The sequence below is a fragment of the Bactrocera dorsalis genome, chromosome 1, assembly GCF_023373825.1.
Source record: "Bactrocera dorsalis isolate Fly_Bdor chromosome 1, ASM2337382v1, whole genome shotgun sequence".
Lineage (NCBI taxonomy): Eukaryota > Metazoa > Arthropoda > Insecta > Diptera > Tephritidae > Bactrocera > Bactrocera dorsalis.
The window spans coordinates 17374675-17444451 of NC_064303.1; the positions used below are offsets into that span (position 1 = coordinate 17374675).

The 69777-nt window shown below is 37.7% G+C and overlaps 9 protein-coding genes across 12 annotated transcripts; 5 read left to right on the forward strand and 4 right to left on the reverse strand.

The window, feature by feature from the left end:
• Positions 1 to 9469: 9469 nt before the first annotated feature.
• Positions 9470 to 10708, forward strand: LOC105222036 (uncharacterized). Its single transcript, XM_011199211.4, has 5 exons — positions 9470 to 9602; positions 9666 to 9809; positions 9865 to 10015; positions 10067 to 10304; positions 10373 to 10708. Exons 1-5 carry the CDS (start codon positions 9542 to 9544, stop codon positions 10622 to 10624), a joined length of 846 nt encoding a protein of 281 aa, XP_011197513.2. The 5' UTR covers positions 9470 to 9541; the 3' UTR covers positions 10625 to 10708.
• A 281-nt stretch (positions 10709 to 10989) lies between these two features.
• On the forward strand, positions 10990 to 13570 carry LOC105222037 (tubulin gamma-1 chain). 2 transcript variants are annotated; one of them, XM_011199213.4, is made up of 7 exons: positions 10990 to 11444; positions 11510 to 11782; positions 11852 to 11964; positions 12030 to 12119; positions 12187 to 12777; positions 12847 to 12981; positions 13054 to 13570. In XM_011199213.4, the coding sequence occupies exons 2-7, from the start codon at positions 11734 to 11736 to the stop codon at positions 13444 to 13446; spliced, it is 1371 nt and encodes a 456-aa protein (XP_011197515.1). In that variant the 5' UTR covers positions 10990 to 11444; positions 11510 to 11733; the 3' UTR covers positions 13447 to 13570. The 2 variants fall into 2 exon arrangements, with proteins under 2 accessions (XP_011197515.1, XP_011197514.2); XM_011199212.4 differs by having other exon boundaries at positions 12187 to 12981.
• A 117-nt stretch (positions 13571 to 13687) lies between these two features.
• LOC105222038 (actin-related protein 2/3 complex subunit 4) lies at positions 13688 to 14526 on the forward strand. Its single transcript, XM_011199214.4, has 2 exons — positions 13688 to 14379; positions 14449 to 14526. The coding sequence occupies exon 1, from the start codon at positions 13858 to 13860 to the stop codon at positions 14362 to 14364; it is 507 nt and encodes a 168-aa protein (XP_011197516.1). The 5' UTR covers positions 13688 to 13857; the 3' UTR covers positions 14365 to 14379; positions 14449 to 14526.
• A 104-nt stretch (positions 14527 to 14630) lies between these two features.
• Positions 14631 to 16707, reverse strand: LOC105222039 (telomerase Cajal body protein 1 homolog). Its single transcript, XM_011199215.4, has 6 exons — positions 16511 to 16707; positions 16019 to 16432; positions 15781 to 15955; positions 15535 to 15723; positions 15041 to 15470; positions 14631 to 14984 (listed from the first exon to the last, which is right to left on the reverse strand). The coding sequence occupies exons 1-6, from the start codon at positions 16542 to 16544 to the stop codon at positions 14751 to 14753; spliced, it is 1476 nt and encodes a 491-aa protein (XP_011197517.2). The 5' UTR covers positions 16545 to 16707; the 3' UTR covers positions 14631 to 14750.
• Positions 16708 to 17297: 590 nt separating this feature from the next.
• LOC105222041 (uncharacterized) lies at positions 17298 to 21396 on the forward strand. Of its 3 annotated transcripts, XM_011199217.4 has the most exons (6): positions 17303 to 17422; positions 17492 to 17588; positions 17655 to 17740; positions 20089 to 20828; positions 20895 to 21048; positions 21113 to 21396. In XM_011199217.4, exons 4-6 carry the CDS (start codon positions 20199 to 20201, stop codon positions 21238 to 21240), a joined length of 912 nt encoding a protein of 303 aa, XP_011197519.2. In that variant the 5' UTR covers positions 17303 to 17422; positions 17492 to 17588; positions 17655 to 17740; positions 20089 to 20198; the 3' UTR covers positions 21241 to 21396. The 3 variants fall into 3 exon arrangements, with proteins under 3 accessions (XP_029404486.2, XP_011197519.2, XP_049308009.1); XM_029548626.2 differs by lacking the exon at positions 17655 to 17740 and having other exon boundaries at positions 17298 to 17422; positions 21113 to 21395; XM_049452052.1 differs by lacking the exon at positions 17655 to 17740 and having other exon boundaries at positions 17407 to 17588; positions 21113 to 21395.
• Positions 21397 to 22254: 858 nt separating this feature from the next.
• Positions 22255 to 27271, reverse strand: LOC105222042 (dynein axonemal heavy chain 1). Its single transcript, XM_011199219.4, has 2 exons — positions 24552 to 27271; positions 22255 to 23073 (listed from the first exon to the last, which is right to left on the reverse strand). Exons 1-2 carry the CDS (start codon positions 27096 to 27098, stop codon positions 22381 to 22383), a joined length of 3240 nt encoding a protein of 1079 aa, XP_011197521.2. The 5' UTR covers positions 27099 to 27271; the 3' UTR covers positions 22255 to 22380.
• Positions 27272 to 29803: 2532 nt separating this feature from the next.
• LOC125777342 (tectonic) lies at positions 29804 to 32656 on the reverse strand. Its single transcript, XM_049451993.1, has 3 exons — positions 31964 to 32656; positions 31281 to 31440; positions 29804 to 31208 (listed from the first exon to the last, which is right to left on the reverse strand). The coding sequence occupies exons 1-3, from the start codon at positions 32654 to 32656 to the stop codon at positions 29893 to 29895; spliced, it is 2169 nt and encodes a 722-aa protein (XP_049307950.1). The 3' UTR covers positions 29804 to 29892.
• A 7-nt stretch (positions 32657 to 32663) lies between these two features.
• Positions 32664 to 33662, reverse strand: LOC105222043 (B9 domain-containing protein 2). Its single transcript, XM_011199221.4, has 3 exons — positions 33351 to 33662; positions 32930 to 33281; positions 32664 to 32788 (listed from the first exon to the last, which is right to left on the reverse strand). The coding sequence occupies exons 1-3, from the start codon at positions 33436 to 33438 to the stop codon at positions 32695 to 32697; spliced, it is 534 nt and encodes a 177-aa protein (XP_011197523.2). The 5' UTR covers positions 33439 to 33662; the 3' UTR covers positions 32664 to 32694.
• Positions 33663 to 36096: 2434 nt separating this feature from the next.
• Positions 36097 to 39411, forward strand: LOC105222044 (testis-specific serine/threonine-protein kinase 3). Its single transcript, XM_049452047.1, has 5 exons — positions 36097 to 36316; positions 36383 to 36956; positions 38560 to 38709; positions 38772 to 38932; positions 39009 to 39411. The coding sequence occupies exons 2-5, from the start codon at positions 36460 to 36462 to the stop codon at positions 39263 to 39265; spliced, it is 1065 nt and encodes a 354-aa protein (XP_049308004.1). The 5' UTR covers positions 36097 to 36316; positions 36383 to 36459; the 3' UTR covers positions 39266 to 39411.
• Positions 39412 to 69777: the final 30366 nt, after the last annotated feature.

A 69777-nucleotide genomic window follows, 5' to 3' on the forward strand; every position in this document is an offset into this window, starting at 1 on the left:
TGTTTTGAGTGCACAAAATTGCAGTTGTCAGTCAATGTGTGAGAGCTAGCACTATCGTGATGAAAAGTGATCCGTTTTAAGCGGTTGATTTTCCTAATTTCTTGAAAGACAACTGGCAAAAGAATGATTTATACCACTTGGAATTTAATGCTCTTTATTGTTCTAGTGCTATAGTGGCAATATATCGAGTTGTTCTGAGAAAACAGGTAGCCTTTTGCGTGGAAATGTTCGTTACGGGAACAACTTTTGATGTAATCGGCTCATTGGGTTGAAACACCCAAACAGTCGACTGCTGCTCACTTTCAGGCTCATACGTTTAAATCAACGATTCATCAGCTGTCACGTTTTCAATGACGTATTTCGAAGGGTCGTTATCGTATTTTGTTAACATTTTTCCCGACAAATCGAAACGAGCCTTTTCTTGAGCGATTGACAAACGTTGTAGGATTCAACGTGAACAATTTGGTTTACAGTCAAATGTTCATGCAATACTGAATTTATGCAAGTCACATCTGCGCCCAGTTTCCGCACAGCATCAATAGTTTCCGGAGCATGAACTGATTTTGGACGACTTTCCCGAAATTCGACTTGGAGTGATTTACAACTTCAATCGATTTCACGATACCCTTGATAAGTACTTCATCGTCAAAATTTTAATTAAGTTCATCTATGCACTCTTGATGAATAAATCCCAGTCGAAAGTTGTAAAAAATAAAAGCACGAAAATGTACCGATTTAATTCTATTTTTTGGTCGAGAAGAATATTTTAAAATACTGTAAACAACGGAAATAGCGCTCATATGTCAAAACGCTCTGAGTATGCATACCATAAAAAATGTTAAACTTTACAATAAAATTCTATGTTTCCAGATTGCAACACTACCAAATCCCGAAATTATATGATAAAAGACAACCTACGTATTTCAGGTTTAACAATTAGTTTTTGAACTAGTTTTTCGATCACATTCCTTAGATTCTTACTTATTCATAAAATTACGTCATGCCAGCATGATATGGAAGAATAAAAATAATAAAATAATTTTTTTTCTGCAAAATTAAATATTAATGCCATCTATCAGCACTAATTCTAGCACTTTTCGCTATCGCCAGCTTTAAAATAACTTTGGCGGCAAAAAAGTAGAACATTGTGAACACATTACGGAACTTTAATACTTTAATTGAGTTCATTTCGAGTATTTCAACAATTGTCACACCCCGTCATTTAATACCAAATGAAACCAAATTGGTGACACTCAGCCCCCAAACGGACGCACCATCATATGTACGAGCATGTGTGGCATAATTACCGACGCAGGCAACGTAACGCGACACGGCCGAGCGACCAAATAATCACCAACACACGCCTGGAGATAAGCCAGCTGTGAATGGACTAGGCTGATGAAGAGATAGAACAGCGGGCGGACAGCGAAAAATGAAGCTTTTCTATACATTTGTAGCTGTGTATGTATATGTAAAAAGTGAGCGCAGCTTAGTGGTGTTCTAATAACTCAACTACTGAGTGGAGCCGCAAAGCATCTTGTGGCGAATCAGTGAATCAACACGAGCGCTAATGCCAAACAGGAGTTTCGCATATGTCTAATGCTAATGTCTGCCTTTTTATGTACATATTTGGCAGCTAGTACATACCTACAATCAGCGGCTAACGCTGAGACGCCGCTGTCATGCTGCTTGTTCCTTCGATTGTTGTTGTCATTGCTTTAGATGTGCTGTGCTGTGTTTGCTAAGGTGCTTTACCTGTGTACTTTTCGATGCTTGCTTTTTCTGCTCTTCGGTTTTCCTCCTATTATTTTGTTCTTATTTTTTTTTTTTTTGTTTCTGTTGCTGCTTAATAGCTTCTTATATAATAACAATATCAAATTACGCCATCTGAAGACATAAGTATGTATGTACATACATCCATGTGAATAACTACATGGAGCCAGCAGTGATTGCAACAATAACAACGTTGGTAAGACTGCTGTTTGTGTTTGGTGTTATCTGGTGAAGTCAAAATGCTGATGACCTTCACGCTTTTGCCAAAGAACATTTATTACGGCGACGGAGTTGGTGTGTTCTGAAAGAATAAAAAAGTAAAAAAAAATAACAAAAATTTAAAGTAAAAGTTTATGAAGTATAGTATGTATATCTAGTACATATGTATGTATGTACCGGTAACAGGGCTATGAGAGCTTTATACAATTATCATATAACATATCAAATAATTATATACTTTTGGAGTAACTAATGATAAAAATTATGCTTTACAAAAAAGCCTATTAAGTAGTAGGCATTTGAGGACAAGTGTATTCGCAAAAAATTATTTTGGAAAATTTAAAAAAAAAAATAACAAAAAAGTTAACTTCGGTCGAACCGAATAACGAATATATGATATAATGACTGGATCTGCGGCGGGGGCCGATTCAAAAACGGCGGTGAAGAACTGATAAGGAACATGCATCAGCTTCTTTGTAGAACATAGTCAGATGAAAACATCTCCGACGATTTTAATTTAACTCTGCTCTGCTCAATACACAAAAAGAGTGATAGATAAATAGATAGTGAATATTGAGGTATTGCACTGCGACCCACGATCTATTGAGCCCTTTTCTATATCCCATATGGTTACAAAGGTCCAGCACTCTGAATAATTTCAGGAGCTTGCTGGGCGCGACTGTGGGGGCATGAACTCTGGCCACTTAGATGGAACTTAGAGCCTTTAGCCAGCTTCTGCAAATTACTGAAGCACACAACGAGACAAGTCTTTTCAGCTTTAATAACTGAACGCTTACCGAAGACTGCACTGCATCCAATGCCCAAATAGCCGCTCCATAAGTGACAATAGCCCTTAGGATCATGGTATACAGCCACCTGATGTTACCTGGCTTTCAGCCGCCGGATCTAACGGCTAGGCGTCTACATATCAAGAGTGTTATCCACGTACCTATTCCACCGAAAGGTTGAGTCTAATTTGAAACCTGGGAGTTTAGACACCTCCAACTCCCCGAAGACATCCTCACTTTGTAAAAGGTATGACGCTTGTTTTTGACGGGTTGATATTCAATCCTAACGTATTGCCCCATCCCTGTAATAGTTTAATAGATTCTTTGTAGCTAATTATGATACTTTATGTAATCTCTTGAACTGCGAAACTCCTAAATACCTAAGCCGAGTTGTAGATAAAGCCGGACAGAAGGAGAGGAGGTGCTCCAGCGTGTCTCCCATGCCTATAACCCTACAGTTCCTAAGATATGACCTGTCACTAGACTAACAACTGTCCATCAGTCTTTTTAGAGAGAAGGGGGTAAGGAAGCATGCGTGCTTTAGGTAGATAGTTTTTTTCTCTGTAACTTAAGGCTTAAAATCCAGAAAAACACGGAAATTGTAAAGAAAACGCAAAATATTTAATTATTCATCAATATTTATTTTGTCGCCCCCAACATAATCCCTACCAGATGTAATACACTTATATCAACGATTTTTCCAGTCCCCGAAACACGTCTCATAAGCACTTTTGGGATGTCATTCAGCTCCTCTCTTCACTAATTTTATTTTATCTCTTCGATCGACAGAAAACAGGTTCCACGGAGCGGTAATTTCAGTTTGGTGAACCAGAAAAAATGGACGGAGCCAATTTTGGTGAATACGTTGGTTGATCGATGATTTTCACTGCATTTTGCTTAAATTCGACCGCAATCGTACTCTTATTGAAAAAAATTCAGCAGTATTGAGACGAGTCGAACAAGTATGAGTTTCAACTCAAAGCAAACAACAAAATCATTCGAACGAACTCGCGAGAGATGTGGAGCTCTCTTGCCGTCTCTCTAACACTTGCCTAATGATTTTTTCAAGCACCATTTTCACTTTTATAATATTTTCATCTGTTGAAGAGTTCGAGGTACGTCCGGAACAAAGCATGTCTTCAACGATCTCTCGACCATCTTTGAAGACTTTGTACCACTCGCAGGCTTATGTTTTTGATAAAACTGAATCACAGCAAGCCTTTTCCAAAATTCGCAATGTTTCCGCAATTTGTTTAGAAATACAAAATTTGAGACAAATTCTCTGTTCGACATTTTTATTCGATATCCAGTTCAGTGAAGGCGTTTAGTATAAGGTCTAAACTATGACTTCCTAGCCCCTCTTTTCCAAATAGTTTTTAACAGATTGACAACATGAAGCCGAGCGTTATCATGATGGAAAATTATTGTCTCGTGCTTAGTAGCAAATTCTGGGCACTTTTCGGCGATCGCTCGCTTCAATTTGATAAGTTCTTCTCGGTAGCGTTTCCCATTAATGGTTTGACCAGGCTTTAGAAACTCATAATGCAGCACAACCTTTTGATCCCGCCATATACACTTCTTTTCTCAGCGTCCTGGATATTCGATAAAGCCTTTCCTCCTTTGACTTGACGTCAAACTATTATCTATTACATTTTTGGGGCAACTCTGGAAAATGTTAAACTTACTTAGTAACTTTACTTGGCAACTCTGACTGGTTTTAACTGCTCAGTTAGTCACTTGTCATTGAGTAGACGTCTGTTGGTCTTTGTTCTTCATTAAAAGCGCGTTAATTTGAAATTGTTCTTGCAATAAGAACTAGTTAGCCCTGGCTTTGTCTCAACTTTGCAGAAATTCTTTATTGTAAGAACTAATTTCAAGTAATTTTTTATTGTGTGCGCTTTTCAATGTTAACTTTTGTCGTGGCTCAAGTTAGTTGCTTATTGCGCATGGTAATTAAATTCAAGTAATTAAAAATAAGGAATGACAAGCACATAATAATGAATGGAGGAGGAGAAGAAGCAGCAGAAGACACCAAGTAACACCATAAGATGTCAATAATCATATAATGTTGCAAATTTTTTTTATTTCTCGCAGAAATAAATAAAAATTTAATAAATTTAAGAAGACACAAGTTAGAAAAAAATCCAAATAAAAGTGCAAAGGAGGAACAACCGATAAGCTTGAAGGCAACATTCTAAGCACACACAAGAACAGGTGATTGGCACAGTGTTGCTCATGCAATTTTTTTTTTGATAGCACAGTACAATTTCAATTGCTTTTATTTTTATTCTATTTTGTTTTTATTTATATTTTACTTATTTTTTTTTTGTACTTAGGTTTACATTTTGTTGTACTTGTACTCAAAGAATACAATCTAATACCGTTTTTTTGTTTTTAAAAATATCCGTTCTCAGCCATAGCCGGCATATTTTTTCGTTGTTTCGCGCTTGCGATTAAAATCTGTCTGTTACGCATTTGCGCATGCGCACACAACCGCCTTTACTTCAACAAAAAACCATCGCTTGTTGTTATTGTGCTGATGAGACAAGTGCGTAGTGGTGATGCGGCTGATCTGCTGTCGTTTGTGTTGTGATTGCTTCACGTGTTGTTGTAATTGTTGGGTGATTACTTTGTTACCGAGCAAAAGAAGGAAGTAAGTAAGTACAACAAGAAATTTTAATGTTAATTTTTTTTTTTGGTGTGAAGTTTTTGTATGTAAGTCTGAACAAGATGCCATTGATCTTTTATAATTTTAGGAAATTATAACTTGAAATTAAAAGGCATACAATTTGTCAGACAACCAATTAGTTGGATGAGTCAGTATTCATTAAAAATAGAATTATTGAAAAAGAAATCAATGATGTAAGTTAAGGTTGTTGAAATAGGCGGGGGTTACTGGTGAAATATTCTTCCCGATTAAAAAATCGTATTCTTCTTTATAGACGTAGACACCGCTATAGCCAATTTTAAACAGTGCGTCAGTCGTTCTTCCTTTTCGCTGTTTGGCGGCAATCGGAGTTTCTAAGTGTAGCCAGATCCTTCTCCACCTTGTCTTTCCAACGGAGTGGAGGTCTTCCTCTGCATTCTGCTTCCCCGGCGGGTACTGCGTCGAATTCGCTGGAGTGTTTTTATCCATTCGGGCGACATGACCTAGCCAGAGTAGCCGCAGTCCAGATGGAATGATGAATGACTTGGAAAATAAGGTCTTTGTGAGACCAGAGAAATTCCCCGTTGAACTACCCTCAAGGGTGTCGACTAGTATACTATTATGACGCAGTCAGGGACGAGCTGACAATAGTTCGACCCTGTTGTAGTAGGGAGGTATTTAACTAGATAGGAAATGTGTTCGTTTCTCCTCAATAACATAGCATCCAGCTAGGGAGTCTTACTTTGGTTCTTCTTCTTCTTTACTGGCGTAGACACCGCTTACGCGATTATAGCCGAGTCAACAACAGCGCGCCAATCGTTTCTTCTCTTCGCTACGTGTCGCCAATTGGATATTCCAAGCGGAGTGGAGGTCTTCCTCTTCCTCTGCTTCCCGCGGCGGGTACTGCGTCGAATACTTTCAGAGCTGGAGTGTTTTCATTCATCCGGACAACATGACCTAGCCAGCGTAGCCGCTGTCTTTTAATTCGCTGAACTATGTCGATGTCGTCGTATATCTCGTACAGCTCATCGTTCCATCGAATGCGATATTCGCCGTGCCCAACGCGCAAAGGACCATAAATCTTTCGCAGAACTTTTCTCTCGAAAACTCGCAACGTCGACTCATCGGTTGTTGACATCGTCCAAGCCTCTGCACCATATAGCAGGACGGGAATTATGAGCGACTTATAGAGTTCGGTTTTTGTTCGTCGAGAGAGGACTTTACTTTTCAATTGCCTACTCAGTCCGAAGTAGCACCTGTTGGCAAGGGTAGAAAAAAGGCTGGATCAAGGTATCATCCGTCGCGTGCCGTGGATTAATCTGGCCGGGGCCAGACTTCCTACATAATTTTCATTGCTCCTCAATATCACAGCATTCAGATAGAGAGTCTTATTTTGGTTAGAGTACAAAAAGAACTAGATCAAAGTGTCATGCGAACCGTGCCAAGGATCAACCTGAATAGGGACCCTTAATTAGCCCAATCTGGCACGATTCTTACAGATACCTCCGTATTAATATAGCCTTCCTTGCGTAACGGGGGCTATGCGCAAGTGGACATACTTTCCTCTACCCCAGTGGGTCCAAAATATAAGCCAAATCAGCAACAAAAATATGAATTTAAGAGTCAGGATCTCCTGTAAAAAATCCGTAGGAAGCTAGATATTCCCAGAAGAGAGCAGCGTTTTAACGAGCTCAAGAGCAACCAGCCCAAACACAGGAGCGAAGCTTTGTCTCGACCCAAAGGCTAGCACTAGCAAGGGAGACTTCTTGACTTCAACAAGGCTGCCTCTAGGAAAGGAACAGCGTCAGCCGGTACCAAACCCTGTAGCCAAAGTTTGGCTGCTGAACAGTGGGAGGAGAGAGATGCTAAAAGTGCTGCTGCTAGTAATGCGTTTGTCAGAGAATGGCCAAGTTTTAACGTCGAAGTCCCTGCGAAGTCAAGGTATGTGGAGAAGCGACGTTCTACTTATGTGCTGAGAAAAGTGCAATTGCAACCGCCACCTAAGGAGGAGTAAAAGAAGGAGCAGACTCTCTCAACTATACACTAAGAGTGAGCTTCCTACCAACTCTCAAGAAGACGTAGATGAGACAATAATTAATTTCTCCAGCTTTTATTTATTAATCACATGGCGTCAGAACATCTTGAATTCGTCCTCATTCAGGAGCCATACATGTTTGCGGACTAAAGACTAGACTGGTAGACTGTTTCGAAAGGGTCGAACCACAGGGAAGGTGGTATTAGATTCATAGGTATAATGGTATAGTGGGCAATGAAACATATTTTAAGCGTAAATACGTGTATTGCGTAAATGGGAAAATGCGCTCAACACGACTTAAAGCGGGCACTCTATATACGGGTGTAACATTTCATACTATGTATTGCGAAAGAATTTATAAGTTTCCAAAAAACGCTCAAAACTCGGGCTTATAGTTTCGAATACCTCATTAAGACAAACTGCCATAATGTCCATAACGCAATTTCTTAGTGGTCACTCTGGTTTCTGAAGGTAAGTCGATGTACTCATCTACAAAGAGATTTGACTCCTAAAACGTCATTATATGGAGGTAAATGGAGGAAATGTCAACTGAGGTAATATCTGCGAATCAATATTTTAAAATTTCCTACCTCTCGACCATATGAAAGTCACTTTTCACGAATAACGTAACCGGAACGGAAACAAGAATAATAGAGGCAAGCTTGTGACGAGCAACGTTTTAAAAGCCACATCGAATTTTTGCTTGTTGTGCATCAAACAATTGCTTCAACTAAAAAGCTCAATATGTAGTATGAGTAGGTACGTTCACATCGAAGCGAAAAGCAGCGAAGCAAAGCAAAGTATTGGGCTACTCACAGCTTTTTACGCTTTGCCAAGCAGCAGTTGCCATTTTTATTAACGATGATGCATGTAGCACATAGATAGCGGGAAGCGACAGGTAGCATCTGTCAAAATTTAATATACACACGTTCTTAAAGACACAGTTATTTTGACAGCTGCACGACTACACGCCTGCAGGCCGACAGTTGTCGCTCTCGCTAACTTCAATATCTATATATGTATATAAAATATTTTTATATTTGCCAACGACAGTGGAGTTGACAGTAGAGAGATGAGGTAGAGTGGTGATGCCACTAATATGTAGAATGTAAAATTAAAAAATAAATGCTCTAATAAACCTGATGTTATTTTACACATAAAAGCATAAAATAGCTCTATTATATCATTTGTAATAACAATTGATGATTTAAAACAAAAATATTTACTTATTTACTTATTTTTTGCTAAAAAAATTTCACTTTGAACAAAACATTAAAATTTCATTGAAGTGAACGGTATTAGCATGGCCACAACGAAATTGAGTACATACAAAATGGACAACTGTGTTGTTTTGTGTACATGCTGACCATTGTTATGTCGCTGCCTTCTTACGAATATTCGTATATATGTATGTAGTAGGATTCACGACGCCATTTTCAGTTCACTGTCGTGCTGCCATTCCGCGTCGCGCTCAATGTGTTCAGCACATGACATTATTTTACACAGAGAAGCATTAATTAGTTCTGTTATATCATTTGCAATAACAATTGATTATTTAAAACTAATAAATTTATCTATTTACTATTTATTTTTTCCATAAAAAATTTCACTTTGAATAAGATATTAAAATTTCATTGAAGTGAAAGGTATTAGTACGGCAACAACACAATTGTGTACATACAAAATGGGCAGCTGCACGTGTACATGCCGACCATTGTTATATCGCTGGCGTCTTACAAATGTTCATCTAGCAGGCTTCACGACGCCATTTGCAATTCACTGTCGTGCAGTCATGTTGACGTAGCGCGGTTATTTCGACGACAGCACGCCTGCAGTGTTGCCACTAATATGTGAAAGGAAATTTTTTCAACTCTCTAACAAGCCTAACGTTATTTTTCAAACAAATAAAATAGCCCATTTATATCATTTCTAATAGCAATAAATAATTTAAAACAAATAAATTGACTGATTTACTTCTTTTTGAAAAAAAAATTAATGTTTCACTTTGAAAAAATATTTAAATTTTATTGAAGTGAAAGGTATTAGCGTGGCAACAACGAAACTGTGTACAACCACACAATGGACAGCTGTGTTGTTAAAACTCAAATATCTGGACTGGACTGTAAATTATTTGAAATTCGTAAGTTTTTTAGGTTTATTTGTTAAATTAGGGGTCGTTAACAATTAAATGGTTATATTTCAGCCTTAACAATGGATTTGGATGACATGTTAATTAAAGAAGTGCGTAATCGTCCATATCTGTACGATCGAACACACCCCGATTACAAAAGTTTAAAGAAAAAAGATTATGCATGGAGGCATATTTCTGTAATGTTGAAGTTGAGCGGTAAACTAAACTATAGATAAACTAGATCGCATTCTGATTTTCCATTTATTACTAGAAACGCAGTGCAGAAGAAGATGGAAGAGCCTCCGTGACTCCTATAAACGGTGCAAAAGAATGAAGACTGACGGTACTGGTGACAGTACAAGGAAAAAATGGCGGTATTTAGAACCGATGTCCTTTTTGGAAAGAGTTAAAGGGCCCCACCGGTAATAATAATGCATATGTATGCTATACTTATTTAACAAGCTATTTTACAGTATAATACGAAGTTCAAGTGAAGAAATGGACCCTATAAGCGTAGATGAAGCGCTGGAATTATTGGATGAGGATTCAGCGAATTCATCGTTCTGGGAACAAGAAAATTCTCCGTCAATATCTGCTGATGCACATGCGCAAAGGGCAAGCGCAAGTTCTCCATGCAGACCTTCTGATGTACATGAGCAAAAGGCAAGCGAAAGTTCTCCGTGCAGACCATCTGATGCTTGTGGGCAATGGGTATAAATTAATTGTTTTTTTTTTTTTTGTTTTCTCTTGACAATTTTTCTAATTAATTAACAATTCAGAATTCCCAGAAAAAGGACGATGACAAGTTTAAAGAGTTTTTGGAGTTGGCAGGCTCAAGCATATCGAACACTTGTGCGGCATTCGTGCAAAAAGCACAAAAACAGGACTCCATCGCACTTCACTTTTCCAGTTTAGCGGCGAAGATAACAGAAGCCGGCCTACCGCCAAAAGTGGTCAATCAAATAGAGGCCAAAGTATCGGCCATAGTGTTTGGGGAAATTGATAAATTTTATTCAGGTCATATAAAATAGACGTACATAAATAATAGAAATATGATATAAATTAAATAATTTTGAAAACTTATAAGCACACAAAGTGCTTTATTTTAAGTTATACATATGTACGTATGCAAATAGATTTGAAAGTGAACCTGAAGTACATATATTTTTTACTTGAAATAGTATACTTTTTAGTAATATAGACAAAAGTAATATTATATGAAAATAATAAATATTTTAAAACCTTATTTGATCTAAATTCTGAAATGCGAATTTACTTTGCTCCAATGGCCGTGTATTTCCTGACAAGTTCGAGGGTTAAATACTTCCTGCCATTTTGCAACATTAAAAAGAACAATTTTGTCTCTGATACCAAATATAGTAATAACAAGTAAGAAAGGCCTAAGTTCGGGTGTAACCGTTCATTTGATAATCTTGCAACTTGACAGAAACAAATTCAGGGATGAACTTGGTGTTTCATTAAAGTCATTAATCTATAAGGAGAGAAGTCAACAAGATGTTTGAAAATCTTTATAACTGTCATAAGGGATGTAGGACAACTTCTCACTCGAATTTATTTATTTTTTGGCAAAAAGATGCAACGTTTCTTAGAAAACACGCTCACTCAATTTTATTAAGATAAATCACATAATTGCCGATATACTCAATTCGAAAATTTGCTACTATTTAGTTATACCCGATCCAACCCATTTTAGAAAAATTCTGTCTGAATTTAAAGAATATATCTCGCAGATTGACCGATATTTTCGAAAAGAAGTTCGGAATTTGCACAAATATTAGTCCACCCCTATGGCACCATTCGCGCCAATTTTCAATTGGATATATTGTGCATGTATGTATACTTGAAATACTTTTTTTTTAATTTTGTGCAAAATATATTTTTTTTTTTTATTTTAGCAATTATTACTAAATACACTACAAAGTCACATACATACATATGTGTACAACTATTTGGCACATACATATTAAATAACAGAGATGCAAAAACAAACATTTTTGTTGTGCTAACTAAATAACGGCTTACAATGTCAAAAAATCTTAATTGCAATCCTTGTTGAACAACTACAAAAGTAGCTAAGATTTAACAGAACTATAAATTTCTTTTTTTTCGCTTTTACAAAATGCCAAGTGAAATAATAACCTTGCAGTTGGGACAATGCGGAAACCAAAGTAGGTTTAATAATAATTTCGAATAAACGAATTGAATTCAAACAAATTAATATACTATTAAAATTATAGTCGGCTTTGAATTCTGGAAGCGCTTATGCTTAGAGCACGGTATTTCACCAAACGGTGTACTGGAGGATTACGCCACCGATGGCTTAGATCGCAAGGATGTCTTCTTTTATCAGGTGGGTTATGGAAAAGAAATAATATGTATATGCATATATTTACATTATTTAGTATCTCACCTTAGGCTGATGATAATCATTATATACCGCGCGCGGTATTACTCGATCTGGAGCCGCGAGTTATCAATACAATAATGACATCAACGCACGCCAAGGTAAGGGCGGCCTATTTGCGACTTTTCTGTACAAGTTCTTATTTTTCTTTACATTTTACATACATAGCTATATAATCCAGAGAATATATATTTATCGAAGCATGGTGGCGGCGCGGGCAACAATTGGGCTTCAGGTTTTAGTCAAGGCGAGAAGTTACACGAAGAAGTTTTTGATATCATTGACCGCGAGGCAGATGGTAGTGATTCACTTGAAGGTTTTGTGCTCTGCCATTCAATAGCCGGCGGCACCGGTTCGGGTATGGGCTCATATATCATGGAACGATTGGCAGATCGTTTCCCTAAAAAATTACTACAGACATACAGTGTATTTCCAAACCAAGATGAAATAAGTGATGTTGTGGTACAACCATATAACTCGTTGCTTACACTAAAACGTCTGACTGTTTGCGCAGATTGTGTGGTCGTTTTGGATAACACAGCTTTGAATCGCATTGCTGCAGATCGATTGCATATTGAAAATCCAACTTTCGCACAAATTAATAATCTAGTATCGACCATAATGTCGGTCAGTACAACTACTTTGCGTTATCCATCTTATATGAACAATAATCTGATTGGATTGACAGCGCCATTGATACCTACGCCGCAATTACATTTTCTAATGACTGGCTATACACCACTCACTACTGAAAACGATGTAAGTTTTAGAGATACACATTTACATACATATTTACATACGAGGTTCTCCAAACTACGTATATTTCAGCCAAATTTAAGTGTACGTAAAACGACAGTGTTGGACGTAATGCGCCGTCTGTTACAGCCTAAAAATATGATGGTATCTTCTGGACCCGACAAGACAAATCATCATTGCTACATCTCTATATTGAATATTATACAGGTATTAATATTTGTTTTATATGTTAGATTAGTCTGCTTCATTATCACTTCCAACTATCCTTATTCTTACCAGGGCGAAGTTGACCCAACACAAGTACACAAATCGCTGCAGCGTATACGCGAACGAAAACTGGCGCAATTCATACCGTGGGGTCCAGCTAGTATACAGGTTGCCTTATCCCGTAGCTCACCATATGTGCAGAGCAATCACAAAGTTTCTGGTCTAATGATGGCTAATCATACGGGCATCACATCGCTATTTAACCGTGCTTTAGCGCAATATGATAAATTGCGTAAACGTGGAGCATTCTTAGATCAATTTCGGCGGGAGGATATGTTTAAAGATGATCTATCAGAACTGGATCACTCGAAGCTAGTATTAGATTGCCTGTCACAGGAGTACGAAGCAGCAACGCGTCCGAATTATTTGCAATGGAGTCCAAGTAATGTTCAACAAGGCTTCTGATTTTGCCCACATTTATTATTTTCTTATCGCAAAAATTTATTCTTTTGAAGTTAAGTTTAAAAATGTATAGGGTAGGAATTTATTTTTTTAATAAATTAAATATTTGAAACGAATTTAAATTAAATACTGTTGACGTTTTAAGATAAATATACTAAATTAATATTTAAATTATTACTTATGAAACATAGCTTTGAAATGCAACCGTAACTCGATGTGATTTGTGGAAGCTATTCAGCACTCAAGTTTGACGTTTCTAATGTGGGTGTTGTATTTTCTTGCATTGTTGTTTTCGACACATATTTTTCTGATAAAAATAGTGAATCAGCGTCGGCATTATTAAAAATATAACTAAATAAAGTCAATTTAAAACAATTTATTACTACCGTTATATAGAAAACAAAAGTAAACATAATGGCCGCCACATTAAAGCCTTATTTAACAGCTGTGCGTCATTCACTGACCGCTGCTATGTGTTTACAAGATTTCCCTTCGCAAGTCGTGGAGCGCCACAATAAGCCCGAAGTTGAAGTTTGCTCCAGCAAGGAATTAGTATTAACACCAGTCGTGATTTCACGGAACGAACGTGAGCGAGTGCTAATCGAGCCCTCCATCAATTCGGTGCGTGTTAGCATTGCCGTGAAACAAGCAGATGAAATCGAGAAAATCCTGTGCCATAAATTTACACGCTTTATGATGCGCCGTGCAGAGTCGTTCATAATTTTGCGCCGCAAACCAATCGATGGCTATGACATTAGTTTTCTCATCACCAATTTTCACACTGAGCAAATGTATAAGCACAAATTGGTGGATTTCGTTATCAGCTTTATGGAGGAAATTGATAAGGAAATCAGCGAGATGAAATTAGCTGTAAACGCGCGTGCACGTACCTGTGCAGAGGAGTTTCTAAAGCGTTTCTAAGCATATAAGTTAAATGTGAGACGTTTTTGCTTTTGTTTAAACTAAGGAAAATAATAGAAAATCACTTTGTATTCCAATAAACAGTATGTATTGTATGGAGACAAACGAGGTGCACGCTAAGCAGGCCAGCAAATAAAGTATTCAGCATTTTTATTACCAAAATTGCATTTGTTTACAATTCATGTAATCCGGTTTCAATTATGTATTTACATTATGATGCATTTTCATTACATTAATTATAAATATTATAAATTATATACTTAAAACTAACGCTATAACAAAATTATATCTATATAATCTTTCTATCCAAATGTTTACAAAATAGAAATGGATGCATTATAGAAAAAAAATTGAATTTATGCATCTATATATACATAATAATTCAACTATGCTAAATCAGAGGCATTATCATCAATATTATTCTTACCAATCCACCACAGCATCAGCGCATTTTCATAATCTATAGTTATATCTTCTGCATTTAAATTTGTATTTATACATTTTGATGCAATTTCATCTTCTGTCATATCCACAAAGTGATGCTGCCCTGAAGTAGTCGCCAAGATGGGTAAGGAGGGATGAAAATTAGCACCATTGCAACAATCTCCATGTAACAGTAGCTATAATTGCAAAAGTAGTTATGAATTAAGAAATTGAAATAAACATATAATCTTACTTTTTCTTCCACATTGTTCTCCAAATCCCAAATACATAAAAATCCAGATGTGTCGCCACTCACTAGCCAGCGCTCATCATATGGACAAACGTCGAAATAGATGCGTTGATTTGTTGCAACATTTCGTGTAAACTCTCTTACTGGACTGGAATAGTTGCGCATATCCCATTCTAATATTTTATTATCCTTACGTGCGCCACTGAATAGTGACCAATTATCACTGTTTGCTAATACTGCGTAACGTAACCATGTTATACCACCATTATGTCCGCCAAGCGTAAATAGTGGACCCAATTTGGGTGCGCGCAAGTCAAAGTGATTTATATTTCCATTCCAAGAGCCAGTCGTCACTGCCCTATCGTTATCTGTGGTGAGCGCAAAACATGAGATGGCTTGTTTTACTGAAATCGAGCTCGAATCACGACCCGGTCTAGAAAAAAAAATACATTTTTTAACAATTTATAAAATCACATCCCCCACAGTCTTTCACTTACACATTTGTATCAAATATTTTTATAGATTTTTTATAGCCGCCGTATACTTTTTCGCCATCGTTAGAAAATGTAACAGCAATGGCCGATTCCACTTCATCAACATTATCGTACCCGCGATAAGTACAACGTAGCTCAGCGTTAAATGCATCCCACATGTGTATAGGCTCATGTTGTCTTGACGCCAACCAACTAAGAGATATAGAACAATTAATAAAATTATTTGCAATTAAATTTCTGAAAATTTACCAACAAGTTTCCGGTGCGTTACTATTCATAAACGGATACCACGCATAATCGTAAACCGTACCACCTTCTTTTACATGTACGGCGGTTTCTAGTTTACTTAACTCACGGTTCGCTGACACGGTTTTAGTGGAAAAGGCTGTATAAAGATCCCTTGGCAATTCAATAACATGCATGCCTATTAAAATAAATAATATTTTTTTAAAAATTGTTCTATATGTATACAATTTTTGTTGTTTACCATCTAAATGCACCGGTGTTAGTATACATGTACCATCTGGCGACCACAAACAACCTTTAGTGTAGTGTTGTTTTTCTGGTGAAGAACTCCACAAACGCCGGCCTAACTCCAGCAATGCGGTCTGAAACAGTTCATTAACCTCAGGCGCATTTTCATTTTCAGTCAATCCCGTCTCATTATTTTGCGCTGTATCATTTAATGTATCACTTTCAATTATATTCTCTTCAATTACAACGGTATCAATGCAACTTTCATCTAATGATATATCGGTGAACTTGGCCGATAAGTCGCGTGTATTTTCTTTAAAAATTATTGTATTTTTAACTACCGGCGACGCCTCTTCTGCTGACATGTCTATATCGCTGCAGCTTATGTTCTCATTCAGGCTAAAAGAAGCTGTGTTATCAATAATCACTGTTGGTAAATAATGTGCATATTAGATTTTGTGCCAAGTCTTTTACATTTCGATGAGTGAAATTATGTTGCACTTACTTTTATCTCCGTTTTTTATAGATCTAACTTCCATGTTGTTGCAGAATTTATTCAAATTGCTTGGCAGGAAAATCAGTGAGTTTTATTTTATAAAATAAAGTGTAGAAATATTATATGAATACAAATATACCGGCAAATTTACTTATTTTAGCACGAATTAGAAACAGCTGACGAATTGTTATGGTTGGTAGAGTTGTATTTGAAAAGTTATTTCGCTTGCGCGTTGCCAACTATATAACTTTTAAAATAAGACAACACTGATAATATCTAAATTAGACCCCAAAAGACAGAGACTAACTCCTTACTAGACAAGTAAATTTTTGCCGTTATTACTAACACCCAACCACTGGTTTTTTGTTTTTAAAGGATAAATTATATTGTAAGTGGAGCAAGTTCAAGTTTCATTGATTGTTGGAGGTTTGCCTGACAGTTTATACTGAGTCAACGACCCGCAGAAAGTAAATGTATGCCAGAATGAACGCTTTGCTTTCAGTGTTCCTCTCTAGTAAAAAATGGCGACAGTTGCTTGGCAAAACATAAAAAAGAGTTGGTGAATCTTTCGCTTGGGTGCGCGCCAAAACTTTTTATGTTAACGTTGTTATACAATAGCATACATAAAAATTTGCTGTCAAAACAGATGTTTTACGCTCTGCAAGCGACATCTGTCAAATATTAAAATACACACGCTCTTATGGAAACATTTATTGAGACAGCTGCACATCTACATAACTGTATTCATAGGAACGTGTGTATTTTAATATTCGACAGATGTCGCTTGCAGTCTGTCGCGCTCTACGTGTTCAGCGAAGCAAAAGTTGTATGTGAATTGGCCATAAGGAAACATGCTTTGAAGCTTCTGTTGCTTGCTGTCACCGAGTTTGACATTTGAGCAGATATGTGTAAAGCGTTTAGGTAAATAATGTTTTTAGTTTATTTATTAATTCATATTAATTTAACTTAAATCAAACTTTTTTCAAGGAGCAAAAAATCAGACGGCAACAAAAATAAGTATAAACATACTATAATATATGCACATAAATAAATATATCAAAATTCGTACTGAGGAACCAAGTACTGGGTAAGTATGTTAAATCAGTTAGTATTACATGCTAATACATTATAAATTATGTTTCAAATCTTGCAGCAGTTGTGAATAAAAAATAAATGTAAACGCATACACAATATAATTAGTGTATTCGCGTTGCGTTGATAGGATAGTGAATAGTCCATGTATGTTCATACAGGTTTCGATTGTTGACAACTTAATTGTTGTTATTAAAACTAATTGATTCTTCTGAAGCTGTCTAGTCCAAATGATATACTTCGTTTGGCATTATATTCTAATATTTAAAGCAAGTTTGATCAATAATTGAATAAACAAAGTTTGCAAATATACATATATGTAAATTCAGTGAAAGAAAAAGGTGTTTGTATCCATAATGTTAAAATCATTTGTTGTTTGTCATGAATTATAATGATTCTGTGTTATTTACAATTTATTTGTATTCAGTTATTATCCATAAAGCATTTTTTTTGGTTGAAATCTTTGTAAAATTTATTTTTAAATCCTAAATACAAAAAAAAACGACTGATTCTGATATTATAGATCCAATTACTTTTGACAAATTGTGCTTTTGGGCTATGAAGTTGTATAATTGAATCTGAAATTTTGAATCATTAATTTTGAAAACTATTGGTACAAAAATAACAAGAATGAATGAATTTTCCATTTTGGAATGTTACTGAACATAATATATACATACAGTTGTCCACAAAATAATAGGAGTGCCAATCTGAAAAATGTGTTTGGCTGCATAACTTTTTTAAATCACATGTAAATGACACGAAACAATAACGGTACACATAACGGGATACTAGCATTAAAATACAAAACAAATTTTTATTGTGACGATTGCTATTCTAGTTCTGCTTTGCTAGTTCTCGGAGACACTTATTATTGCTTTCCACAAAAAAATAGGAGTGTTAGATATTTCGTTTTCAAAATAGTCCTTAACATAAAAAATTTTCACAAAACTAGAAAAGTAGATATAGTTCCATAATCTAGCAGCAATTTTAATTAGTTATTATTTTATTTAATCATTGTGTTTTTCTCCTGTGGGTAGAGGAAATCATTATACAGAGGAAAAGCGGAAAACGATAAAAAAAATTGAGAAAACTAGGAAAAACTTATAAAGAGATCCAAAAAATCGTAAAATGCTCTCCTCAAATGATAGAAAATGCCTTTAATTATAGAAACAAAAATGAAACTCGTAGACAAAAGCGCAAAAAATCCACTGCAGACGATCGCAATATAGTACGCTACTGCAAAATTAATCCTTTTGCTTCAGCCAGGAGCATCCATGACGAACTAAATTTGTCAGTTAATACTGAAACTGTTCGTAGGCGTTTGGAGCAGAACAAATTATTTGACAGAAGTCCACGAAAAAGACCCCCATTAAAAAAGAAACACAAGGAAGCCCGCATATAATTTGCAAAAGAGCATGGCTCCTGACCCGCGTCTAAATGGCGAAACATATTGTGGTCAGACGGATCCAAAGTTGAGTTAGTTGGTAGTACAGGCTCTAGGAACTTTGTCCGACGTCCCCCTAACTCAGAATATAATCCCCGGTTTACCACAAAAACCGTTATACATAACGATGTCAAATCATGGTACGTGGTCGTTTTTCCCATTGTGGTGTTGGTCCAATTCACTTAATTGAAGCCATCAATGACCAAAGGGTATATGTCAAAATATTATATGAGGTAAAGTTAACACATGCCTCATGGAATATGCCATTGATATGGGTATATCAACGGGATAATGACTCTAAACATAATAGCAAGTGCGCAAAAAAATGGTTTAGGGCCAACGGAGTTGAGGTTATGTGGTGATCTGCTTAGTCTCCTGACCTCAACCCCATTGCAAACCTGTGGACATATATCAAGAAGAAAGTAGCTGAAGAGAAACCAATCAATTCGAGAGATTTATGGCAAGTAGTGGAAGAGACTTCCAAAGGAATACCAATAAAGCGTTGCCAGGATATCATAGACTCCATGCCTCGAAGATGTGATGCTGTGTTAAAAAAATCGAGGTTATTCAACGGAAAATTAATTATTTTAATATTTTGTGAAACTTTGGAAGCATTTTATATTAAAAATATAGAACGGTCACGTATTCCATAAAATACTCCTATTTTTTTGTGGAACTAGTTTTTTAGTTTACTTGATATAAACTGCGATATAAAATTTTGCTTATGCTTAATTGAAATAAATGAAATCTGGAAATATTAATAGATCTTTAACAAATTACATTGTGCAAAAATTTTGAAAAAAACAAACATTTTTGTTAATGAAAAATAACAATTCGTTTTTCTCATGTGGCCACTCCTATTTTTTTGTGGACAACTGTATATATATTTTTTTAATATTGAATATAAGCTTATGTTAATAAATATATTTCCTCTTTGTGAATCGTACTACTTTTAACATAAACATTGCAAACACAATTAAATTATACTTTTTAATTGCATTCACATATTTTTCCTAACACCTAATATTTATTTTTTATTGTGTTTTAGGTAACAACTTGGAACACCAGAAAAATATTTACATTCGAGCTTAGAGTCCTATTATTAAACTAATCATCATAATCTATTAATAATTGTCATTGTATGCATAAATTATAAAGATGAGTAAAAAGTCATCCCATATCCGTTTGAATAAAAAGAAAACGGGAGCAAAACTTCGGAAACACAACGATTCTTCCGAAGAATTTGATTATCTGTCAGATAGTACCGATCACGTAGATTTCAGTGTTTTGGACGAAATCCGTGTAAAGTATGAGGAACTCCAAGATGACAGTGACTCAGGAGTTCATTATCAAATCGAATGCACAGACTATGTAATGGAAAACAGTGATTCGGAAATATCACAAAATAAACAAAACAAACCAAATAAAAACTTAGAGCTTAAGGAGTGGGCAATTAGAAACAATGTACCCCTTAATACTTTGACAGACTTATTGGAGACTTTACACAAAATAGGTGTAAATGATATAGCCTCATCAGCGGGATTGCTTCTATGCACAAAAAGAGATACGGAAGAAATAAGTGACGCATCTTGTTCACCGAAATGTTTAAGCCCTAGTCAATCTGTAAAAGAGAGAGTTAGTTTAGACAGGAAAGTAGATAAAACCAAAACCCAGTATGCTGAAGATGAAGAGTACTTGGACTTTTCATCCATAATGCCTCTAACATCGACAGAGCAACTGTTGGCGGTGGAAACGCAGTTACAAGATAAGGACGGTTTTGATGCCATGGTATTTTTTTTTTCAAAAGTGTGCATGCTTCTTTCTGTTTATATTAATATTTATTTCTTTTCATAGAGGCGACTACTGTTCAAGACAAAGTCTTTTAAAGGGAGTGTGGACGGTGTTCTTCGTTCGTTGTTTTCAGACCGTTTGATGGTGCACTACAATTTAGAGGGACGAAAGGGGAAATTGGCGCTTTTAAAACTAAAGTGCATTGATGTAATTTTTGGTGAGCCTTAACAAATTAAATATACTAAATTTAATATAGCAACATTAATATTTTTTTTTTGCAGATCTTTTTCCAGAATACCCAAAGGAACAATTATTTTTAGCAATAAGACAATCTGTAGCATCAAGTCACAATAGAAATAAGCAACAAAAACATAAATTAAAGAAAAAGATTTCTCTTTCAGTAAAGTAAATATGTATGTATATACAGCGGTTGCGTTTATATATATTAAAGTTTTAATTAATATAATATTTTATAAAATCAGTTTAAGTTGTTTTGGACTATGTATTATTAATAGTTATAAGATGTACATGAATATTTTAGATTCTAATTCAATTAATAATATATATGTAAGTATATGTTTACAAAAATATGGAAAAATTTCATTTAAAAACAAGTAGGGAAGGGTTAAGGTTTTATATTCTCGCATTTTGCAATTTTACTTCGTATCAGCAATAATTCTATTAAGACCAGCGTATACACATGTATTTTATGGGTGTTGGAGTAATTCGTAGGCCAATATATATTTTCGGCTCTAAACTTGATAAATTCCAATATACTGCTAGGTGCCTTTGATGCGATGTGATTCCTATTTGGAAAGCTGGATCCATGGGACTTTATCCAGCGCCTACATTCTGCTTCTTCTTACCCCCTACTTCATCATTGCGGATCAGCTCCTTTATGGTGTGGGGATCAACCGCAATTGAAGATTCCGGTCCCACCCTGGTGGATCTTGCGGAGCGGGCAAGCTCATCTGCCAATTTATTCGCTGCTATACCTTTGTTACCTGGCACCCAAATAAGGTGATCTGATAGACTGTTCAGCCGTTCTATACCCTGCATCAATAGCGTATTGATCTCGTATGCAGAGATTACTTTTAGTGCCGCTTGACTATCGCTAAGAATACTCGTAACTATACGCTCATTGCGTTAGTTCGCGTTGCAGATTTATCTCTACGACCTGCTTGGAATATGTTCTGAGAATTACCCATAAGTATGGACAGTTTTATGCGTGGTCCTGCCACCCCTGCACCAATTTCCTCCGACGTTTTCGAGCCATCTGTGTATAGCTTGATTGTACTGTCCCTAAGTAGTAGCTCGAGAGTTAAATCGTTCTATTCGGAATATGTACTTTAAACCGATTCAAGAACGGAGCTGCATCCTCGGTTAAAAATGGAAATAATGTTAAACAAGACTTAGCATTCTAGGTTTACAAGTATTTTTAATATCAAATGAAATCAACATTTTTTAAAAATCGAAATAAAAAATAGAAGTATGCGCTCTTATCTCCTCATAACCATTTTCCTTTGAAGTACTGAGTTATGCCTTTTAATTACTCAGTTTTCTCGCCTTCTTTCTTTTCCACCTCGCCTTGAGGTTCATCCAACAGTATATCCCTACGACATTTTCGCAGAGCTTTGCGCATAATTAGCTCTTGTAATTCTTGCTCTTTACGACGCTCCTCTTCTTCCAGTTGTCGCCTATACTCATTTGCCTCGTACTCAGCTTTGGACGAAATCTCATGCACCAAACTCAAGTTCTCCATTATACCTTTACGTACAAGATAGGAAAAATTCATGGCAGCCGAATATTTAATTTCCATGCCACTACGTGTGGAGAGCTCTTGCCAATGCATATATAGCCAATGTTCATTCTTCAACCAATCGATGCATTGCCAGACTGGTTCAAAATCATCACATTTGGCCAAGTAGAATTTTGCTACTTCCTGTATTTCGGGCTTCTCGGTGAAAATATTATACGTTTCGTTTAGGGATTTTCGTATATCTTGCATGGAATTCCAAACATCTTCCAAATCAATATTGGTTAATGGATTGCCAACCGTCGCTTCTTCGAGTTTCAGAAAGTCCAAACAAGTTAGCCACAATTGACGGTATGGTGTAAAACCGCTTATAATACTTTCGAGAAATTCCAATGAGAGATCTTCTAGGTCGAATAGTTTCTGACGATACTGTAGTGTTTTGCCGAGTTTCTCCAATTCTTGGATTTGTTTCCAGGTTTTTTTGACCTACAATGAAATTGGAGTTAAATAAATTATTTGATATAGAAATTAGTCTTGTCGACAACACTTGCTTTTGTCGTCTGAGTGCGGACAGTTCGGGTAAACCAGTGCAAAAATTCAAAGAAGAAACATGGGTTTACAAAACAGCTCCGCTGAATATGAACCTTTATCTACTGTTAAAACCAGATTCTACGCGCATATTGAGAGGAAAGGCATTTAAGGTAGAGACCTTAGTGAGATTAAGCTCCATCTAATGATTTCCTTCGAAGCTAAACTTCAATTGTGGTATCAAGCTACTTCCATATTAGACTTATCTGGACGCCTGGACTCTGCAGAATCTCTGGCTGCAAACTGTAAAGCCGATGAGCTTGCATGACGTTACCCAAATCCCATCAGGATGGGTTCGAGCAGGTCTTTGTGTGTTATGGCGGCTGATTTATGGGCTCGTGTGAGCCTCAATATATTTATGGCAGACTCTCTTTGCGTTTTGTCGTCCTTTTTTTCGGTCTACATCTTCTTCTTTACTGAAGGAGACACCGCTTACGCGGTTATAGCCGAGCACGCCAGCCGTTTCTTCTTTTCCCTAATTGGCGCCAATTCGAGAGACCAGGTTTAGCCAGGTCCTTCTCCACCTGATCTATCATCTGCTTGCACTGGGGGGTTCTGAATCGAAAACCTTCAAAGTTGGAGTGTTCTCTTCCATCCGGACAACATGACCTAGCCAACGCAGCCGCTGTCTCTTGTTTCACTGAACTATGTCATTGTCGTCGTATATCTCGTCTGTTACTGTATCTGTCACTTCAGCTTCACGTCATCAAAGAGTACGACAACCAGACTTCGGACGTAACTAACTTTAGTCACGCACTGACCGTCATTAACAGTGTGGTCATTAACACCTTATCGACTCCATCTCTGCGAATCACGTACTTTGAATCAATCTATTGTAGCTGAAGAGCTTGAGTTGCCACAAGAACGTAGAGCGACCTTTGCGTAACTTCGTTCTGGATACTGTAGCAGGTTAAATTCCTACTTCGTTATAAGTGACCCAGACATTTCAAATATATGTCCAGCGTGGAATGAGTCCCCATACGCCACTAACCACCTCTTTGCATTCCCAACGAACCCCACTCATCTCATACCCCTCTCTCTATGGATTGACTCTGTCGAATCAGCTCGTTTCCTGAGCCTACCGTTAGATGATTTCGATGACAACCAACCCGAACCTTACCACCCATGAGGGGATTACATAACCGCTATAACAATAACAGTCGGCTGCCACTCTTAAAAGAGTCTCAAATAGACAAACAATGATCTTATAAAACCCAAAAGTGCTGCCATAACTCGATTCACCGTTTGAGAAAAGTGATCAAGTAATTTTAGTTCTATCGAGGTGAAATCCAGTCTTTGGTACCAAACTTTCGACCATTTTGAATAAGTTTTCTAGCAAGTAGATGGCATGCAACAAATCCTGTCCTTTTACTCACCTCCACCGCTGTCTCGGTCACCTTATTCGGATCGAATATTAAAGAAAAGGCTTGTATCTCTTCATTCAGCGACTCCAAACGTTCCTCAAAACTAATACACTCACTGGAATGTACGCGTCGAAACTCTTCGATATCATTCTTTTGCTCCTCACGCAAAGTACCCAAACGCTGCATAATTGTATGCGGCCAGGCGTAAACCTCCCATTTCATAGCGAATTGTGTGTCACTAAGATTATAGAAGAAACTGTCTAGCATTTCATATTCCAACCACATAATCTGTATATCCGCACGCAGCTGCTCGACGACATCCGGCACTGTGGCGGCAAAGTCGCGTATCTCATACAGATGTTCAATGCTTTGCGGACGATCGGTAATCTTCTGATATATGCCTAAGCATTGCTCCAAAATTGTCTCATTTATATCCCACATGCGTTGTATATAGTATTCGAAGAGTTTGCGTACAATTTCGGTGTGTTTCTTAATCATCAGCTGTTTCATTAGATCCACATTAATCAGAAACGGACCGATCGTAATAAAAGCAGGTAAGATCTCACGCAATTCCTCTTTCTGACGTTTGTGCTCCAATATGTCGTACTTCACCTCCGACGAGGAACGTTTTATCGACTCGTATTCGCGCATATATTCATTAACATTCAGCAGATAGAAATCGATGAAGCGTTCGTAAAGACGTGCGTAGGAGTTTAGCGGTAGGACGGCTTGATTATAACAACGACCCAGTAGATCATTCCATTGTATGAATAAATCTTCGATGAGCTCAACCGTCTCTATATATAGATTCGGAGCAAATTTAAGATTCAACAAAGTCTCAGCCTCAATGCAACGCACACCGCTAGTCTTCTCCAATGCCTTCTTGAAGATATCTGTCAGCAGCGGTGCAAAGTCTTCTGGTGTGGTTGAGTAAATTACCTTCTTAGCCTCCGAAATGCTGATGATTAGAAAGAATATTGGTTTCTCACATGGAAACTCCGTTTCAATGTAATTATTGCGCCACTTATAGTCCGCTTGTAGTTTCAGGAATTGTAAACATGGATCCGTCAAATATACGCTAAAAGTATCAATCGATTTCTCCAAAAGCACTTGCATAGATTCTTGCATGCGAAATTTCGTTTGCAATATAAAACGTGATATCTTACACATCTGGTAAACACTCCACTTATCGAGACTGATGTCCAGCCAACCTTTACCGAGTGCGCGCAGCACCAATGTTATGCCGGACGATATCTTTTGCGGCCAGAAATTCTTCAAATATGTCGCAACATTATTGCTATTCGACTGCTGTGATTGTAGGAAATCATTCAGCGCTACGGGTTTCACAAAACCGGTCAGAAAAATTGATAAAGTTTCAATATACTGACACTGCACGGCGACATTACACATGGCTTCGATGCCGGCGCCAATATAGAATATGGTCGAACGCAATAAAAGGTAACGTAACTTTTTGATATCCACACGAAAGCTCTTACAGCTACGCGCTTCATTAATATTCGCCACCGATTTGAAGGCGCGTGGCAAGGAATTCGCAATGAGATTGTCATCAAAGGTGGGAAACTCTTTCGGCATGAGTTTGACGAATTTCTCGAACTCATAGCAAGCCATTAAATGCTCGAACACAAGATAGACTTCGATGCGCAATTGATATTGAAATTTATCATCGGCTCTGCCGATCACCTTCTGCAGCAGATTATCGATACGATCGTTGCGCATAAAGCGCTGATCTTCAATATCTTGCATCAGCACACAGTCCACGATTGACTCCATTTTGATCAGCCGCTCGGCATTGCAACGATCATCTAGCGCTTTTTGAATGCGTTGTACAAACATTTTTGGACTATCTGCAAGAAACATAATTTGTATAGTTGGTATTTCATATAACATCTCATCATCCAAGTTCAGCACAGTCCATTTAGATGTTTCATTATCGTAAGCGCTAACGGCGACATATTGCCACCTGTAGTCGAATAGACTCTGCCTGTAGGGCAGGAAAGCTTTTGCTGGCAGTGGATAAATGCCATCCTCCACTTTGCCCAAACTCAACCACGCCTCCGGTGAGTTTGTGTCATAGTCCGAGTCATCGAAGAAACTCAAGGGTAAAAAGTGTTTGAATACATTATCGGAGAGGCTGTAGTACAGTATTTCGGTTGGCATTAGATCGGCGTTGGTTATGCCAGCCTCATCCAACATTTGCAATAAATCTAGTTTACTGTTTTGTCGTCGACGTCGATCAACTTCAACATCACGCGGTAGATGCTTCGGTGGCACCGTACGCGTCATTTGCACTTTGGGCAAGATAGTTTGTAGCGGAAATTTGTGTTGTCGCCCATTTTTGCCGCTCAACACGAGCCATTTCTGCGCGGTCTCAATGTGATAGTGACTGGACTCTAAGAATTCAGTTTGTATGATTACTTCTGGAAATTCGGTCGGTTGTTCGACGCCTACGGTCGGGCATTGAAGTCGTTTTTCTTCCGTTATCATATCGTCTTCGATCCCGACATGCTTCAGTAAGTTGGTGGAATAGATGCGACGCATTTTCGATGGTTTTTAATATCTTTTCTTTTAAAGAAGAGCTATTTGTAGTTAAAATTGTAAAAGAGTATAGTTTTACTTTTCGGTAATTGGTTTTGAAGAGCTTTTTGCCGTTAAAATTGTAAAAAAGTATAATTTTTTCTTTTCAGTAATTGGTTTTGAAGTTTTTCCATTCATATATTTAGTAACAAAATCTCATGTGATCAAAATTTTATATTTGAGTGTTGTATGATGTTCTCTCTTGAAATCCGTACTTTGAAAATTATTGGGAAATTATTGAAAAAGTGTTGGTGGAAGAGCCTGTGACCTTGATAAAAGTATTCAGGGAAGTTATCATCTATGTATTGATTTCGATAATCCTCAAGGCACTTAAATATAGGAAGCAAATGTGAAATTTTACGACCGATTACAGAGTGACTCGCCTCGAAGCCGCAGATTCTGTTATCGAAGCCTATCAAAAGGCTTATACGAGTAAACGGAATTCGGAATTGTAACCTGAAAATATTTCATGGTCTCATCACTATACGATTCTGCTATATACTTGTATAACTGATGAGATTTCTTGTAGCCAAGGAGGAGTTATGAAATGCTAAAAAATCTTTCAGGCAAAGTTTCTTCTCAGTTTGCTGATGAATCCAGAGTATTCAAATCCGTAAGGTCTGGATTCTGGAAACCTGTCAGGAAAATTAATTTCACTGTTGTGCGGCGATTTGGGACCCGCCACGTAAAAAACGCCCTTAGTGAAAAATTACAAACAGCCTCGGATGAGAAAGCCTCTGCTTTGATGACGACCATGGCAAATGCATTAAGGATTACGATTTAAGGACATGCAGCTGAAGTGCCCGGTCCATAAATTGGGAAGGTGCCGCCGCCCCACATGGTTTTGTCAGCGGAGAGAAAACATACCGCTTACCTCGCAACGTTACAATTGACCACAATACGTGGAGGATGGGATAGATATCGAGAGTCAAAGAGAGAAGCGAGACGTATTTGCAGACAAGAGCTTAACCAGCTGGCCGACAGTGGTAATGCTCGAAAATTCGACGAAAAGATGCGGCGACTAACAAAAGGTTTCAAGACCGGAGCATACTTTTGTAGAACTTCCAGAGGTGATCTGGTAACCGATGCAGAGAGCATACTTAAATTATGGAGGGAACACTTCTCCAGCCTGCTGAATGGCAGTGAAAGTACAACGCCAGGAGAAGGCGAACCCGATTCCCCAATCGATGACGATGGAGCAGACGTTCCATTGCCCGAGAAGTTCGAATAGCAATTACCCGCCTGAAGAACAACAAAGCGGCGGGGGCCGATGGATTGCCGGGCGGCGAAGAACTGATAAGGAGCATGCATCAGCTGCTTTGTAGAATATGGTCGGATAAAAGCATGCCCAACAATTGGAAGTGTGCTGTGCCCAATCCGCAAAGAGGGAGACCCCAAAATCTGCGCCAACTATCGTGAAATAAGTCTCTTCAACATCGCATATAAGGTTCTATCGAGCGTATTGTGTGAAAGGATAAAGCCTACCGTCAACAAACTGATTGGACCTTATCAGTGTGGCCTTAGGCTTGGAAAATCTACAACTGACCAGATATTCGCCATGCGCCAAATCTTGGAAAAGACCAGTGAAAAGAAGATCGACACACACCACCTCTTCATCGATTTCAAAGCTGCTTTCGACAGCACCAAAAGGAGCTGCCTTTATGCCGCAATGTCTGAATTTGGTATCCCCGCAAAACTAATACGGCTGTGTAAACTAACGTTGAGCAATACCAAAAGTTCCGTCAGGATCTGTAAGGAAAGACCTCTCCAAGCCGTTCGATACCAAACGAGGTTTCAGACAAGGCGACTCCCTTCCGTTAAATTTCTTTAATCTGCTCTTGAAGAAAATATTTCGAGCTGTAGAACTAAATAGCGAAGGTACTATCTTCTATAAGAGTGTACAACTGCTGACATACGCCAATGACATCGACATCATTGGCCTCAACAACCGCGCCGTTAGTTCTGCTTTCTTCAGAATGGGTAAGGAAGCGAAGCAAATGGGTTCGGTCGTGAACGTGAGCAAGACGAAATATCTCCTGCAATCAAACAAACAGTTTCGCACTCGAGATTAACTTCGAAGTTGTAGATAATTTCGTCTATCTTGAAACCAGTATTAACACCAACAATAATGTCAGCAGAATAACTTTTGCCAACAGGTACTATTTTGGACTGAGTAGGCAATTGAGAAGTACAGTCCTCCCTCAACGAACAAAAATCACACTCTATAAGTCACTCATTATACCCGTCCTGCTTTATGGTGCATAGGCATGGACGATGACAGCAACTGATGAGTCGACATTGCCAGTTTTCGAGAGAAAGGTTCTGCGAAAGATTTATGGTCCTTTGCGCGTTGGCCACGGCGAATTGACATAGTTCGGCGAATTAAGAGACAGCGGCTACGCTGGCTAGGTCATGTTGTCCGGATGGATGAAAACACTCCAGCTCTGAAGGTAGTCGACGTAGTACCCGCCGGGGGAAGCAGATGAAGCAGAAGACCTCCACTCTGTTGGAAAGACCAGGTGGAGAAAGACCACAAGCGTAAGCGGCATCCACGCCAATAAAGTAGTAGAAGAAAGCAGTTGAGTGTGAAGTATGCTCCAGAAAAAATTAAAAAAGGTCCCAAAAAAAGGGGGTCACTTCACGAACGACCCAATATATTTATTACCACGCGCTTTATTTGATTGAATTTTCAAATGCTAATTACATACTAATATCATATATTATGTTACTACAGGCTAAATACTATACTATATAGCAGTTAATTCATAAATATTTTAGTGTTTACGTATGAAGTTACAAAATTCATTAATATAATAAACCCTACGATTCCGGCATTAAAACTCAAAACACCGGAGTTATGCACGTCTTTCGAATAATCGAAGAACATAACGGATACCGTCAACGGCACCTCGATCACTTCATCCATTTCGAATTCCAAATCGTTACGTTCGCCAAACAGCAATGTTGCGCGCTTAACCAACGCCTGCTGCGCTACGCCCGCTTCAGTGAATTCACCCACTAGGAACTCGTAAGCGATATTTAACAACATATTGCGGCAAGTGAAACTTTGTGTCTGCGCATTATATTCACCACTTGTGGGCGCAAAATTTTGATTTTCTACTCTTAAAGGCGTCCATTTATCGCTACGATTTTCCGGCCGTCCCAATTGAGAGATGTATAAATCGGGGAATTTTTCACCCAATACGAAAAGATCAGCAGCGAATAACTGTGTTGTGATTTGGTTTTGTAGTTGTAAACAAATTTCAGTGAAATTGCGTTCTTTTTGTGGCATTTTCGCGTGGGTTTCTTTGTTAAAGCGCAGCTTGCATTGCTTCAATTCACTTATGCCATAATTAATAAGATTTTCCGGTGTTGAATCGTGGTGGCAATAACCTTGGTGTGTGGTGAATAAGGAAAGCGTGTGATTTGTAGGCGACTTAGTGGCATTCAGATGGAAATAGTCTAAAACTTGATTTGTTTGCGTTAAAGCTGCGCTTTCATTGTTTGCTATAAAGCGTGCTATAATTATGGGTTTGCCTGGTGTATAGCCCAGAGCGCCAGAAGTGAGTTTGACAACATTTTGTAGGCTAAAAGCAGTATCATTCAATGTCTTGCTTGCATTCGCAACCGTTATGTTTTTGTAAATATATTCCAACTCGTATGTTTGCCATAATTCTCTGCTTTTTAGCGTCGCATTCGTAGCTCGGAGCTTTACCATGCCGCCCAAGAGTTGTGTGTAGTTGTGTAAAAGTTGAAATTTTATCTCTGCGGGGTAGAAGAGCTGGAGTCGCTGTTCTAAAATAGTACTGTTATTTAGTGGCATTATTTCACACAATTCTTTTTCACAAATCTTCAATTTGAGATCGCTCAAAACATTCATGATATAACCCGGTTCGTTGGCCTCGTTTATGGGTTTTAAGAGTAATTTGTTATTTTGTATAAAATTAAGTATATTTCTGGCGCTTATTTGCAGTTTATCTAATGTGGCTAATAAACAGTGGACTTTGTATGATTTAAAAAATTTGACAGATTCCATTATTCGACAGTGTGGCGGTTGAAAAGTATTTGGAAGATCTATGGTGGGATATGAAGATTATAGAATTAGTTCATGGTTTAATTTAGCGCAGTAATTCGTAATTCACTCACCAAATTGTTTCAGTGTCATAGTTTTCATATTTAAAAATTGTAGAGGGTCGCCATATTTGTAAGAGTTCATACTGCCTTCAGTGTGTTGTTCGCTAACGGTATCCCAAGTAGGTGTAGGCCATTTATAGTAATGATTTGTATTCAAATCGATTTCGGGTAACTGAGATGGTGGAAAATATTGAAAATGTAGTAATGAGTGAACTTATGAGCATCAATTTCAATATTTCAATCGCAATATCAAACACAAACTAAATCATTTCTGTGGCAATTTTAATTTCAATCTGATGTCAATACCAATTTCAAACGCAATCTTAAACTGAATTTCAATCGCACTCTCACTCTCAACCTCAATATCAATTTCAACCTCAATCACAACCTCAATCCCAAACTCAATTCGAAACTCAATATCCTTTCTGATCTATCCTTTTTAATCTCTCACTTTCAATCTCAATTTTGATCTCGATCTCAATCTCAACCTCAATCCCAATCTCAACCTCAATCTGAAACTCAATTTGAAACTCAATATCTATGGCTAAATGAGATAAGCCTCCCCCTGAAGCCACCACATCAACGCACCTTTTCACAAAGGCACAACACTGTCACACTCCAATACACCACACCAATAAAATCCACATACGAACACCACACATTCATACATACACCACACCGTGAAATGTACTCACTTTCTCTCGCTCCTTTCGCGTATTCGTCCGAAACACGCACAGCCAACCATCGTTCACTTTACACGATGGCAATCCATGTTGATATTGAAAGTCCTCTAAACGGTTTTTTAACTTTTTCTCCATTGGTTTATCATCACAATTGAAAACATTTAATGCTGCCTGCGTACAATCCCTATCACAACAACAGTTGATGTCGCATGCATCCAACAAAAGATCGCATTTGCAATAGTAGAAGCCCTGACTTGAATGCGCTTTAATTGAGTTATCAGCATTCGCAGCATTGGAGGCATTCTCTGCTGTATTAGTGGCCGTCGTGCTCGCTACTGTAGGCGGAGTTGTTGTTGATGATGCTGTTGTAGTTTTAGGTGACTTGGTAGTCCTTAGTCGTGGTGGAAATATGGAAATCGTAAAGTTAGGCTTTATTGTGGTCGTTGTTGTTGTTGTCTTTAAGGTTGTAGTTGTTGTAGGGCTAGTAAGCTCGGTTTCCATTTCGGTAAAATCGGTTGTTGCAGTGCTTTCCATGAGATCAACTACCGTTGTGGACTCTGTTGTACTTGGTGGCATTTGCGTGGTCGTTGTTGTTGTTGTAGTGGTGCTTGTTATGTCCAAATTTAGTCTCGAAATACCGATTTTTACTGCAGACATACTTTGTAGCAACAGCAAGAGCCGTGCGGCTGCAAGTATTTTCATCATTTTTTTTTGAAAGAAACCTTCTCTCCTTCTTCTTATTCTCACTTAAATTCCACACCAAATTTAGCGAAATTGCGGAAAACCAAATTAAGATCGATGATAATTTTACCTGACGAACGTGTTTGTAGTTTATATCTGTAAAAAATATATATTTATTCGATATCTTGTATTTATCGCTGTTATTTTACGCTTAGCGCCCAATTGTAGGCAACGCATTTTCGAATCAACCAAATTACTACATACTTTCGATTTGCAATTAAATACACATTTACCCACCTCTCTACACCCGTATAGATTAGATCTGCCTTACTTAGTCCCACACCGCCACCGCCGAACTTCTCACGCACACTATCCCACCAAGTGAGTGGTGCCACTTTCCAAGTCAACAACTCTAAGCGATGCGCACCCGGTCGACTGGGTATATGCACGAAACCGTAACCAACTGGCCAACTTTTGTGCAGCACATTCACCGCGTACACTTCCACATGCAATTTGGGCCAACCCTGTATGGAAGCGGTGGCCAGGTGTATATCCAAGGGATGTGCGAAATCGGAGGCTTGCTCTAAGCGATTCGAGCTGACTAGCGTCTGACCGGCTACTTCGCCTTGTACGAGTTTCCAGGCGCTACCTGTGTGGCATGCAAAGCAAGGGAACACTTATATAAATATCTAAGTTTATAATTAATTTGGCTACAAACCGCTTTGTAAGCTCCACTTGCAGTAGAGGTGTGGCTCCGCGAAATCAACGGCTTTTAAAATCTGCCCGATGACATGCACTTCCGCCATCAAAAGGCTTTATAGGCTACAAATCTTGCCAGTATTAGCATAGCATACTATGTTTTATAACTTTGCATTGATTTAATAATTTTTTATTAAGTTTCTTATTACTCTTCCTTTACGAAAACTTTTTATTTCAAAAATTATTATTTTTGTATTACAAAAATTTCTTAAACTAATGTTGTAGCACGTGCTTTTTATATACAACAAATTATAGTACTGTTGTCATTATATTTTTCACGATTTTGATTTGTTTGTCGTAACTGATCGTCTTGGTTACTACAAAAGGTTGCCACATATGAAACACCTGACAAACTACCCTTAAATACAATACACCATATTTAAATTTTGTATGCACTCTGTGTGGTGTGTAAGCTAGAGGGGTTGTTTGGTTGTAAAGTTGACAATTTAATAGACGTCTTCGATTCGCCACTTGTCTGCTTGCTACATTTTAGCGTTTGCTCTCCTGGCTAAAAAAAGTACCCTCGAATTGAATTTCAAACTTAGACTAACTATTTCATTATTCATCAATATTTATTTTGTCACCTACAAAGTAATCAGCGCCAGATGTTATACAATTATGCCAGTCCAGTTTCCAGTCCTCGAAACACTTTTCATAAGCACTTTTTGGAATAGCCTTCAGCTCTTTCAGCGATTTTTGTTTTATCTCTTCGATCCACTGAAAACGGCTTCCACAGACCGCAATTTCGGTTTGGTGAACAAGAAAAAATCACACGGAGCCAAATCAGGCGAATAAGGCAGTTGGTCGATGGTTTTGAATGTGGTCATAATAGTGGCTCTATGCGATGGTCCTTAATTATTCTCACAGAAAAAAACTCTGCTTTATTGGAACGAGTCGAGCAGGAACGCGTTTCAAACCTAAAATATCCAACAAAATCATTCGAACGGACTCGCGAGAGCTCTCTTGCTATCTCCCTAACACTTACCTGACACCATATCCATCTCTTTTTTAATATTTTCAAAGTCGTCCAGAACGAGGCATGTCGCCATTTGTCGCTGAAAACTGTTCGGCAACTTATAGTCGACATAATGGGCCCATTTTCACCGAATAGACCGCTTCTATCACGAAATGAAGAAAATATAGCACACGTAGTTGAGAGTCCAGTCGGTGCGGTCGTAGTAATTCGGATTAATGTATGGAACGACTTAGCGCATTTTATGTCGGATCTTAAATTGAAAGCTTAAAAAATACAGCTCGTGCAAGATCTCAAGCTGCTTGCCCTTCCTATCGGTTGGGCTCTTGAAAAATTCTAAGAAAATCCGAAGTTCTCGAGTCAATTTTTGTTTAGCGATGAGGCCCATTTCCGTCTCAATCGGTAAGTAAACAAGAAAAGTTGCTGCAATTGGTACGAAAAGCAACCTGAAGAGATTCAAGAAATGCCATTTCATCCAGAAAAAAAACAGTTTGGTCGGTTTTTCTTCAAAAATGATGCCGGTGTGAACGTAACCGTCAATGGCGGCCGTTATCACGCCTTGGCAACCGACTATTTAATGCTTGAAATTGAAGCTCGTGCTGGGCAACAAGGCGGTGTAACTTTCCATAGATTACATCAATTTGTTAATTTATTGAGAGAACACTTCGGAGAGCAGATAACTTCACGTTTTGGTCGGGTCGATTGCCCACCAAGATCGGTTGATATCACTCTGTTAGACTGTCTATGCGGTCAATCCCGCTTTGATTCAGGCCTTGGAGCAAAACATAGCGCATGTCATTCGCCAGTTACCAGTCGAAATGCTCAAACGAGTCATTGAAAATTGGACTCAAAAGATGGACATTCGGAGATGTAGCCGCAGCAAATATTTGAAAGAGATAATCTTTAAAAAAATAAGTATCAAAGAATGTTCTTTCGAATGACAATAAACAATTTACAGTAAATTTGGAGTTTCTGTGTTTTTTCTTAAAAAAATTAGGGAACCTCGAAATAGATCACCCTTTAAGTTCATACGGCATTCGATAGAACGTGCTGTAGGCAAATGGTTGCTAAGCTCATTGGTCTGGTGGCGGCGCACGTCAGCATAATCGGGCTGATAGATCGAAAAGCCGGCAGGAAATAGGCAGAGAGGTGCCAGCGAAACCCTGGATCAGCACTTTTTGGGGCCACAGAATGTACTGAAATTCGTTTTTAGCGCTGGCACTCTAAAGGTTGACTACCCTTTTTGGAATCCCTAACCACCAAAAGTGGTTTATGCGTGGTTAATTAGGCCACCAGATTAATCTAACTTAAGCTAAGTACGAAGTTAAGTGACCTACTCACTGAAGTTTATTTCTTTTATTTTACTTAATTTTTATTTTATTTTATCTTCTTTATATTTTTTTCTTCCTTGGATATACTTTTCTCGGTTTGTTTTTCCTGTTGTCTCGCTCCCTTTTTCTTCTCTGTTTGTTTTGTGTTTTAATCTTATTTTTTTTTATTCCTGTGTCATCACTCCGTTTCTTCTGTTATTTACTTAAATCCTACCTATAGAAAATTATTAGATAATTTATTTCCCAGATGTTTGATATAGGAGATATTATGTCAAGATTTGTTCGTTATCTTTCGGTCATATTATTTCTCATTCCTTAAAAGATTTAATTTTCAAAATTATATTTTTTTCGACACCTTGCACTAAATCACAGGAAATAGATTTTTTTATGTCATAAATACTTCAAAAACTTTATTTACTTTTCCTCAAAAGATTTTCAAAAACCTAAAGAAAGTCAGAAAAAAATAATTCTAATAAATTTCAAAATCTAACGTTAAAAATTCAAAATTTATTGTTATACTAAAATATACAATATATAACATCTATCCAACCATTCTTAAACGACGTTAAGAATAACGCTATAACAGCGAAATCCCACGGATTTGACAAATCAAAATCTATCGTAAGAACAACCAATCTCAAATTAAGGTACACATTCCAGTTAATGCATGTTTTGTCCATGCGAAAGCTTCCAAAGAACACCAAAACAATTGCTGTTGGACAAGTTAAAGAAGTAAGAGGTAGTAGCGGCGATCCCCATCGGTTATGCCAACACCACCGCAAAAAACGTTTACGAAATGTTCGACGAGTAAAATCGTAGAAAACCAAACCATTGACGACATCAGCAAGAATACGCAAAATATCAAGACCGATCAAAAAATAAATGTTAACGATGCGTTACGACAGCATGGTGGTGCTACTAAAGACGATGAACGATCACAAGCCGACATTTCCGTGCATCGTGCTGGTTCAACGGCAACTTTGGCAACTGACACAAAGTCCTATATAAACGGACGCCCGAAAACTATACTAGAAGATCATGGCATAGTACTTGGTAAAGTGATAGGTACGGGTAATTATGCAAAAGTAAAAATCGGGTTCTCGGAGGAGTACGGCAAACGTGTAGCCGTTAAAATTATATCGAAAGTAAAAGCGCCAGCGGAGTATACGACGAAATTTTTACCACGTGAAATTGAAGCCGTGAAAGGATTGCATCACGAGAACTTGATAACGTTCTATCAAAGTATCGAGACTAGTCATAGGTGAGTTAGTTGATTTCTACAAAGCGCAGAAACTTGATGGTTCTTATGCTACAGTTTATTGAGACCCTGGAATGAGAAAAGTTTGGACTAAAAATTTACTTATTTTTCATACTAAGCAATTAAACTTGAGAAATCGTCCAGAGCTTGGCGACAGTTTTTATTAAGAAATGTTTTTAAAACTCCTTTACTAGCTCTTAAAATATTTTTCTCTGTTCTTAAAGTAGCGTTTAGAGCCCACTCCAAATTTCTTGAGGCAGCAGGTATCAGTTATGGCTTGCTCTCTTAGTTCGCCGAAAGTATGAGTAATTTTTCAACCCCAGTCTGGCAAAAACTGAATAATGGAGGAGAATGTGCCTGGATTCACCTTCTTTCATACAACTTTGACAATTATTGTTCGATAAAATTTTTAGTCATACCGCATAGATGCTGCTTATCGGACAACGTCTAGTAAGAAGCTGCGTCTGCGGCAAGGTGCCAGCAGAGTTTCCCCTTCGCTCAGAAGCAGGTCAACACCAGCTAAGCATACGCAGGAGGATAAAAGGGATTCAGCTCATTCTCACTTCGATGTGATTAGGACAAGAGTGCCGCCTCTTGCGAGCTAATCAGTATTGCTGTATCCAGCAATTCCGCTAGCGAGTCTGATAATAAAGTAGCTTGATGCTATTGATAGTGAGGAGATCTACTGCTTGACTAACTATTAGCTCATAATAAGCGAGTTCAAGGCCAGTATTACCAATCCGCTGTTGGACGGAATGCTTACCTTCCTGAAAGAGGTTATCGGAGCAATACGTCTGTACCTGTGATTCGGTAGTCTAAAGCTAAGATTGGCAGAAAGCTCTTTACAGAAAATTTTCCCACCTACCTTCACTCTAAGCTTCGACATGTCCGTGGCAAAGCTCACTGCGCTTCTTCTCCAGCAACTTCGCCCAGTCCACATGCGAGTATCCTTTGTCAGCTGAGAAAAACATTCTGTGACGGAGTGTTCCAAGTTTTCAAGGATGTAATAAAAAGAATAGAATTTCAGAACGCCTATGTTTGGACATCTTCAAATATCATCCTCCTTAAAGCTACCTTCGCAGCTCCTGCATGCAACTACCGGCTATACCCAAGGGGACCATGTGGCTTTGAGAGCCACTGTTGACGTCCTCCTTAGATTCTGATGAGAGCCGTTTTTCGACACGTTCAAGCTTACTAGCGATCATAACTCTTTCGAACACAAGACATTTTTGAACTGACTACGGCTTCCTAGAGCTAAAACACTATTTTTGGTGAGAGATTATTATCATATAGACCAGTCTAGTTGTTAGAGAGTCTGTAGTAGATAAGGTTCAATAAAATTTTCTTATCCTTAACCTGGATTGTTGCAGTATAAAATCTTCCTTAGTACCAAATAGGTTTGGAGAGCGCTGCTACATTGACGGGGAATACAAATATAATATGAAATTTTTTCGGTTTCGTAGTATCAGTTGTCTCGGGAATGACATTAAATCTTCCCCTAAATCTTCAGTAGGTAGATTTGCTTTTCCTAAGCGAGTCATCTCCGCCAATCGTTCACACATCTCTAATACTGCAATGATCACTATATGATACTATTTCTTTACAGAGTCTATTTAATCATGCAACTGGCAGAGAATGGCACACTCCTCGATTATGTACGCGAAAAGAAATTTCTAGAAGAGCCACATAGCCGCAATCTGTTCCAACAATTAATCAGCGCCGTCGAATACATACATTCAAAAAACGTGGTGCATCGGTAAGCGGCTAAAGGGTTTATAACACACTTCAAACACTGTTTCCCTTTCTTGTTCTTTTTAGTGACATAAAATGCGAAAACCTTCTTCTAGATGAAACCTATACGTTGAAGCTAATCGACTTCGGTTTCGCACGTAAAGATACGCGTACCTCAGATCAGCAGGTGATACTCTCGAAAACTTTTTGTGGCAGTTACGCCTATGCAAGTCCAGAAATCCTTAAAGGTAAACGCGGAGACGATTTTCGTATACAGTTTTTGTTCGTAATTGAATTCAAATGAAGACTTCTTAACTCCGACAGGTATTGCCTACGATCCTTTCATGTCCGATGTCTGGGCATGCGGTGTTGTCTGTTATGCAATGGTTTTCGGCCGACTGCCATACGATGGTTCCAATGTGCATATACTGCTTAAACGTATTAATGCAGCACTCGCTTTTCCTAAGAATCCGACCGTCTCTGCTGATTGTAAACAGTTAATTGGTCATATATTGGCGCCGTTGAAAGTACGTTATGCAATACCACAGATTAAAGAAGATCCTTGGTTCAATAAAAATTAAAGTGGGAGTATACTTACAAGTGATAAGATTTTCCAAAGACTATTCGAAAATGAAATAAAAAATTATAGTTTATTAATTGGTGATTTTGTAAAGAAAGTATTAATTATAAAACAATATAAACGTCAAAAAAAAGATGGAAAATACTACAGAAGAATTTTAATTATTAAGAAATATTTATTATCGCCTTCAAAATAGGCTCCTGAGCCAATAAAACCATGCTGATGCCGAGTCCAATTTTCAATACACTTATTATAAGCATCAACATCAAATTTTGCTTTTTTTTTTTGGTTTCTGTACTTTTTGGTAGCGGTATTCGCTGGTTCGTCGGAGAGTTTCGATGTTATATTCATAATGCAACGTCTTGTCATCAGGAATGATGCGTTTGTTGGATGTATCTCCGTTGGACCCGTCCGGGTCAAATTTGATCCGATGTCATTTGGTGAAAATCGACACCAATGCTTTTGCTAACAAGTCAATTGAGAAGTCCCCGGTTTTACTATACTAGGAAAACGCTTTTTTTGGCAATATCCGTTCTTTTATCCAAATTGTTCCCTTCAAGGGTGATACACTGATTAAAGCGACCCTATAACTTTTTGACATAATTTTTTAGCACGATTTGTCCTTTGCTTCAGAATAGGTATCAGTTTCGGTGATGACCTCTTCATTCACCGAAATTTTTTTCCCACCGAGCATTACTTTGAAATCTGAGAACGGGAAACAGTCGTTGATGACCAGATCTGGAGAATACGCTGGATGTGGAAGCAATTTTAAGCCGAATTCATGGATTTCTTCCATCCTTTTCACTGACTGGTGACACTATACATTGTCTTGGTGGAACCACTACCATTTTTTTCAAATGTGATCGGTTTTCGGCGATTTTGTCGTTCTATCGGTCCAAAGATCCAATTCTATGTAATAGTCGCTGTTGATCACTCTTTCTTTTTCAAGATAGTCAATAAAAATTATTCCGTACGTATCTCAAAGTGCAGACGATATAACTTTAGTAGCCGATTGTTTTGTTTTTCTACGCTTTGGAGCGGACTCATTGTGTACAGTCTACTCGGATGACTATCGACCGGATTTCAGAGAGAAATAAGGGAGTCATGCTTCATCCATTGTCACATATCAACATAGAAACTCTGCTTTACTACGCTTGAACATTTCCAAACACTGCTCCGAATCAACAACTCGTCGTTGTTTTTGGTCAAAAGTGAGCTCGCGCGGCACCCACTTTGTATAGAGCTTTCTCATACCCAAATATTAGTGAATGATACAATGTAAGCATTCAGTTCAAATCATTTGAGTATTTGCTATTGCGAGCAACTTCTATTTACGGTCATCCAAAACTATTTTGTGGATTTTTTGATGCTTTCGTCGGTTACAACCGATGTCTACTCGGTTCACCGTCTTTGGGGCTCATTTCACCTCGTCTAAACTTAGGATGCCAATCTTTTATTTTCCTGGACAATGTCCGCAAACTCGTCATCACCAAGTTTTTGTTTCAACTGTTTTTTCTCCCTTAAAAAATATTTTATTAAAAAAGAAATTTTTTTTTATCCCTTTTTTCCCAATAACAATAGTTACTTCATATGATGTACGAGTAACTCTCACACGCAACGGTTAGGTATTTAATTCTACTCATAGAGACCTCAAAAAAAATTTAAAATAATTTGTATCCGATTTTAAGCTCGGTACTTTTATGACTTATAAATTCAATGGAATATCGTCCCTTTCACGCTTTAAAATAGTGTTCAAAAGTTTTCTTACATCTGTGACCATTGACCTTTGACAAAATTAATATTCATATAAAGAGACACGTCTTTGCTAATTAAAATTCAATATTTAGGTTCCAAATTGAGTAATTAGCATTTGCAAGAAAGTAAACTTCCGCCACTCGCTACAAATACAAATATTCCAAACATTTATGCACTAGTTTACATTACAAACATTTCTCACCTTTACAATTTCAGCGCCGTCCTGAAGCGCTTAAGGGCCCAAAAATAACTAAAAAGTGGGGCGCGCTATTTTAAGAAATGCATCAAGAACATATATCCTTCATTAGTACATTAACTACTCCATTGACATATATCGTATGAACCCATAGAACACATTTGTTAAAAGATAGTTTATTGGGAAAGACCTGGCATAAGTGGATCGACCATTTGAAGCCTTGTATTTATAATAAGAAGTTATATTTGTTCAATTCACAACCTGTCGTAAAGCATCGTAAAATCGTAAAATTATAAATGTTTACACTTGTTTTTTATAATTTTACGATTTTACGATGTTTTACGTGCCCCTCATAATGCTTCATAATGCCTCTCTCATAGAAGCTCGCTTCCCTATTGGCAAAAAACTCGGAGAGCCAATTTTCACAAGACTCTATTGTGGCCAACTTCAGACTACCAAGCGCGTTCGCCATGGACAGAAACAGGTGGTAATCACTTGGTGCGAGATCCGGACTATACGGTGGATGCAAAAGAGCCTCCCAGCCGAGCTCCCGGAGCTTCTGGCGCGTCACTAAAGATGTGTGTGGCCTGGCGTTGTGCTGATGGAAGACAATTGGGCCTCTGTTGATCAAAGATGGCCTCTTCTGCATGAGTGCTGCCTTCAAACGGTCCAGTTGTTGGCAGTACAGGTCCGAATTGAGCGTTTGGCCATAGGGGAGCAGCTCATAGTGGATTATTCCCTGCCAATCCCACCAAACACACAGAAGAACCTTCCTGGCCGTCAATCCAGGCTTGGCTACCGTCTGGGCCGCTTCACCGCTTTTCGGCCATGACCGTTTGCGCCTTACGTTATCGTAAGTGACCCACTTTTCATCGCCAGTCACCATATGCTTCAAAAACGGGTCGATTTTGTTGCGATTCAGAAGCGATTCGCATGCGTCGATACGGTCAAAGATGTATTTTTGCGTCAATTCGTGTGGCACCCATACATCGAGCTTCTTAGTGACTCAAATCTTCTTCAAATGGTTTATAACGGTTTGATGACTCATGCCGGTCTCTTTCGACCAATTCAGCGATTTTATCACTATTTTCGACGACAGACCTTCCGGAGCGTGGCGCATCTTCGACCTCCTCTACACCAGAACGAAAACGTTGAAACCGTCGTTGTGCGGTGCAATTGGAAACTTTGCCTTTATCGTAGTAGTACTGTAAAATATGCCGTATTTTCTTTTTAGTTTGCTCCATGTTTGCGACGCTATAACCCACGAACGACTTAAAGGAAACGACAATCAATCAAACACGTGTTAGCGCGTGAAATGAGCTTTCCAAAAAGGTATAGCATGACGATGCGACGAATAAAACTAGAACTTCGCGCCAACTAGCGAAAATACTGCAAGACTTTTTTGAAAACCTATTATATTTGACTTTGGCCACTTGTAGATATTTAGCTGAGACCCGGTGGAGATAATCACAGACAGGCAAACGCGGCATGAAAGGAACAGAGGCGCACATGTCGACTAAAAAAATTCAAAAGTAATGACATAAAAACTCGAATAGCAATGCTAACAGGTCATTGTTTAATTGACAGACATCTCAGCGGACTACAAGCGGAGATCATCTTCCTTTTTTCAAGAAAAGTATCGTGACTATCGGTCAAGGTCTAATGACGACGTTTCAGAGATTCTACAAATAAATCTTATCGTACTGATGAACTTCATCAGAAACACGGGGTTGTTCAGAGAGGAGACAATAGTATGAGGGAATATTAGACCCACCTCCTAAAGGTCTAACTGCGTCGAAAGATAGCCACTCTACCTACCTACAATTTCAAATTGGATGCTTTTCGGTCTAGTTCATATTTAGCTCCAAAATTCTAGTTGTAGACCAGTATTTTTATCAGTAGTTCAAGTTTAGATGAGTAACAGGTTAAAATTCGAAGTTTTTGGTTTAGTTAACATCTAGATCTACAATTGCAGTTAAAGCGTAGTATTGTGATTACTAGTTGAAGTTAGAGTAGTTCTATATTACAATATAAAGGGTTGTTTCTTCTAACTTATACGATATTTGAAACAATTTCTGTTTCTTCTGTACTGGTGTATATACCGCTTATGCGGTTATAGTCGAGTATTCAAGAGCGCGTCAGTAGTTCTTGGAAATTGGATTCCAAGTGTAGTCAAGTCCTTCTTCACCTGGTCTTTCCAACGCAGTAGAAGCCTTTCTTTTTCTCTCTTCACTGAACTATGCCAATGTATTGTACAGCTCATCGTTTCGTCGACTGCGGAATTGCCAATGCGCAACCATAAATCTTCCGCAGAACCTTTCTTTCGAAAACTCGTAACGCCGACTCATCAGATGTTGTCATCATGTATGCACATCTTTGTACCATATAACAGGATGGGGATGACTGTTGACAAGGGTTATTCTGCGTCGAATTTCGAGACTTACGTTGTTGTCGGTGTTAATACTTGTTCCAAGATAGACGAAATTATCTACGGCTTCGAAGTTATGACTGTCAACAGCGACGTGGAAGTCACGAGTGGGATCACTACCAGACCCATTTGCTTCGCTATCTTATCCATTATGGAGAAAGCTGAACTAGTGGCGAGGTTGTTGAGGCCAATGATATCAATATCATCGGCGTACGTCAACAGATGTATACTCTTGTGGAAGATGGTACCTTCACTAATCAATTCTGCAGCTCGAATTATTTTTTATCACGAGATAGAGAGTTACCTTGTTTGAAAACTCGTTTGGTATCAAACGGCTCGTAGAAGTTCTTCACGAACCTGACGGAGCTTTTGGTATTGCTAAATGTCAGTTTACACAAGCCGTCTCTCATTCAAGACTGTTTCTTTTTATCGGAGGTGTTTTTACGTTTTTACGTGGTGGATCCCAAACCCAGCTTATAACTCTGGGGAGGGAGGTTTCGCCTTCCCACTTCAGCTCGCATTCAAAAGGATGTGTTTTGGCTACCCAGAGGATACTTGGTCTAAGCCCAGAGAACTTTTCTCACTTTCGTGAACCTCTACATATAGCTCCATCATCCTTTGAATCACTTTACTTGTAGAAAATAGTAAAATTTTGATTCACTTCAGCGCCCTTTATTGGGCCTGCAAAAACCGCCCTGTCACTTAGTTTTACTGTTAAGGCTAAGACGTCACCGATTTCCATATTGTATGTATGTATGTGTGTATCTAAAATCGGTGCATAAATTGCTGTTCAACCGAGTGTGTGTTCGCATGCGAGTATTTATTTAATAATTTTCCAAATGATTAATTTGGAATATATAATTTGCAACAACAATAACAAACACATAAACAAATCACAGACAATTGCCTTACACCACACACATATTTACACACACTAACAAGATAATTTGATATGTCAATGTAGCAAACTTAAATATGATAATCGTTCTTACGCTTTAATGTTCATAATTTTTAAGTAACTAATATTTATGAGTACCTTAATAAACGAGTGCTTATTGACCAGTGTGTAGTCAACGCTGAGTAGATACATAAGAGCATCACTACATATATATATATATACACATATTCTCCTCAAAAGTGATATTACTAGTATTTAGCCAGCAAACGGTAGACAAACAGTAGTGCCTAAATATAAACACCAACACCAAATTAGCGACAATTGACATCTACAACATGTTCAACTCCCATAATGCCGTATGCAAATTTTAATGCAAACACCTTGATATTGCACAATATATATGCTTGTACATACATTCGCAGTAAATATGCTTAAACGGGCGTAGGCATGTACATATGCATATGTAGTATGTGTGCAGCTGTGCAGGCAATGACATTTGTCCACTTGGCAATGTCGACTGCTTGATTGCTCTGTTGAAGGCGTTGACTCTAGTGTTTGCGCTGAGAATGAAGATGCACTTTGGTCTAATCTGAAATTATTGTATTTACATTTAGTAGGCACATCATGTACACCATGTATATATGTATTTGTGTAGAAAGACATACATATATATTTACATGTGTGTGTGAAATTAATTTCTGTATAGTACATAATTTCCTTAAAGCTCAATATAATTGATTATATTGCTCGGCTCGAATATATATATAAATGATCAGGTTGACGCGGCGAGTTGAAATCCGAGTGACTGTCTGTCTGTTCTTACAGGAACACTTGCCGACAATGTAAAATGGATAAAATCGCATGATAACCCCGTTCACTCCCTATATAACGGTACTGTTCAAAACTGCTAAAAGCGTGATGAATCAATAATACGCCAGAGAGATAAAATTTTTTCTTCGAGATGTGATGAGAGGCTTTATACGAGTCGGTGTCAAAAACGGACGATGGGCGTGACACCGCTCACTTTTAGGTAAAATTGTATATCTCAGGACCTGCTCTACCGGCTTCAACCAAATTTATTCTTCTGATATTCTTATGTTACAACTCAGTTTACACAGCCTTAATAGTTTTGTGGGGATACCAAATTCAGACGTAGCGGCTGTCAAAAGTAGCTTTGAATGCTTTCGTCCGACTACATTATACAAAGAAGCTGATGTATGCTCCTTATCAGTTTTTCACCGCCATATTTGAATCCATCTGCCACCCCGCTTTGTTGCTCTTCAGACGGGTAGTTGCTATTCGAACTTCTTCATGGTCGGGCAATAGAGCGTCTACTCCATCGTCATCGATTATGTTATCGGGTTCACCGTTTCCAGTTGCTAAGTTTTCACCATTCAGCAGGAAGAAGTGTGCTTCCAATAATTTCAGTATGTACTGAACATCAGTCACTCGATCACCTCTGGGAGTTTTACAAGAGTATGCTCCTGTCTCGAAGCCTTCTGATAGTTGCTACATCTTTTCGCAGAATTTTTAAGCATTACCAAATGCGTCTCGTTTCCCTCTTCAACTCTCGGTATCTACTCTATTCTGTATATGTTCTCTCCGCTGCGACACGATACTCCTCATCGTTTGGTTTCCAACAGTACCTAAGGAACTTGACATGCCGTCCCACAGTTCGCAGTTCTCTTATACCTAGTTGCTGATTAGCGCTCTCAGAGAGCAGGAGTGCAAGTCGAGTAAAAAATCGTTCGGATATCTGTTGTGATTGTAGCTTCTCTACCTTGAATCTACCTTGTGTTTGTTGACGTGTGTGTCAGCTTTATGTTGAAGAACTTCTTCGCCTTCTCACTTTATCTCGGCTTCAAACGGATGTTTTTTATGCACCCAGAGGATACTTGGTCTATGACCGGAAGTCGTGAGCTGCTTGAGCCATATGTAAACGAATCGTTTCAGGCCGCTCCCAAGTGAATGACGCTCAGAAAATTTTCCTCACTTGTGTGAACTTCTATACATGGATCCATCTTGGTTGTCCTAAAACCAGTTTTAGACTCATAGTCTGTCTGGCAAAGTTGTTCAGAATGATCGATATACGATTTCTCCGTTGTTTTCTTGACTCCCTATAAATAGAAAGGCAGGAATGCTAGTGAGAATCGGTTTAACTTATGATGTTAAATAATTCATTGAAAGTTATGTGTTTAAGAGAAAAATAAATTCATTATTTTTTCAATAGCTGGCTTTAATAATCTGTATCTCAGGTGTATGAGTGCGATATTTATCATGGCCTTCAAATTTAGCTACTTTCGAGCTTCGGCTGAAATGGACTTCAGTACCTTAAACGAATTTCGAATTTTTTGGTTTTTGCGCATTTATGGAGTGTCATTCGCCAGAATGTTGGAAAGTTTCGAAGTCATAATCTTAAACCCCCGTCTCGTAACTAGTAATGATGTGTTTGGTGAATGTAGGGTTTTCAAGCATCCCTTTCGTTACCACTACTCGACGTTTTTTTTTGCAAATGATTCAGTTCCTTCGGTACTAGTCTAGCATCGGTACGTTACCTACCCATACATTAACTAAATTGTGTTGAGTAGATACATAAGAGGTGTTGAGATCTTCACGATTTCTAAGCACTGTTTCATCAATTCTTTCGATGTTGTATTTTCGATGACTTTACGACCTTGACTAAATGCTTTGAGTTACTCAAATGTCTGTGTTCGTGATAAAGTAAACTCGCCAAAACGCTTATACTTGTATGTACAACATTTTCAATGATTTCATACCCCTGATTCCATTGGAAACACAAACTTACAAACATACTAATATGATATATGGAGATCAAACCACGAATATAATAAGAGGTACTACCAATTTCGATTTGGTTTGCACGCCCAGTTTAAATAGACCAATTTCGGTCAAATTTTATGTAAAAAAGATTCTGTCATAGTTGAGAAAACAAAAGAACTATGGTAATTATCAGCACAATTGTTAATTCATATTGAAGTGTCAGTTTCTACGAACACACTTTTGCCACGCAGCCTCTATGTATACTGTTATTGATCGAAAACTCAATGCCCTTAAACTGTTAAAAACCTTTCAGCGCCTATAAGACAATGGATGTTAGGTTTTGGAATACCACTAACACTAACTGTGTTTCAAAGAATTAAATATTTTGGAGTAGTGTGCATTAAGCACAGGCCAAGTGAACTGTACAAGAGGGTACTTGCAACAAGGCACTTACTGCTGAGTTCTCATATTCAGAAACTTAGTAAAGAAGGACGAATAATGATGATACATTAGATTACTTTAACTAAGGCCAGTGGTTTCGTTGTAGATGGCAGCCATGTTAAATGTTCCACAAAAAATTTCAGACCGTTTGAAAGCTATGAGCAAGGACCAAAAGTGTGAAAAATCTGTGCCACATGAATTGAATGAAACGCGAATGGAAAGCCGAAAAAACGCTTGTGAAATTTTGTTTCAAAGACACGAAAAAAATAGTTTTGCATCGAATTGTCATTACGAATCCTAAACGGAGAAAATAATGGGTTATTCCGGGACAACCATCAACATCGACTGCAAAAACAGACCGATTCGGTAAGAAGGCAATGCTATGTGTTTGATGGGATCAGAAGGGTATAATATATAATAATCTTTTAGAACTTGCTGAAACTGTTAATACTAATCGCTATAGACAACAAAAGATAAATTGATCGAAAAACGACCACAGACACCTCCAATCTGAAAAAGATATGCTATCCACTGCATATTTTTCAATTGTGGATGTTGATGGTTTCTGAGCATAGAAAACTGGCTTTGTCAGCTTGTATATATATATTTTTATGATAAATATATGGGATATTTGTAAGGACTTTTAGTAAGAGATGCACAGAATTTAAATAACTCAGAATCCATAACTCAGCTTATCCACAAACTCTACAGAAGACAAGAATTACTGACATTTATAAGTATTCTTGATACTTTCTCATGGTTGAAATCTAGGACGGTTTAAGCAAAGTTTTCTAGCAAAAATTTGAATAAAGAATGCCGAGTTTTACCAGACATACTCGAAAATATCATGTGGTTGTCTCACTTCTTCAGACGAGCGACTAAACGAAGTAGTTTAAGATGGCTTACCACAGTGTGAATTCAGGCAGGATTCGATCCATTCCTCCACATATTCCACAAAAAAATGCGTATACCATGGGGCGTTGACTTGTGACCTCCTTTCTTATTCGTACTAAAGTGGTCGAACGCCTGTAAATATGCAATATATAATTATTTCAGCATTTCCATACTTTCTGAATTTATGCTAAAGCAGCAGAGCGTCTATCAATATGCAATGTATAATTATTTCAGCGTTTTTATTGCATGTTTGTGTTAAATGTTTTTATCTTTGCCGACTTTCCCCATATATTTATATGCTATAATTTGCCAATATTTTTCTGAACCTAGCGCTTAAAATTAATATAATTATCAGCATAGCGCTAAGCGCATATTTATGTTTCTTGTTGTTGTTGTTTATTTATTTATGCTCCTGTTAAAGCACTGTTAGGGAATATCCGTATGCAAAATTACATGTCAATGTCTAGACATGAGGAACACAGCGTATAATTAACTGTGCATGACAGCGATGCCGACAATTAGTGTTTGACTTCTACAACAATTTCAGGCATACCACATGTACACATACACAAAAACATACATAACTGACTAAGGTGTGTATGTGTGCGTGTAGCTGCGCGCTTCAGCAACTTTAGTGTCCTGCTCGCATCGTTCGAATCGCGTCCACCAGTATTTATGTACTTTGAGCTGGAAAGCGTTGTAGGGCTACATTTTGCTGTAGCTGTAGTCCTACGCATTTTCCGCTTTGCGCTCATTGCATCTTCACGTCACGTAACGTAGGGAAAATCCGCTAACTGCAAATGTCAAATGCAAATGCAAGTTGCACAATGAAATGTGGCTAGTCGTGTGGAAGTGAGCTATGGTCATGTTGTTGACAGTTGAAGTCATGGTGGCCGTGGTGGCGGCAGCGACATACAGTGAAACCTTAGTTCGCTTAGTTGACTCTCTTCATTAAGGACTTTTGTACATTGTGCGTTGTTGCAGGTGTACGCACAGAGACCATTCAAGAGACGCGTTTAATTAAGATCTTTGAATTGAAATGGATTAGACGAATTTACGCTGGCTACTTTGGTGATATCTGCACAAACTGATGACTCGATACGAGTTGGGTACTGAAGTGTTTTAATTCTAAGCAAGAACAAAACAATGTTAACTTCGGCTGCACCAAAGCTATACGTATAATACCTTACTTAGGTGCAGTTTATATAGCATAAAAGTCTACAAAAGCAACCCTATCTTCATTTTGTATGCCAGCTATATGCTCTATTGGTCCGATTTAAACAATTTCTTTATATATTGGAGTGATGCTTTGACTAATAATCTATGAACACTTTTGTGAAAATATCTTGTGATGGATTGCTCGCCAAGCTATTCAAATTCGGCGGCGAAGAATTGATCGGCAGCATGCATCAGCTTCTTCGTAGAATATGATCGCACAAAAGTATGATTGGAAATCAAGTATACTCTGCCTAATCCATAAAAAGGGAGACCCTACAATCTACGCCAACCATGGTATAAGCCTCCTCAACATCGCATATAACAATCTATCGAGCGAATTGTGTGAAATATTAATGCCCACCGTCCAGACTGGATAAACAAGCGAAGCTAACGGGTCTGGTAGTGAACGAAGGCAAAACAAAATATCTCCTGTCCTGTGTGAACATATTTATTGGTAGTATGATTAGATTACGAAAAGTGCAGTAATGGTAAGTCGACAGTATTGACGCTGAATTTGATTTTATCTCTTACAATCTACAACAGAATTTATTCGTGGAAGGTTAGGTTCTCCTTGTTAAGCTCTGTTTTGGTTTTTGTCTTTAAATGTTTTGAGCATTGAGGATTTTTCTACGTACAAAATATTAAATTATTGTTTTACTTGATACTATATATTGTATATTCATGGTTTGTTGCACTATCAGCTCGTACCTTAGTAAATACTTACTAGAAAGAATAGACTGAATTTAACCATAGCCACCGTTGGCACTATTTTTTAATCATAACTAAGACGAACTGAAGCGAAATCAAGTCCACGTTATTCTGAGCATAAAAAGATGTCTTAAAGATCTTATCTTATATGTCTTACTTGACAGTTGCCTTTTACAGACTTTATTCCTCTAATAGTAATGTTGCAAGTGGTTTAATTAAGTGATCTTTAACGAACCGATGAAAGTGGAGATTAGTTCTAGAAAATATGTAAAACCGGCATGAAAAACTGCTACTGCAAGTTTAAATATAGTGAAAGCGAGAAACTTAGAAGCAATAACCGAAAATAACCTAACGTTTTAAACTGTGTTTCCAAGGCAGATAAACGTAACACACCCAGCAGCTGGGAAAATATATGAAGTCAGGATTTTAACCTCCTCAGAAGCATACATAAATATTTGTAAATATATATTACGGTTTCTTTTTACCCTTTTTTTTACAAAACCCAAGTAGTTTCAGTTTTTGCCCTAAAATAATACAACTTGTTGGGTAGTCGAAAAAGTATTTTCGTATTTCTAATCAAACTTCACTTATTTTTTTATATTTATAATGAACTTTAATGAACCAAATATGTACCATTTCGGTCGACCATTTTTTGTAATTATTCCGCTAATAAGATTATTCCATCAGTGTAAAACTTTTCTGATTTTTCGGCGAAAAACTGCGACAAATAATTTTCATAAGCTTCTCTTGAAGCCCATTTTATTGTATTAAACGAGTTCTGCATTGAAGAAAACAAATGGTAGTCCGATAATGCAAGGTTAGGGCTATATGGTGGATGCATAAAAACTTCTCAGCCAAGCTGTCCCAGTTTTTGCCGAGTCATCAAAGAGCGAGGTGCATCTTTCACATCGAAATTTCCAGAACGGAAGCGAGCGAACTATAGTTGTCCTACACGAACTGATACAGCATCGTCTTCGAAAATCTCATTGGTGGCTTGCCTGGCATTCTTCCCTTTTTTATACACAAATTTCAAAATATAGCGAATTTCTTCATTATTTTCACTCACTTTTGAACAACTTTTTTCAACTTCCACGAATTTAGTTTTTTTGGCTAAATAAAGCTTAAAATCTCATCTTTCTAACAATATATAGTATGACACAATGTAGTTGAAGCACTAGTTGATAGCACTAGAGTTATACGAGTGTAAGGACATCTATTGACAAAATACGAAATTACTTTTTCGACTATCCAACTATATAAACTGTTCATTATACTCTTTCCATATATTTTATTTGTGAGTTTTTGGCCTTTTGCAATAAACCTTTATCTCCAAAGTAAATAAATCTACAACTTTAAGGAAGTGATTTGGCAATACGAAGTTTCACTCTTTATGAAAAACGTCCTAGAAATTTTTTTCTCAAATACATTACTGCAAATTGTACTGTTTTCACATAGTATACCATGTCGTATGAGCAACAAATAATGTGTAAATTACTTTTAGGAATGCTCAGATCATTCGTGTATAACCTTAATTACTTGGAACCATGTTTATAAGGTGGATGCGAGCTACTATCGATGTACATATGTGGCCTGGTTTAGATCTGATGGAACAAAATTCCTCTTCTATTATCCAAAACTGGTTGCTTCTGGCTAATTGCTTCCTTAAAATTGGTAACAGTATAAGTACGAATTAAGAGTTTCGTCATAGAAGACCAGCTCATAGTAGACGATTGCCTGCCAATTGCACCAAAGACGTAGCAAATCCTTCTTGACCGACTATCCTAGGATTTCGCGCGAAAATTCATTCGTCCAAATATTATATTATCTACTGGGATGTCATTAAACGTATTATTACCGGCTATGAGTCTTGAATCTATATTTGCTCACAACCCGGAAACAGACAGTTAATCGGCAGAATATTGTGGCGCAGGTAAGCCTGAAATCGAAAAAAACACGTTAAAGCAGTTCAAAAATCAAGGTTGTGTTGACAGTTTTCTTCGATTACTGAGAAGTCGAGCACTCCGAAATCCTACCGACTCGCCAAACTATCACCAAGGAGTACTCTTTGACTGTTACGCGTTATTTGTAGGAAGCTATTCATAGAAATAGGTCGGAATTATGGGTTGACAACTGGTAGCTTTTGTATCACGATACACACCGTCGCATAATTCCTTGCTTTTTCGTGAGTTTTTCGCCAAATTTCCAACCAATATTGTGCCGCAACCATCGGATTCACCTGATTTCGCTCCGTGTGACTGTTGGCTATTCAGTAAACTCAACTGACCGCTCCGAGGAAACCGGTTCAAGTCAATTGAAGACATTATACATATTGAAGGCTTTACGGAAATTGACTTTATAGAACTGTTTCGAGGATTGAAGAAAACGTTCGCACAAGTGTAGATTAGGCCAAGGGGGATTACTTTGAGGGCACAACATAAGTTTTGAAGAAAAAATTAAGAATTTTCAAATTATGAAGAAAGTCTTACTATTTTTGCTCACAATAGTATAAATGCTATGATTCATGCTCCGTTATAAAAATAAGTATCTCCATATATGTGTGTATATGTATGTGTATTTATTTTCTCCATAAAGTTTCAGAATAATTAATATTATTTGCCAGCAACGTACATACAGTTAATTATCTTATAACTGTAGATAAATACCATAGATTATGAGCTACATGCGCTGCGACTGAGTAATGCCACTTAATACTCATACATAATTGCTGCAAAAGAAGTTGATTTAAATGTGATATACATATGTGTGTGAGTGTATATTTATATGCACGTATGCACAAACAGCATTAATCGCCGATTGATTGACTACAAATAATGAATTCAATAACAAAAGACGGCGGCAAGGCTTCATTTCCAATCAGCCGAAAGCACATAAAGGTATATATGCTTATGTTTATCGTTAAGCTATAACGGTAAAACACCTGCACAGCATCAATGGATTAAATACTGTTGTTGTTGCTGAGCTTATATGTGTGCTTGCAATCAATAATAAATACAATATTTATGCTTTTCATTTAAGAAATTTTCATATCCTGTTAATTTATGTAACATTTCCGTTTTTATCTGTCAAAAAAAGACGATGCGTTGGAAGTATAAAATGCGAAAAGAAAGCAAATGATTACGCAGAAAAATGGTATTGTGAAGACACTTGATATGTGAAATGCATTCATTTATAATTTATGTAGCAGCTACTGGCTCGTGCAGGCAATTTCTGATTGTGCAAATGGCAGGAGATGGCAGCCGTGGGCTTATTCGCAAACTACGCAGATATGAGTAGATACATTAGGGGTGTACATAATTTTTATTTTATTTTTTAACTTAAATTTTTTATTATTTAATTTAATAGTTTTTATTTGGATCTACTTTCTTTAATAGCAGGCTAAGACTTTTCATTTGATTGATATTTATCCTCATATTCTTTATTAGCGTAGAAACCACTTACGCGGTTATAGCCGAGTTAACAACAGCACGCCAGTCGTTACTTCTTTTCGCTCCGTGGCGCCAATTGGAGATTCCAAGCGAAGCCAGGTCCTTCTCTAACTGGTCTTTCCAGCGGAGTGGAGGTCATCCTCTTTTTCTGCTTCCTTTCGGTGGGTACTACATCGAATACTTTCAGAGCTGGAGTGTTTTTGTCCATTCGGACGACATGAACTAGTAAGCGGAGCCGCTGTCTTTTAATTCGCCAATGTGTTTGTACAAGTATATCTCATACATCTTCCGCAGAATCTTTCTCTCGAAAACTCGCAACGTCGACTCTTTAGCTGTTGTCTGCGGCCTGGCCTCTGGACCATATAGCAGGTTGGGAATAATGAGTATCTTATAGAGTTTGGTTTTTGTTTGTCGAGAGAGAACTTTGCTTGTCAATTGCCTACTCAGTCCGAAGTAGCACCTGTTGGCAAGATTTCGAGGCTGACGTTTTTGTTGGTGTTATTGCTGGTTCCAAGATAGACGAACATATCTACGACTTCAAAGTTATGACTGTCAAACAGTGACATGGGAGCCAAGTCGCGAGTGCGATTACTGTTTGTTTGATGACAGGCCATATTTCGTCTTGCCCTTGTTCATCACCAGACCCATTTGCTTTGTTAAGGTCAATAATATTAATATCATTGGCGTATGCCAGCAGCTGTACACTTCGATAGAACACCTTGCGTTTTCTATTCAGCTCTGCTGCTCTAATTTTTCCCTTTAGCAGCAGATTGAAGAAGTCGCTCGATAAGGAGTCGTCTTGTATGAAACCTCGTTTGATATCGAACGGCTCGGAGAGGTCCTGATCCTGACGGAATTTTTGGTAAAGCTCAAAGTCAGTTTACACAGCCGTATTAGTTTTGCGGGGATACCAAATTCAGACATCCCGGCATAAAGGCAGCTCCTTTTCGTGCTGTCAAAAGCAGCATTGAAATCAACGAAGAGGTGGGGCGTGTCGTTTCTTCTTTCAAGGGTCTGTTCCAAGATTTGGCGCATGGTGAATTTCTGGTCGGTTTTTGATTTGCCAGGTCTAAAGCCACACTGATAAAATCCAATCGGTCTGTTGACGGTGGGCTTTAATCTTTCACATAATACGCTCGATAGAACCTCATATGCGATGTTGAGGAAGCTTATCCCACGGTAGTTGGGATCTCCCGTTTTGTGGATTGGATAAAGCACACACAATCGTCAGAGAGCAGGAGCGCAAGTCGTGCAGAAAATCGTTCGGATGTCTGTTATGATTGCAGTTGATCCACGTCGAACCTTACTTATGTTTGTTGATGCTCGTTTTTTGCTGCACAGTGGCAGGTATGAATCTTGACTGCAACAAGATAATGGTCTGAGTCGATGTTGGGACCAAGGAGCGTATGCACATCTAGAACACTGGAGACGTGTATCACAACGATATCGATCTAGTTGGTGGCTCTCTTGAGGCGCTTTCTCACTTTAGTTCGCCTTCAAACGGATGATTTTTGGCTAGCTAAAGAATACTTGGGCTAGACACTTAAAACTCCTTTTAAATAGCTGATGTATCTTATCAGAAGCTTTTAATGACAGTACAACCTCTTGTAGCTCTATGTTCAAAAGCTTTTCCACTCTTAGCAAAAATTAAAAAACATGCGTATTATATTCTGTGTCAGAACCACCCTAATGTACATATAAGTATATATTCATATTGTATATAAAGTATATACCCTGGGAATTATAACATTTATTATAAAAACAAACACATAAATATGTTACATATATTTAATTACAATGCCAAATACAGTAGTGTTTCAAGTGAAACTTACATAGCATTTAATAACGACAGCCACAATACGAGCGATATGCCTTTGTGGTTGGTTGTTGAATTTTTGGTCGGCCATTTTTGCCGGAAATTCGTTGTCTCTCCTGTGTCGTTCAAGCGCCATTTTATTGTTTACACGCGCACATATTTATTTACGTATACATTTGTATGAATATTGGTATTAAATATATATATACATATATATTTTCTTGAATGAATGTATACAGGGTGCGATTGCAAAGATATCCAGTAGTGCAAAGAAGAATTGAAATTGTTAATCCATTAGCAGATTATGTTCCCTGCGCTGCCCATTTCTTGAATTTAGTAGGAATTTGTCCAGCTGAATCTGTAACCGAAACGGTTTATGTTTTTCGTCAGGCTTCATTAATCTCAATTGATTTTATCATATGTAAAAAATTTGGAAATTCAAGTAACTAGGCGCATGTAAATTGCCTTGTATATTTCGAGAATATTGTTTTTCATAATATGCTCCTTTGAGATCTATGTGTCGAAATATTTTGAGTATGTAGTATAACACCAAAAATGTCAAACTTTGCGATCAAGTTGTTAGTTGCCAAATTTTAATACTAGGATTGTCAAATCTCGAAATATAAAAGGCAACCTACGTCAACCAAGGATTTGTTAACATTTGCTTGGTCTCGCCTCGTTTAAAAAATGTGTCTCAATGGCGGCTTCGATATTTTATGAATCTTGAAAGGATATTTTATTCCCTAAATGTGATATATTGATACCGATTTTTTGTTTCCTTAGATGTTTTCCTTATTAATACCGACAGACAATAGGAAATGGTCGAAGTTGAGTTGATACAATCGAATGACTATGATACTCTACGAAAAACGCCCCTATTTCGACGAAAATTTGGATTTACGAAAGGTGTGTGCACGGTTTGTTCCGTACAAATTAACTGACGACCAAAAATTGCTCAGAATCCAACATTCGAAGCACGATTATTTGACCAAAAATTACATTTTAACCGTTAACTACGCCCCGTGGTCACCTGATATGGAGCGTGTGACCTTTTGCTTTTAAGAAAAATTCATTTGCTCATGAAAGGAAAGCGTTATGCAGACGTAGAGGCAATTCAAAAGGCTTGCACCGGCATACTGGCGACCATACCGGCCAACGAGCTAAACACTCATTCGACATTCTTTTGAACCATGCAGAAAGCTGTATTGAAGCAGAAGAAGACTATTTTGAATTAAATAAATTGTTTTTGCCGAAAACACCATTCGTTCTATTTTTTTTTAAGTCTGGTTTACTTTGGAACGTACTTTGTGTGGATAATTGGAGGGTATCCGACGATCCATCTCGGATCACTCCTGGATACTCTTCAGCAACCGCGAGAAATACAGTGCTCCTCTCACATATCAGAACCCTAGAAGAACAGCGTGGGAAAAATTTATCAGTATATCAACAAAATTCTCAGGAACTCGATTCAGAAGTAGAGAAGTTAGCAAAAGTCTTAACAACAACATTCAATAAATCCACTCCGCTAACAGTTCTGAAAAAGAGAATGTCTCTTTCTTGGTGGAACAGTGAACTCAATCAATTTGAGAACACAACTAAGGAAAGCTTTCAATGAGAGTTTTAGAACCAAAATCTGGCAGTAATATAACGATATTATGAAAAGATACAAAAAAGCAGTCAGGAAAGCTAAAAACGACTCATGGCGATCTTTCTGCACATCGATAGAAAGTTGCAGAGAAACCGCTAGGCTGAGCAAAACTTATCCAAAGATCATATTAATACTGTCTATATTAGGGTGGAGGGAAGTGATTGGACCTCCTCGGCAAAAGAGTCTCTGGAGGTACTAATTACAACGCACTTCCCCGGGAGTCAGCAAACACCTTCAACGAGGGTTCAACCAGAACCGTTAAACGCAGCTGATTACCGAAGCCAAATAGTAGACAAAAGGAAAATCAAATATGCCATAAATAGTTTTGCACCATTTAAAGCGGCAGGTCCTGACGGAAATTTTGCCCATAATGCTGTAAAACCTGGTAGAACCAATGGTTCCAAGGATTGAAAATATATAAAAAACTAGCATTCAACTATCTTATATCCCAAGAAGTTGGAAAAGAAGTAAAGTTGTGTTCCTTCCAAAACCAGGCAGAAGAACACACTTGAATGCCAAGGATTTTAGACCTATAAGCCTTACCTCCTTTATGCTGAAGGTACTATAAAGGCTAAAAGACGCGTAAGAACAATAATGGCGGAGAAGTTATCAAAGTCCCAACATACGTACATAAAGGGCCGATTAACCGAAACTGCCCTTCACGAGGTGATAATACTATCGATGCTTGAGAATAGGAAGATTATAGCATCAAACGACGCTGCAACACAACAAACAAGTTATGTGAGTAGAGAGACTCCTCAAGGAAAGGTCCTCTCCCCGCTTCTATGGGTTGTAGCGCTGAACGAAATACTACTCCAACTAAACGGTAGAGAAGTGAAAGCAGTAGCACATGTAGACGATATAGTGTTATTGGTATCAGGCATGTTTTCTTCAACAGTCAGCGAGATTATGGAAAGAGCACTTCGAAGGTTAAACCTATGGACCAAGAAGAATGGACTAGGAGTTAACACGAACAAAAACAGAGCTGATGCTATTCACAAGCAGAACCAAGATACCTCAGTTTCAACTTACCGTACTAAAGGGTACAACACACTCTCTATCCCCCTCAGCTAAATACTTGTGGGTGGAGATTGACACCAAACTGTCCAGGAAAATAAATGTAGAAAAAAGGATAAATAAAGCATGTATGGCCTATTACGCTTGCAAGAGAATCGTCAGCAAGAATTGGGACCTTAAACCTAGTATAATCATGTGGATGTATAGTATACCGCTGTCATAAGACCTATACTCACATATGGAGCACTGGTATGGTGGCCAGCGCTAAAGAAACAATACAATATTAGAAAATTAAATGGAATACAAAGAGCAGCGTGTACAGGTGTTACTGGTCATGACTTGATTGTCCGACTGAGGCGCTCAATGTCATCCTGCATCAACTACCAAGGACATCCTTATTCACAAAACAGCAGCATGTACTGCTTTAAGAATAAAAGAAGTGGGTGGTTGGAATCAGCAGAACTATGAACATAGTGGTATGCTGAGCAAGCTCAACGTTAATAAATCAGACTACATTTTCCCAAAACTGAATTTCAATAGACACTTCTAGGTGATGATACCGTCTAGTCGAGAATGGAAAAGCTCAATATGGGACGAAGTTACCTTCTCAGTCTATACCGACGGGTCCAAAATGGACTGCGGAGTAGGCACGGGGGTATGCTCAGCTGATTTAGGCATATATACGTCTACCGAACTCGGCTAGCATCTTCCAAGCACAAGTACTAGGCATAGAAAAAGCCTGCGAAGTTCTATCAGAAAACCATAAAATATACATAAAGCAACTATATTTACGGATAGCCAGGCTTTGTCTTCACCCATGACAAATTCCAGTATAGTTCACAACTACAAGAGAGCAGTAAGCTCAATAAAAGACAAGCTCCAACTAGACTTGACCCCGGTCACAAGAACATTTTCGGTAACGAAAACGCAGACGAGTTGGCAAAGGCAGGAGCTTTCCTCAACGAATCCGAGGCGGAGCTAATACCAAGCCCGCTAGGATCGATCAAAGGAGAGATCAATAGACAATTTCAACAAGTTGCAAATAACAGGTGGAAAAACATTACAAAATGCGTCATAACTAAACAATCAGGGTCAACATATGACAGGAAAAGAACCAACGACTTATTAAATAGGTACAACCGGGCGCTGGCTATTTGGGGAACATGCGTCCAAAATGGGTATGCCCTACAACGACATCTGCCGAGGCTGTGGAGTAACAGGGAACAAGGAAACAATTTTCCACTTTCTCTGCTAATGCCCAGCTCTAGCATATCCGTCAAAAAACATTGAAATCCATCAAGCACCAAGCCTAGAATGGACTATCCACTAAAAGCATATCAGACATAAGTAGTTTCAGCGAAACCTCAAAATGGTTTGAGAGAGAAGGAGAAACGTTATAGTAGATACAGGAGGTTCTATGAATAGTGTATCAAAATGGCACATCAAGTGCTAATTGAGCCCGATAAATAACAGGACTGCACTCCTACCTACCTACCTACCTTGTGTAATAGAAATAAGGGGATAATCCTTCTCTTATAATGGTATGTCTGTGTGTCAAGAATGGATTGAATCGGACCAATACTTCTTTTAGCCCCCATATACTTAATATAAATATTTTCGAACTTCCGGGTGACTTTGTACCGCATATATCGGCCAATATATGTATGAGTTTTCCCTTTGAAAATAAGAGAACATGTTTTACTCATAACAGTGTATCTTTGTGCGTAGAATAGAAAAATTTGAGCGAAAGCTTGGCCTAGCCCCTACATAACTAATATCAAGTTTTTCGAACATCCGACTGATTTTACTTTTTAAGAATGGTTTTACAACTTAAAATATTTCCCTGACTTTGATTCTTGGAAGTTGCAAGAGTATAAAATGTTCGGTTGTACCTGAACTTAGCCCTTCTCTACTTGTTTCTCGATGAAATGACAGCTCTTGAATCTTTTCACATTGCTCTTCGTCCCGATTGCGGAAATTTTTTTTGTTTACATATCCGAGCCAGAAATGGGAGTAACCGATGAAAATAATTTGGCTCTAAAACGCCGCTTGCACAAGCTGTATTTTGTACGCTTTCAATTTAAGATCTCGACGCAAAATGTGTCAATTCGTTCTATACGTCAGTCCAAGTTGCTGTGAAAGGCGCCGAAGCGACACTCCACGGTTTTCGTGTATAGTCTCAGCTACGGTTGCGTGAACTTTCGTAATTAAGTTGAACGTTTTGTAAACGTTGTTCGGGCGTAAGGGTTTCCATGATGAAACTCCAACCAATACTAAAAAAACAACATGACAGCTGGATCACGCGTTATCAGTGGAAGAAAGGCTATTAAAAAAGTTTATCTACTTGGATCACACCGTTAAAATCACCTATTATCTATCTTTGACTTTCTCAAAAAATTCAGCTCGAACTTGAAATCTTCTGTAAGCCAGCGACTTTTTGGAGACTTATTATAGCTAGCTTTCATTTTAATGCCTTACAAGGTACACATATACTTTCTCTAGCTCCACACTGGAATTATTCGAAAAATCGTTAAAAAATTTAAACCCAATGTACGAGTATGTGTAGTGCACCCAAAGACTCCTGCCCAACTCGCGATAAACCAATTCATTAAACAATGGAAAATGAAAGCAAAAATGTTGAAAAGCGGGAGTTAGCTGGCCACAAAGTGTGTGTTGATCCCATAACTTCAACGTTAACGACGAATCCTGTCACTACATGCATACGCGCTGATGCTGCTATATAAAAATTCACATAAAAGTGGTATAAAAATGGGCAAAAGTGGCAGCGTAAAACGTTGCCACCAATTCAAAATGTCATCAGCGTGGCTAACACGCCTGCTGACCCCTTTTTACAGCGGTCGCGGGCAATCAAAATCGTCGCTTTAGCGTGAAGTGTTTTTATGATGATTTTCGTTTTTTCGTGTGTTTGCTGTTGTTTTTGTTAAAGCTACTGCCACATGTTCACATTTTGTTTTTTTTACTTTTATTAATAACACAAAAACAAACATGCGTGCTGCCTCGCCTTAACTACAAATTTTGCCGGATGCGCCGTTGAACTGACCAAACACAGTTCAGTCGATTGTGAATTCGGTCGTTAACGAGTTTCGTATCAGAAATTAAAAATGTATCCAACGTGTGCCATGGTATCTGTAGAAAGCATGCAAAATGTGGGAGAAAAAAAATCACCACATCAAAGATACATGAGCATACATGTGGAGGCAGTTACATACACATACAGTACATGAAGGAGGATAGCGAGAGAAAAATAACTCATGTGAGGTGAATAATCACCACAGCGTTTGTCTGTGCGCCAGCGGTCAGCAGTGATGCAAAGCTGATGTTGGAAGCACACATAAAGTACCATCCACTCGCCATGGATACATTAAGGTGCTTTATGGCACTTTTTGTGGCATGTAGGCATTTAACGTAAATGAAGTAGCCTCTCGCGGGAAATGCACATTCACTGTTGCTTAAACAAGTGCGTACACATACGCACGTGTATATAGGTGTATATATATACATAGTGTAAACTATATGTGTCGGTAGTTGCCTGAAATGCGTGCAGCTGTGTTCACAGCACAACGAAAATTAAAAAGAATGTCAAGAGTCTCTTATATATGGACTCTGCATCGTCAAACAATTGGGTAGTTAAGTAAAAGTGTTTTAAAATTAAATTTCTTCGTGATTGACGGCGATCCGGTGATAGTGAGAGTAGTCGTTAAAGGAAATTGCACATAACGGAAATGCATATTGATAGCGCTTTATACAGTTAATAAATAGTATATAAGCTGTCTTCGATTCGCCATTTTTTTGTGCCCTATCGTTGCGTGCTGCTTTCTTAACTAAAAATTTAAAAGTTATTTGAGAGCAGAAGACATTTCATCGCCGGGTTGCATCGCAAGCTCTGCTCATTTACTTTTGGTGAATCGGAGTAAGATATAAACTACATATGTATATACTTTTATTAAAAAGGCTGTCAATTTTGTTTTTTTTTTTTTTTTAGTTTAGAAGGAGGAACTCAACTTTAGAATTTTACTTGGTTCTAAGCTTTTCTTTTTAAGAACAGTGACAGTAACAGAACAAAGTCCACAGCCTATCATAGTATAATACATTTTTTTTGGCCAATTTAATTTTTTTTTTTATTTAACTTAGTTCCCTTCAAAGGTGATACACTGATTAAAAATACGAGACTGATTAAAAACTGGTTATTAAGACTTTTCGATACCATTTTTGTAGCACGATTTGTCCTTTGCTTCAGAATAGCCCCCAGTTTCGGCGATCACCTCTTCATTCCACGAAAATTTCTTCCCAGCGAGCATTCTTTTGAGATCTGAGAACAGAAAATTGTCGCTGAGGGCCAGATCTGGAGAATACGATAGCGGCGGATGTAATTCGAGACACAACTCACATATTTTTGCCATCGTTTTCACTAACTTGTGAGGCGATGCATTGGCTTAGTGAAATAGCATTTTCTCACTCGGCTATAACCGCGAAGGCGGTGTCTATGACGGTAAAGAATAAGAAGAGGAATAGTTGCGGTTGATGATCCTTTCTCCAAGCTAGTCAATAAAAATACAAACGCTTCTGCTGTTTTCCTACGTTTTGAAGCGAGTTCATTGTTCGCCGTACACTCGTATGCCTGTCAATTGGACTTCGGAGTGAAATGATAGAGCGTTGTTTCATCCATGGCCACACATCGACGTAAAACTTGGTTGTACCACGCTTGAACATCGCCAAACAAACAAAGTTGATATCCTTGGAGTGATCACGATCCCTTTGAAATTCCATCTAAACATACAACATAACTGTGTTTTTGTGTCTATCGTCCTACGAAACGGTCAGATTGATAGGTCGATTGAAAAACTGAGAGTCTGGTTCACGTATATACGGACAGACTGAAAGACATGGTTAGATCGACTCAGTGCGTTCCGATAGAGCTGAATTTCCTTCAAAAAAGGTATAGAGAACAGGTAGCTGAAGACATGCTGGATCGAGCCAATTAGGATCCCACCTTTATGCAACGCATAATAACTGGTGACGAGACATGGGTCTACGAACATGGATGAATACTTTCCAACTGGTCAAACCGTCAACAAAAAGTCATAAAAGTTCGAGTTTGTGGGCCAACAATTCGTAAATTCTTCATCATGATAACGCACCATCGTACAAAGCCATTAAAGATTAGGGTTTATTCCGTAATCCAAGTCAATCCTTCCAAATCTGTAAAAAATGCATTAAATGGGATGTCTGAAAGAGTATGCTCCCAAGCTCCCTGACCTCCCATACACGGGACAGTCAAGAAGGAAGTGTTGAGTTAGTTCTACCTCATCTTCCAAATATTTTCTTCAGATGGCGTCTGGTAGGATTACCAGCCTTACTGCGTGGGCGCCAATAGGGCAATGACCCTTTAAAAGCCTCAAAAGTAGGAGGAGGCTAGCGTTAATGAGGGTGAAGAGTTTACAAGATCTCTTGCGATCGACCTTTGGCCAAAAGGCTTTTGCGACAGCGCTGGCTAAGCTTCCGCGAAGCCTAAATATCTAGTAGTAAAGTTTGCATGTATTAAAATAGAATAAAACTTGACTGCCATATATAAGACCTTTAAATGTGTTTATAATGCAGATGAAGAAATCCTCTTTTCGTCCATTACATGCAGCTTTCGATAGCCCGATAAGAGATTGAGTGATTGTCGCATTGTCTAAGTTTAGGATAACTACAAGGATAATACGTCTTTGATGACGTGAATTAATACGCCTGAATGACGTTGAGGATGTTGAGGGTGCTGGATCACCATCAAGGTAGGAGCGGACCTCTCCAAACCTTTTGATACCAGGTGAGGTTCCAGAGGAAGCGATTCCTTAACTTATGCTCTCATCTAGGTGCAGAGCAGGTGTTCATCAGGCGGTCAGGATATGTCACCAGTGAATTAATGTCCAGCTGTTTTCAAAATGGGTCTTGTGTTTCATGATGGCAAGATGAAATGTTGACTACCAGTTGGAAGGTGCAGGAGAATGAGCTAATAGCTGGGAACATTCATTTTAGAAGCAGTCAAGGACTTCATTTATCTTAACTCCGCCATCAACAGCAATTTTAATGCCAAGGTAACAGTTGCTAATCGCTGCAATTATTTCTTCTTGTTTATTGCAGCAGAAGAGCTCAAATTCGGCAAGTAATAACTAAATGAAGCATAGTTTTAGGCGCACACAACATTTTTGAATTAAATGTTATGCTGTTTAAAGAAAATGTGGATACATTTTCATCGTAAAATCGGATAATAACATATATGCGTGTCTTTCAGAGTATTCGTAAAACCATGTTAAAAAATTAGCATACAATTAGGCGTTTGTTATGATTTTCGTAAACGTGATACCTATATAAATATATATATCTCTTTTTGCATTCATTACTGACAGTAACTAAGATATCTTAAATTTTATACACATCTTTGCAACTCGCACCACAATTCACCTGGCTCTTTGTGCTGCGCAAGTTGTAAGTCTTTCTCTATTCACAACTCACTGCATTCCTGCGGGCGTTTGCATAACATTTTCGTAGAAAATTAAGATGCGGAAATGTCGGCACAGTTGCCTAAATAATCGTCATCTAAAATGCATAACAAAAATATTTGCGCCTACATGTATACTTCTACACACAATACATAGGCGCTCATACCTGCGGGAATGGCAAGCTGTTGCTTGGTAGGCCTAGAAAATGAACAGTAGTGATATTTAGAATAAAGCGGCAAATATTCGTGAGCGAAGCGTCGAAACAAGAAGAACAATGAAAAAAGTGCAACTGCATATATATAAGTAAGTGAGCGCCTTAAGGGCGGCAATACGCCGCTTTGCGCTACGAACGTCTAAGCGTTACAGCGACGCCACTTAACTTGGCATTTGCTGACGAGAGTGGTGCTCAGTTTGTTGTGAAAGGACAAACTAAAAAGATTTTAATTAATTTTCGCTTTAAATTCACCGGCAGGCCATTTTTGCATTTTAATTACAAAATAATAGCATACATTTGAGCGCAACGAAGCGAGTTGAACAGTTTTTCGTGTCGTTTCATTCGTTTTAGTTGCCTTGCGCCTTGGTTGAGGTGAATACATATATACACTGACGAATATACATACTGTTACAGCAACTGTTTTGTAGTGGTACGCTGATGCGATTGCCGCTGGGCATATTTGCATTTCCGCTTCGACAAGCGCAACGCTCAAATTCGCTTGGTAGTGAACGCTGACGGCGTTTGGTTTCAACAATTGCGTTTTTTCGTTATTTTTTAAGTGCACTGTAAATTGTTTATTTTTCCAACTACTTTCCATTTATTCGCTTTCCTTCATGCATTGTGTTTTATTTATTAATCTGTTTTTTTTTTTTTTTTGTTTTTTTTAGGTTTCTTTTTGTCGAGGGCACACAATAAATTGCCGCATGTCAGCGCCTAAATGCATGCCGTGCAAAAAGAGTTTGCTTGTGCGGCACAAAAAGCCAACTTGCAAAAGTAACGGAAAAAAGTGCAACGCTTTTGAAAAGCTCTCCAGTTCACCGCTCGGTCTGAAGTCAAATATCGGAAATGCTGTCATGCTCTTGCGCTTCAGTCACTTCAGTGTGTGTGTGGTGTGGTGTTTTATTTTGCGCGCGAATGTGTGTGTGTGGTACTTTGTAATTTGACCGGCAGGTATGCGCGCTTGACAAAAGCTGCCAAATATTTTTGGTTTTACATTTTTATGCTTGTTAAAAAGTGGCAACAACACAAACAATAAAATAAACCACAACTCAGTTATGCGCGGCGTCATTCCCTGTCAGCGACCGCATGGCATAAGTCTGTCGGGCGCCACAGTAGTGGCTTCATGACCAGCAAATTTGTTGTTTATCTGCGATTTAGGTTTTTCATATTTAAAATAGTCTAAAAAAAAGGTGCGCATTTTGTATAGCGGAGTTTATAATTGAATTTATTTAGCCGCAGGCTTTGTGAAGCTACCGTGAAAATACATGTATTATATTGCATATTAGCAGGCGCTGAACGTGCTGGCAGCAATTTTAGCGGTAATTTTGGATATAAAAAGCATGAAGCGATATTAGTTAACAAAATAATATTTTAATATTTCACGCAAGGCTTTTTAAGCCTGCTCCAAGTACAGGTGGGAATGTCACTGAGAAAAAGATATCAAAGTAGTCCCCAGTAGGGAAGAAGGAAGAATGGTACTGTGGACGACAATACCAATGGCGACATTTACAGATGTATTCATCCATACATAAATGGGACAGGTTAATCCATATCAAGAAGTTAGTCTCAGACTAAATGACAAAAATTTAGTCTTTCAGGTCGAAATCGTTGGAATAACAGAAGATTCCAACCAGCAAGTTCATTAACTTTCCTATAGATAGTCAAGTGGTGGTATGACAAATCTGTTGTACACTTTGAGCATTCCTCAAAGCCAAGATTAAATGCTTAACTACAGTGGCTACCTACACATCCATATGCTTTAAATTAGGCTTTCAGGGTATGAAAACATAACTAACTCTTTCCGTGAAAAAAATGGTGAATATAATTGAGGGTTATATAGATTAGATAATGTCATTATAGAAAAAGAGGAAATGAAGCTGGGTATGCAGCTCTCTTAATTTGTGATAGACCACTCAGATTTTTAAAAGTTTGCTTGAAACAAAGGACTCTAAAGGAACACCTCAGGTTTTGGAACAACAGAAAGACAGGGCATATCACAAAGGTACTTTAGGTTAGTGCTGATGGCGGATAGATAGATGAAATACGAAACATTGTAGGCGTCATTATAGCGCATCTACCTCAAAGATTCCACCTCAAAGACCTTGATAAATTAGAATTAATGGAATGCAGAGTAACTCTGTGAATGTCTAAACTTAAGTCGAGTGAGACGCGTTACCTCTCAAGGTTCCTAATGTTCTGCCTTAAGTTATGTCATGGTGAAAAAAGTTGCGTGGGAGCTATGGAACTAATGATGGCTTAAGTGTGATTGCACTCAGCCTCCTCTGTGCTTAATCTTCAATCGACCAACCAAGGACAGTCGAGATACTGGTGGTGAAACGATAAGATATCCCAAGTATATATTATTCCAGAAATTGTGGCAGTTGATGTCTGTATCCGGGAGCTTAGGCCGGGGTTTGATATTGGATTAAGGTTCCTTAATTCAAGTTCTCTAATTGGGCTTCCATATAGCACATTTGCCATAAGTTATGTGCGTCGTGGGTAGAGGATTATAAAATTATTTCAATGATGAAGAAAATTCTGAATCTCAATGAAAAGGGATTTATTCATTGAAGGTTGGATATATTAAAAACACATATTTTTCAATTTTACATAACTTTAAATTCTATTAATTAGTTTAGAAGTCATATTTACAATTATTTAGAAAAATTTAAATTTTTAAAAACTTTTTGGTTGGCAACCCAATTAAATTAAACTAGTGATAATACAGTCATGGGAAATTGTTATCTTCTAGAAAATATTTTATTATTAAATACAAATTTCTTTACATATGGCAACTCTATTAATAAAAGTTGATACCAACAAAGAAATTTCGATTTATTACCTCTTCTGCCTTACCATAAAAAATTTTAAAAATCTAACTTTAATTTATTTAAATTAAATAGTTGGTAACTCTACGTAAGTTCAGAGTTATTTTTTAGTGTCGGCTAAAAGCTTTATATATTATTATTATATGTGAACCCTATCTTAAAAGCAAAATAAATATAATAGCTAGTACTAAAACTTAAAGATCGGGTGGCAACCTTACAAAAATATTTTTTCTAGAAATTAAAATGCTTCTCACATTATAAAGGACTTAGAGTTTATTAACAAGTTGCATTTTAATTTTGTATAAAAAAAAATTGTCTTAAAACGTAAAATTAGGTGGTAACTCTTAACAAACACCTTTTTTCTATAAACCGTAACGCTTCATTATAACATGATTAATAACTTAAAAGTAATTAAAAATATTGCGTTTTAGTTTTAGCGAAATATGGCAACACTACATAAATTTGTAATTTTTGCTTGTTGTTAGCATCAAAATAATATACAAATTTTTTAGATACATACCTATTTTTTCGAAAATTACTTTAACATTAGTTTTCACTTTAACTAATTAAAATTTTCAAACAGATGGCAACTCTAAAAATGTTTCAGCGGTATTTAAAAAAAAATATATATTAGTATTTAAAGGTAAATATTAGTTGGCAACTGTTACCAAAAATTTGTTTCTATAAATAATGTTATATCGCTAGACATGTCATTTTTTTAGATAGTTGGCAACACTATATAAAATTGTTTTTATTTTATTAAAGCATTATTTTTTTGTGTGTATATATTATACATTTACGCTTTACTCGAAAGTCGTCTCTTAATTTCATTTGTATAAAATATAAATTTTTTTGTACTTAAACGTTAATATTAGATGGCAACTCTTAACAAAATTATTTTTTCAATAAACTATAATAAATCGCACACTATTATTAACTTACATTTTATTATAATAAGTATTAGTAAAAACTTTTTATTTTAACTATTAAACAATTTTGAATAGGTGGCAACTCCGAAACATTATAACTGTATGAAGACATAAAAATAATTTCATAAAATTTTAATTTGACCAAAATTTATTTATATTTAAGTGGTTCATTTTAACTACTACTTTTACTTTGGCTATTAAGAAATTTCAAACAGATGGCAACTCCAATACATTATATACCTCAAAATATTATAACTGCTTCAAAACATGTAAATAATTCTGTAAAAGTAAATTTTTTTACTTTAACATTAGTTTTTCCCTTAACAAATTAAAAATTTCAAACAGATGGCAACTCTTAAACATGTTGCACGTAGGAAAATATATAAAAAACTGTATAAACATTAAATTTATTTACTCTAACTATGGTTTTTACTTTGGTAATTTAAAAATTTCATTAAGACGGCAACTCTAAAATATGTTATATTGTACATACATATGTATATGTACATACGAGTATGTGTACATAAATAATTCTATGAAAGTTGTATATTCACTAAATGCAAACATTTTATAAATATTATGTTTTATGTAATTTATATAACACACCAGGTGGCAACCCTAGACATAGTTTATACCTCTGCTTTTATTCGTGGGTTTGTTTATTTATGAATTCGTAGAAACACTTACGTACCTATACATACATACATATGTATACATACGTATATGAACTCCATTCATCCATCAATGTTCGTTGATTTCTCTGTGTTTTTCGCTTACTCTCCACGGGTGGATT

Coding starts and splice junctions, on each gene's coding strand:
- LOC105222036 (XM_011199211.4), top strand. CDS start 9,542: ATGGACAGCTGTGTTGTTAAAACTCAAATATCTGGACTGGACTGTAAA. Junction 10,016..10,066: donor AGAGTTAAAGGGCCCCACCG/GTAATAATAATG, acceptor GCTATTTTACAG/TATAATACGAAGTTCAAGTG. Junction 10,305..10,372: donor CTGATGCTTGTGGGCAATGG/GTATAAATTAAT, acceptor TTAACAATTCAG/AATTCCCAGAAAAAGGACGA.
- LOC105222037 (XM_011199212.4), top strand. CDS start 11,734: ATGCCAAGTGAAATAATAACCTTGCAGTTGGGACAATGCGGAAACCAA. Junction 11,965..12,029: donor AGGATGTCTTCTTTTATCAG/GTGGGTTATGGA, acceptor ATCTCACCTTAG/GCTGATGATAATCATTATAT. Junction 12,982..13,053: donor CTATATTGAATATTATACAG/GTATTAATATTT, acceptor TATTCTTACCAG/GGCGAAGTTGACCCAACACA.
- LOC105222038 (XM_011199214.4), top strand. CDS start 13,858: ATGGCCGCCACATTAAAGCCTTATTTAACAGCTGTGCGTCATTCACTG.
- LOC105222039 (XM_011199215.4), bottom strand. CDS start 16,544: ATGGAAGTTAGATCTATAAAAAACGGAGATAAAA. Junction 15,956..16,018: donor AACACCGGTGCATTTAGATG/GTAAACAACAAA, acceptor TTATTTTAATAG/GCATGCATGTTATTGAATTG. Junction 15,471..15,534: donor AAAATATTTGATACAAATGT/GTAAGTGAAAGA, acceptor TTTTTTTTCTAG/ACCGGGTCGTGATTCGAGCT.
- LOC105222041 (XM_029548626.2), top strand. CDS start 20,199: ATGAGTAAAAAGTCATCCCATATCCGTTTGAATAAAAAGAAAACGGGA. Junction 20,829..20,894: donor AGGACGGTTTTGATGCCATG/GTATTTTTTTTT, acceptor TTCTTTTCATAG/AGGCGACTACTGTTCAAGAC. Junction 21,049..21,112: donor GTGCATTGATGTAATTTTTG/GTGAGCCTTAAC, acceptor TTTTTTTTGCAG/ATCTTTTTCCAGAATACCCA.
- LOC105222042 (XM_011199219.4), bottom strand. CDS start 27,098: ATGCGTCGCATCTATTCCACCAACTTACTGAAGCATGTCGGGATCGAA. Junction 23,074..24,551: donor TGACCGAGACAGCGGTGGAG/GTGAGTAAAAGG, acceptor ATTTCATTGTAG/GTCAAAAAAACCTGGAAACA.
- LOC125777342 (XM_049451993.1), bottom strand. CDS start 32,656: ATGATGAAAATACTTGCAGCCGCACGGCTCTTGCTGTTGCTACAAAGT. Junction 31,441..31,963: donor CGCGAAAGGAGCGAGAGAAA/GTGAGTACATTT, acceptor CCACCATCTCAG/TTACCCGAAATCGATTTGAA. Junction 31,209..31,280: donor TATGACACTGAAACAATTTG/GTGAGTGAATTA, acceptor ATCCCACCATAG/ATCTTCCAAATACTTTTCAA.
- LOC105222043 (XM_011199221.4), bottom strand. CDS start 33,438: ATGGCGGAAGTGCATGTCATCGGGCAGATTTTAAAAGCCGTTGATTTC. Junction 33,282..33,350: donor CAAGTGGAGCTTACAAAGCG/GTTTGTAGCCAA, acceptor CATGCCACACAG/GTAGCGCCTGGAAACTCGTA. Junction 32,789..32,929: donor ATCTATACGGGTGTAGAGAG/GTGGGTAAATGT, acceptor TATTTTTTACAG/ATATAAACTACAAACACGTT.
- LOC105222044 (XM_049452047.1), top strand. CDS start 36,460: ATGCCAACACCACCGCAAAAAACGTTTACGAAATGTTCGACGAGTAAA. Junction 36,957..38,559: donor AGTATCGAGACTAGTCATAG/GTGAGTTAGTTG, acceptor ATTTCTTTACAG/AGTCTATTTAATCATGCAAC. Junction 38,710..38,771: donor TCAAAAAACGTGGTGCATCG/GTAAGCGGCTAA, acceptor TGTTCTTTTTAG/TGACATAAAATGCGAAAACC.